The 72,089-nt window shown below is 37.3% G+C and overlaps 5 protein-coding genes across 12 annotated transcripts; 3 read left to right on the top strand and 2 right to left on the bottom strand.

Annotated features, from left to right (window-relative positions):
- Positions 1-14,387: 14,387 nt before the first annotated feature.
- LOC145028651 (uncharacterized) lies at positions 14,388-17,477 on the top strand. Of its 3 annotated transcripts, XM_078977387.1 has the most exons (5): positions 14,388-14,411; positions 14,791-14,856; positions 15,977-16,495; positions 16,792-16,959; positions 17,101-17,477. In XM_078977387.1, the coding sequence occupies exons 1-5, from the start codon at positions 14,403-14,405 to the stop codon at positions 17,191-17,193; spliced, it is 855 nt and encodes a 284-aa protein (XP_078833513.1). In that variant the 5' UTR covers positions 14,388-14,402; the 3' UTR covers positions 17,194-17,477. The 3 variants fall into 3 exon arrangements, with proteins under 3 accessions (XP_078833513.1, XP_078833515.1, XP_078833514.1); XM_078977389.1 differs by lacking the exon at positions 14,791-14,856; XM_078977388.1 differs by lacking the exon at positions 14,388-14,411 and having other exon boundaries at positions 14,424-14,856.
- Positions 17,478-50,843: 33,366 nt separating this feature from the next.
- Positions 50,844-53,664, top strand: EMB2261 (Tetratricopeptide repeat (TPR)-like superfamily protein). Its single transcript, XM_078977386.1, has one exon. It carries the CDS (start codon positions 50,969-50,971, stop codon positions 53,558-53,560), a length of 2,592 nt encoding a protein of 863 aa, XP_078833512.1. The 5' UTR covers positions 50,844-50,968; the 3' UTR covers positions 53,561-53,664.
- Positions 53,665-56,461: 2,797 nt separating this feature from the next.
- LOC145028649 (spermine synthase-like) lies at positions 56,462-59,592 on the top strand. 6 transcript variants are annotated; one of them, XM_078977385.1, is made up of 11 exons: positions 56,462-56,613; positions 57,475-57,697; positions 57,778-57,822; positions 57,894-57,970; positions 58,063-58,185; positions 58,273-58,377; positions 58,469-58,541; positions 58,608-58,679; positions 58,780-58,975; positions 59,066-59,195; positions 59,286-59,592. In XM_078977385.1, exons 2-11 carry the CDS (start codon positions 57,544-57,546, stop codon positions 59,343-59,345), a joined length of 1,035 nt encoding a protein of 344 aa, XP_078833511.1. In that variant the 5' UTR covers positions 56,462-56,613; positions 57,475-57,543; the 3' UTR covers positions 59,346-59,592. The 6 variants fall into 6 exon arrangements, with proteins under 6 accessions (XP_078833511.1, XP_078833506.1, XP_078833510.1 ...); XM_078977380.1 differs by having other exon boundaries at positions 58,063-58,377; XM_078977384.1 differs by having other exon boundaries at positions 56,464-56,613; positions 57,513-57,697; positions 58,063-58,377.
- A 309-nt stretch (positions 59,593-59,901) lies between these two features.
- Positions 59,902-63,471, bottom strand: LOC145028648 (pyruvate kinase family protein). Its single transcript, XM_078977378.1, has 5 exons — positions 63,358-63,471; positions 62,500-62,553; positions 61,987-62,408; positions 60,238-61,830; positions 59,902-60,147 (listed from the first exon to the last, which is right to left on the bottom strand). The coding sequence occupies exons 2-5, from the start codon at positions 62,551-62,553 to the stop codon at positions 60,012-60,014; spliced, it is 2,205 nt and encodes a 734-aa protein (XP_078833504.1). The 5' UTR covers positions 63,358-63,471; the 3' UTR covers positions 59,902-60,011.
- A 3,803-nt stretch (positions 63,472-67,274) lies between these two features.
- CNGC1 (cyclic nucleotide gated channel 1) lies at positions 67,275-71,353 on the bottom strand. Its single transcript, XM_078977377.1, has 8 exons — positions 71,115-71,353; positions 70,273-70,442; positions 69,601-70,147; positions 69,281-69,493; positions 68,838-69,133; positions 68,649-68,760; positions 68,231-68,467; positions 67,275-68,149 (listed from the first exon to the last, which is right to left on the bottom strand). Exons 2-8 carry the CDS (start codon positions 70,299-70,301, stop codon positions 67,445-67,447), a joined length of 2,139 nt encoding a protein of 712 aa, XP_078833503.1. The 5' UTR covers positions 70,302-70,442; positions 71,115-71,353; the 3' UTR covers positions 67,275-67,444.
- Between the last annotated feature and the right edge of the window lie 736 nt (positions 71,354-72,089).

Below are 72,089 nucleotides of genomic sequence, written 5' to 3'. Positions count from 1 at the left end.
AATCGAGAATGAAAAAATGAATCGTGTCCACCTCAAATTATATGTGATTATATAGATATAATCACATGTGATTAATTACACAAAATCAATTATTCAGTCGAAACCACAAAAATAAATATTGTCTACATAAATCATATCTGATTAAATACATATAATCACATGTGATTATATGTATCCAATCATATATGATTTATATGGATGAGATTCATTTTCACATTCTCGATTTAATAATTCTTCTTTGTCCACTATAATCATATGTGATCAAATACATATAATCATTTGTGATTATATGTATCTAGTCACATATGATTTATACGAACAAAAAAGAATGTTATCTGTATAAATCATATGTGAGTAGATACATATAATCACATATGATTATATACACAAGAACAACTATTGAATCGAGAACACAAAGATAAATATTGTCCACATATATCATATGTGATTAAATTCATATAATCACATGTGATTATATGTATCTAATCACATAGAATTTGTGTGGAAAATATTTATTTTTGCGTTCTCGATTTAGTTGTTTTCTTGTGTGCTTAATTACATGAGATTATATGTATCTAATTAGATATGATTTATATGGACAATATTCATTTTCACATTCTTGTTCAATAGTTGTTCTTGTACATTTAGTCACATATGATTTTTGTACACAAGATTCATTTTCGCGTTTTTGATTAAATCGTTTTTCCTTTTTCCACATTAATCAAATGTGATTAATACATACAATCACATATGATTAAATACATAAGGAAAAAATATTAAATAATGAATATTATCAATATAAATCATATGTGATTTGATACATATAATCACATGTGATTAAGTACACGAGTACAACTATTGAATTGAGAGAGAAATAATGAATCTTGTCTACACAAATTATATGTGACTAAATACATATAATCATATGTGATTAAATAAATTGATCACATGTGGTTGTTGGTGGTGGTGGCGGGCGGTGGTGATGGATGGTGGAGGTAGGTGGTGGTGGTGATGGTGGTGGGTAGTGGTGGTGGGTGGGTGGTGGTTAGTTATGGGTGGTGGTAGGTAGTGATGGTCCATGGTGGCGGGTGGTGGTGATGGATGGTAGGTAACGATTGTAGGTGGTGGTGGCAGGCGGTAGTGATGGGTAGTGGAGGTGGGTGGTGGCGGCAGGCGGTGGTGGTTGGGTGGGGATGGTGGTGGATGGTGATAGTAGTGGCGGGTGGTGGTTGGTGGTGGTGGGTAATGATGGGTGGTGGTTGGTGGTGGGTGGTGTTGGTTGGGTGGTGAGTGGTGTTAGTTAGCGGGTTTTTTAACTGTTTGTAACTATTTTTTTTATTTATATTAATATTAAAAAATTGTGTGGTCCAAATTTGTTCTCAAATGTTCTTGTGATAAGAAATATTCTCGATTGAACGCTCCCCTATATATATATATATATATACATATATATATATAGAGAGATACACACACACACACACACACACACACACACATATATATATATATATATATATATATATATATATATATATATATATATATATATATATAAGACGTGAAATGTTTATTCTTCTAAATTCCCAACTCAAATTCTCTATACCCAAAACAAGGCCCTTCTTTCTAGGGTCCTAATGTAACACCCGGAATCTAGAAGATCAATGAAGGAAGGAAAACCCTAAATCTAGAAGTCAATTCGTCGAGTCCATGGAAGAACTCGGCGAGTCGGCGCGGTTTCTGGGTCGCGAGTTAAGTGACTGAATCAGCTAGTCAGGGGACCAACTCGGCGAGTTTGTCAGTATTGGGAGCTCTGCTAAACCTCTTGCTAAGCGCAAGTGAAACAAATGATCGGGTAGCCCCCGAGTCAAACAATAATGAAGCTGAAATGTCGTTCACTAATAATGACCCTATACAAAAACATATAACCATGAGAAACAATCGATATCAATAAAAAGATAAGAGTAAAATACATACCCGCCACCACATCAGGAGCCGTCCGCGCCTCCTCTGCTGTCATCTGGAAAGCTCTACTCTTCGCCACTGGCGCCTTACCCCGGCCATGATGGCCGTCTGTAATCCTCAAAGTAGCAAGGGTAGGTGCCGCCACCTTCCCTGCTGTTGCCAAACTCGGACACTGGGACTTTTATGTCCCCTCTGATTGCAATGGAAGCAAATCAAATCAGATGTTGTGGTGGTGGTGGTAGCTGTACAATCTCTGCTCATATGCCCGGTTCGGCCGAACTTGTAGCAACCGGGACTCCCTGCCTTGCACGACCCATCGTGCAACCTCCCACACTTTCCACACCGACTGTGGCTCTTCTGTCCTCTAGATCTGTGATTCGATACCTTGGGCTTTTTGCCCGAACTCCCTGTGCCAGATACCGCCTCTGGCTTCCTCTTCTTCTCCATCTCCAAATCTATCTCTCTCTCTCTCTCACACGATCCCTCACAATCATATCATTCAACATTTTACAGCTGGACCGGCTCACAAACTGGCGGATATCACTCCGCAACATCTCATGATAAGGGGCCTTCTTCATTTCCTCATCATCTGCATACTGAGGAACGAGAAAGCCCTCTCCCTGAACATGGCGGTAATCTCCACCACTGTCTCCGTATTCTGAGTGTGAAATTCCCTAGCTAACTGCTTCACCTCAATAAGCGGTGTAAACTCGGCTCTGAACCTGGTAGTAAAATCAGTCCAGGTCATCACATCAAGATCTACATCATCCCCAATGACATGCCCGATCTCCTCCCACCAATCTTGTGCCCTATCCTTCAAAAGACATGATGCTAGTCTGACCTTTTCCCCCTCGGGATATTTGATGGAGCAGAATGCGTTGGTGATATCTACCACCCACCTAGTACTCGCTATGGGGTCCCGCACCCCATGGTAGTCTGGAGCTTCACAAGCCCGGAACTCCCTGAAGGTGAGTGTGCGCGACCCCATCATGGCCGCCACCTCAGCATGGAATGTGCTCAATCTCTCATCCATAAACTCCATAATACCCTCCTTGATCGTACCAAAGATCACAGGAGTCTTCTCAAGTATGATACGAGTAACCTTCGAGTAGAGGAACTCCTTGGTCTGCTCATCTAGATGCTTGACCCCCGAGCCTGATCCTAATCCCTAGTCGGCTCCTGAACTGCCGACTGTTGGTCTAGAGCGTAAAACTGCCATTCTGAAAACACACAATGACAACACATCAGGAATACAAATATATCTCGAGGGATTGTTACTACTACAGTTTCCTAGTCTCATCTCGGCCTTCCTCGATTCAAGTACGGATCCTCTGCTTTCAGTAGTACAGGCCCATACTACCTTCCACATCTATCCGTACTTTCCTCAAGAACTGCCTTGACTCCACCAAGTCAATTCTACTGCCACTGATCTCTGCTACTCTCATCCTAGGCTTGACCTAGGAAAATCTCTGACTCTCCTAAAACTAGTCCTCGGCTACTGAAGGCCTCATTGTAATGCCAATTAGCCACCACATGGATACCATCACATGCAATGAGGCTCATATAATCCTTCGAGTAAGGGACTCATCCCTACAACGTCTATGACTCAAACAAGAGCTGCGCAATAGGGTTAAATCCAACACTCTGAGATTATTCAACCTTGATTGCATGTAACTTAACATATCCATCTAATAGCTAACTCTCATCACTTCGAGTCCCACAAGGCACAAAGCAAGCAGCATTCAGACAAAGGAAACTACTCAAGCAAATCTATCCTCATAACAAGAGATTGTACTAGCATACAATGCTAAGCTCCTGCTATCAGGCATAACCTAAACAGGCTATCCTACTTCTGTCTACTCAATACTAGCATGCAATTCTCATAAAGCTTAAACACATATAACAGGCACATAAGGCGTCCTCCTAGATCCTTAGTCCTATTCTAGCATGCTGTTCTACTGAAACTATAACTGATAATCATAACATAAATTTATATGGGTAATTTGGGAGTACTTACTTGAGCTCGGCTGATCGCATGCACCACACCCTCTTTTTTTTTTTCAAAGTTCTTTTATTTCTAAAAATCCCTCTCGCTTTTCTAAAATTCTTTTCTTTTCAAAACTTTATACAATTTCCTCAGTTTGAGTTCAGACACACCCGAAAGTGTGCCCGAATCCCTCAAACCAAGGCTCTGATACCAGCTTGTAACAACCCAAAAAAATTTGTTTTAAACATTACTAAAACCATGAAATTAATCATCATATAATAAAACCACGAATCACATGTCTCACATGTAAAAGTTAATGTATCAAATCAACTGATGTCAAAACATATAAAAACATCCGAATAAAAACTCCCAGGTAAACTGACGTTGTGGTGTGTGCCATGCCATATCCTGAGGTCTTTCCTTTACTTGCGGAAGCACCTGAAACCAAAAACTAAAGCTGTAAGCAAAAAGCTTAGTGAGCTCCCCAAATTTACCACATACCATGCAATAACATATAAAGCAATTACTGGGCCTTGCCCACTGCATCAGACCGAAGTCCATAAAATGCATCGGACCGAAGTCCGGGACTGCATTGGACTGAAGTACGGAACTACCCAGGTCCTTGCTCTATGCATCAGACCGAAGTCCAGAATTGACTGAATATAGCATAGCATAATCATAATTACTAGCAAAAACACATATGCTGCATACTGCATCGGACGAAAGTTCGGAACACATAACACAAAGACATGCTTGAATCACAAAGACATCAGACACACTGAACTACTGCATCGGACCGAAGTCCGGAACTACTGCTAACTAAACGGCTCGGCATTGTGGCCGTAGACCAATTCCTACTAGAAGGAAAACTCACCTCGTAATGCTAACTGCTGAGATACTAAATCTGAAACAATCTGACTGCTGCTCCGGAACTCCCCGACTACAAATCCTATAACCACTAAATCAAATAGAGATAGGTCGTCAACTTCCTGGTCAAATTCAACTTTCAGTTGACCGGACTCGCCGAGTTAGGTCGTCAACTCGTCGAGTCTCTATCATCCTTTCTAATCCTCTACCTGCTTTTACTCTTCAAGTTTGGCAAAGACTCGATGAGTTCTTCTTCGATACTAACATCGAATCTAACTTTATCTGACTCGCCGAATTGTACGAACAAATCGTTGAGTTCTCCTTCATCGTATGAACACGTCTAGTATGTGACTCGCCGAGTTGTATGAACAACTCATCGAGTCTGTTCTTGAGGGTAAGAAGATTGCCTTGGACTCACCGAGTGTGTTCTAACACTCGTCGAGTCCCATGGTTTCCAAATTATGGCTATGCCTTAATACGTCAAATCACTTCCCTGGACATGTCTAAATCCTTGCTATCACTCTGCTGGGCTCCTTTGAACCACAACAGATTGGGGACTCAGCCCCGGACTCGCCAAGTTCCAAGAACAACTCATCGAGTCGTCCCTTGTCCAAGTCTATAACTCGATTCCTAGTGTACAACTCTCATCCAAAAGGTAGATCTAGGCTTCTAAGGTTGATCTAGCTTGTAAAGTTATGAACTTTACGTGCATGCATGGAAGTATAAGCTTTAAGGACCCAAAATAAAGTGAAAAGGGTTGCATGAGATATAATGGCCATAAATCTTGCATCTTTATGCCATGAACTCCGTTCTAGAGTCTAGATCTGAAGGTGAATCGACTTGGGACGTCCAACTCTTAAGGATCAAGCTTATTGACCCCAAGACGCCATAAAAGGGCAAAGGAGAAAATCTATAAAACCACAAGTCAAGTTTTGAGCTTGATTACCTAAAAGTGAGGAGAAACTGATGTTTCTCCTGGATCTAGCTCTTCTCCCTTGATCCTTCTTCCTTCCAACTCTTCTACTAGATAGACAATGCACCAAAAACCATCAAAATCACTAAGAAAGCTCAAATCAATCAAAAAAGGGATTAGGATTTCAAAAGAGATGCTCTGGGGTGATGGAGGCTGGACCTGAAGCTCATAATGTTGTTTAAATAGGGTGCAAACCCTTTAATTAGGGTTTTATCCAGACAAGCCTAATCGTCAAGTCCAAGCACAGACTCGGCGAGTAGACTACTTAAACCCGCGGCCCAACCTCATGTCTACTCGACGAGTTAGGACTGCTACTCGTCGAGTCACTACTACCAATAGCATAAAGGTAGGTAAAATACGTACCAGAAACAGGGCGTTACACTAGGAGATTAGATCTATGTTATGTATGCATTAAGGCTGACTGAAATCGACTAAATAATTTTGGACATGGAGGGACTCGGAGAGTCGGGTTGCAGTTTCCCCAAACCTCTTCTGATAATAAAATATGTGTTAAGTTAGAAGAATACTCAACCAGGTGGGTTCATTTTGGACCTGAAGATCATGGAACTCGGCGAGTTCAAGAACAAAACTCAGCGAGTTCAAGACTAAGTCGCAACTGCATGAAGAGGAACTCGACGAGTTCATGGAGAACTTAGAGAGTCCAGGACTTGACGTGTCATCTTGCATGATACAGGATTCGACGAGTTCAAGAATGAACTCGACGAGTCAGTTGTAGAAGGTCCCGACTTTGTATGAAGGAGAACTCGGTGAGTTCTTGAAAGACTCGGCAAGTAGGGTCGATGCTTTTAGCATTCTAAGGTTTATGGAACTCGGTGAGTTGGTGGTTCAACTTGGCGAGTTGAGATGGCCAAATGTTGACTTTGACTCATAGTTGACTTTGACCAAGGTGTTGACCTTGACTCTGAGAGCTCGACGTGTTCATGGAAAACTCAGAGATTCTAGGACTAGATGTGCCATCTTGCATGATGCAGGACTCGACGAGTTCAAGGATGAACTCGGTGAGTTAGTTGTAGAAGGTCTCGACTTTGTATGAAGGAGAACTCGGCGAGTTCTTGAAAGACTGATCAAGTAGGGTCAAAGCTTTGAGCATTCTAAGGTTTATGGAACTCGGCAAGTTGGTGGGTCAACTTGGCGAGTTAAGTCAACCAGATGTTGACTTTGACCCATAGTTGAATTTGATCAAGGTGTTGACCTTGACTTTGAGAACTCGACGAGTTCATGGAGAACTCGGAGAGTCCAGGACTAGACGTGCCATCTTGCATGATGCAGGACTCGACGAGTTCAAGGATGAACTCGGTGAGTCAGTTGTAGAAGGTCCCGACTTTGTATGAAGGAGAACTCGGCGAGTTCTTGAAAGACTCGGCGAGTAGGGTCGAAGCTTTTAGCATTCAAAGGATTATGGAACTCGGCGAGTTGGTGGGTCAACTTGGCAAGTTGAGTCAACCAAATGTTGACTTTGACCCATAGTTGACTTTGACCAAGGTATTGACCTTGACTTTGACTTTGACCTGATTTGACCCACAAAATGGGTTAAGAGTATGAAATGGTAATTAAGGAATATTATTATGTGTAGGAATTGAGAGGAGTTGATCCCGACAAGGAGGACAGTTCGGACACTTCACGAACTAAGGTGAGTTACCTTCCAGTAGAAGTGGGTCTAAGGCACCAAGGCCGACCCACTAGTAAGAGTTATAGTAGAGATGATTGTCTTTGTGATAATAATCTGATATGTTCTATTTGTTATGATTATGTACTAGCATGATATGATGATAGGTAGTAGGGGGAATAGTCCCCATGTTACGGTCGTAAGGGCCGAAGGGTAGGTCGGGCACCCCAGCTATGCTTGACAGTATGTTTATGCTATGTGATTATGTGGTAGTAGTAGGGGTGAAATAGTCCCCGTAGCCGGTTGAGTTAAGCCGAAGGGTAGGTCGGCACCCTAGAACTGCCAGACAGGTAGGTTGGCACCCCAGAATTTCTAGACAGGGTAGGTCGGGCACCTCAGAACTACCCGACAATATGTAGTTATGTAGTTATGTGGTATGTGGTATGATGGGGGAACTCACTAAGCTTCGTGCTTACAATTTTCAGTTTTGTTTAAAGTACCTCTTCAACGAAGGGGAATGAGCTGGCGCGGTAGTTGCGCATCACACACACACACCGAATTTCCGCACTATGTCATTCTTAGGATTGTACTATGCTATTAATATTATTGTCATGTTATGGTTTAAGACATGTGATTGTGGTTTTGATGAAATGATATGACTTGATGATGTTTTCTTATAAACGGTTTTCTAAATTGTTATATCGAAAATGGAATTTTCGGTCTTAAATTTTGGGATGTTACATAAATGCACCATTTTATAAGCTAAAATTGCACCAACATTATCATTAAAACTATAACAATGACATTGTCAAAATAAATCATGAAATTAAAATATGTTTCTTGTCATTTCTGAAGAATAACAACAATTGTTTTAATCAACCCTAACACTATAAAACATAAGCTCATAAGTCTCAATCTTGGTAACAACTAAATTTCTCCTAGTCCCCATGATAAGGTTCATCTTCCTATTCTCGACCTCTTCACTTTTCCTTAGTCCGTACATATTAGAACTAATGTGGAAACCACGTCCCATATCAAGGATCCAAGATTTTGAAATATGAGTGTTACTGATTTCAATAGAGTACATACTAGATGAAGAGCTAGCCACCTTGTGCTTAGTCTCTCTCACATATTGTAAGTACTTAGGGCAACTTCTCTTCCAATTCCCCTCTTGGTTATAATAAAAGCACATGGCTTCTTTCAAATCACCGACAGGAGGAACATCGAATTTGACCTTTCCTTTTGACACACTGGACTCTCCAATATGGGAATTCCCTTTCCACTTAGGTTGGGAATAAACCATTCTCTTCTTGCCCTTGCCTTCTTGAAGGTCATGTCCCATGGTTGCAATCATTATGCAAGAAACATTAGTGGCTTTGTCAATGTGTTGATTATAATCAACAAGTTCCTCAGAAGTAGCTCTTTCTTTGTTTATTTCAAGAACAGGATTTTTAAGAATATACTATTTGTTCTCGTATCACAATGGCCTCTTCAATTTTCACATCCAGTTCATCTATCATAGACCAGTAAGCTTGTCCTTTGAAACGATCGACAAAAGAGTAAAGTTGTGAGTGGGTGGAGGAGGAGGAGGAAGAGGAAGATCACCATTTCTATACATCTAAAAAAAGAGATAAGATTTTAGTTAGTTGATTCAATCCTTAATATTTTAACATAAATTAATATTTAAGGCTAGGATCCATAAATACAATTCGAAATTAAGAAGAGAGATGTCGTAATCTAATTGTAAATATAAGCTGCTACAGTTTAGTTTATTTTTTGATTTTGTGCATTAAAGGATTTTCTTTAACTTGGTTTTTACCAAAGAAATATACATTATACATTTTTCTACTAGCATTGCCTACATGTTCTTCTCTATCGATAATGACCTTACCTAACTGGTCTACTTTGAAGGGATCAACTTTCATTCCTTGAATGCATCACCCTCCTTGTGGAGCTACTTGACACTAACTCTGCATCTTTTATTCAGTGCCAACCATTATTTCCCTGATGCTAATGCTCACGCTCATTGATTAGTTGTATCTTGTTGATGAGACCAGATAGGGGTAATTATGCCACTAAATGTTCTTCTGGGCACATATCCCCTCCATCTTGAATAGCCTATCTACATTGAAATGGGATGAGGTGAAGTTAGGTAACTTAGCACATCTATTTTCATAGATGCTCTTATAGCAACACCAACTCCCATATGAAATCCAGAGGCGTCTTCAACAAGACAACAATCCCACATTCTCTTCCTTCATGGATCACAATGAGTTGAATCTTTGAGTTTTGTCTTGGTGACTTTTATAAATCTAAGGTTACAAAGATTAGATTCTTTTAACTCGTTGGTTATAATGACTAGTTCATAGTCCTCTCTTGTTCTTGGTGAACATGAATCTTGGAATCAATCTGCAAAATCTCAATGATTAAAGCCATTTTATCTCTCTTGTTTACTATGAATTGTGTTTCTTATTTGATATAATTTATCCTTGCTTGCTTTCTTTTATAGACAGTGTTTTGAAGAGTAGATATATTGGAAAATGAAAGGAAATTATGGTCATTTAATTCAAAAGATTTGATGGATCAAGTATTTATCATACTTCTGAAAAAGCTGCAAAAATATCATTGTTTAGAATATTTCCTTGTTTGTCTAACTCTTTTGTTGTATTCTTATATTATTAACTATTATTTTATTGTACATATTAAACGGATTGATGGTGAAATTTATAGTTCTAGAATGCAACTTAACTCTATGATACGACATTTTAAACCAGTTCTTGTTTATGAGTTATCATTGTTTATGATTCACGCTGATTCCACCTCAGCATGATTGAAACAATCCATTCTTTCCTTCATTTCTTCTCAATAAAACTTGGCGATTCACTATGATATACCACACACTGATAAAAGTTTTAAACTCTATGCCAATGGTTAGTCTATGTACCGTAGGCTATCACACGCACCAACCTATTGTTGCCCTTATATTATTCTTTAAAGCTTTATGATTCAGCGTAATGTACCATACGCTGATGAGAGCTTGAAAAATCTATGTCGAAGGTTAAGCTAAAACACCACAGCTTATCACACACATCAAACCATTCTTTCCTTAAAATCTTCTTTAGAATTTTATGATTCGGCATATGATACTAGACGCTGATGAGAATTTGAAAAATCTGTGTTGATGGGTACACAATTGTCCGTGATATATTACATGAACATACACACTATTTCCCAACAATTCTTATATTAAGAAGTTAAGGATTCACTTTATTAGCCATACATTGATAAAACTTCGACACACTTTGCCGATGGGTACATTTCATACCGGAATGTATTACATGCATCATACTACTCTTGCCTTTTTCTTCTAATAAAAGTGATTAATGAGTTAGCGTATGAAACTACACGCTGATGAAATCTAGCAATACTATGTCAGTGAATGGTAGTTTAAGCCTACACTATCAGGAGGCATCACAAACTTACTGGTGACCATCATCAATTCACTTATTGATCGATCACGTTGATGTTTGTTGTCGCTGATGATGTGTCTCACTGATGTATCTTTCTTATCTCAACGGTAAATTTTGGATAATGATTAAAACATATGTTCATATCTTGGGATATGAGATTTTTATGGTGACAATCTCTTCAATCATAATTACGTAAAAGGGAAGAAACGTTTTGGTATAAATTGGGAATTCTCCGTCCTCGGTCAATTTTACAAGCTATTCAAGTAATTGGCTCTCTTTCTCTCTCTCTCTCTCTCTCTCTCTCTCCCTCTCTCTCTCTATCTATCTCTATCTCTTGGAAAAGACTCTCAACCATCATCTTTCTCAAACATTTCACCATGTCAAAGCCTCTATACGAGTTTTCCCCCAGCGCTAATGTCATCAAAGTTCCTCATGCCCCTGATTCTCACATCATCATTCAAGCAACCAATGTGGCATTCTTTGACGACATCCCAAAGTAGTTCGCCAACTCAGGAATCGGAGATTTTGTCGACTATGTCAAGATTTGTCCTCTTAGATATGAATTATGTGACTTCCTAGACCCATTCTACCGAAACAAGTATGTGAGTTCTATTATTCATGCTCTGTTGATTATAATGCTCGAACCATTATTGGAACCATTGGAGATGGTCATTATAGGGTTACTATTGATGTGGAAGCCTTTTGAACTACACTTTGTCTTTCTTGATTTGAAAATTACTCTCAAAATCCCTCAGAAAAAAGCTGCAAGTTTATTCGTGAAAAATTAGGGTATAATTTCAAACTTCAGGGCATTACTCGTTATCCATACAAAAACACTTTTCATTAGTGTTTTAACGTAGGATGGAAGTATCAAATAGGTGTAATTAGCAAATGTCTTGTATACAAGACTGGGAGTTTGGATCAACTGAATCTCTTTGAGCAAATGGTTTTGTTTTCTATTATGTACAATAGAAGGTTAGATTTTTCTCAACTTTTTCTTGATCAGATGATTGATGGCATCACTAGGAAAAAAAAAAGCCAGTACATGTTACCTATCACCGTTGGCTTGGACTGATCTTATCTCATGAGGAATGTTATGTTGGAAGTCATGGGATTATTATTCCAATTCCTGCCCTCTCCACAAATATTATTAATGTTGCTCCACCTGAAGGTGACTTTGCTTATTACTGAGAAGATGCAAAAATGGGTTGGCAAACCCTATATGGTTGAATACTCTGACTCTGAAGAAGAGAACGATGAGGATGATAATGATGATGATGATGATGATGATGATGATGATGATGATGATGATGATGATGATGATGATGATGAAGACGTTGGTAATAAAGAAGGGGCTGAAGAAGAAGAAGAAGAAGAAGACACTGATAAACATGATAAAGATGAAGAAGAATCAATCTCTGATAAGGAATAAGACTTTGCTCATGGAATGAACTATCATCTAAGGATGAACAGATTCTCGTCTACTACTTCATCCTCTCCCCCTGCTGATGATGTAGTACAACATGGACCAACCCCTCCTATTGGGAAACTGATGAACCAATGATCCAAGATGAAACTTCTCCAAAACCAGTGTCTCCTTCTCCTCAAGTTGAGATTGTTCCTCCTTTGCTAACTCCTATCAAGACTGTTGCTTTTCATCAAGATGATCAGGAAGAATCCAACTCCAACTTTCAAATTGTTGTGCTTTCTCAAGTCTCTGTAATAGTGAAGATTACTCAATCATTAGAAAAAAGGTTAACTAAAGCTAAAAAGGATGTGGCTGACATGAAGCGACTTATAGCCTTGGTTGATATTGATGTTGATGATATGGTTGCTGATGACACCCCATCAAACTCTCCAGGTGATAATCCTCTTACACCTCCACCTCCATCAATAAATCTTCCTCCACCATCTCATCCTCCTCCTCACATTCCTTCACCACCACCTAATTCTCTTCCCTAATTTGATGTTGTCAAAAAGGGGGAGAATAATCAAGAGATACCTAATCAGCAAATGAAAATGGTGGTAATTTCCTTCTCATCCTGAGATGTCTAAAACTGCAAGGGTTGAAACTGACCTTCAAAAGGAAATTGTTGAAGTTGACATTCCAGACACTGATACAACAACTGATCAACCCATTCTAGACACTGGTCATCAATTAGAGACCGGTGATTATGAAGGGTTCCTTGATCTTGGTTCATGGCACAAGCCGTTGTTTATACTTTTCATTTGAATGTCGCCTACCCTGACTCATATTTTGAGAGGGGGGGGGGGGGGTCCTCAAGGAACTAATAGTGACATTGATTATGATAATGATCAGCTCAATCCTCGAAAGAGGAATGCTTCCTTCTTAAGGGGAGCTCATGATGCTGAAGATAGAAGTTCTTCCACTGCTGGTGATCCTTCAGTACCCCCTCCTTCCAAAAAAAAGCAAGAAGAGCAAGCTTATCTTTGATCTGATTGAATTGGCTAAAAATGGAGTTTCATTGTTGATGAAGTAAGAGAGATCATGATTGAAAATAATGTTGCTATTCGACAAAAGAAAGAAGCTAGAAAATGAGAACATATGTCTGCTAAACTTGCTCAAGCTCTTGCTTCCGTTGATGAAAGCTCTAATGATCAAGTCAAGAAAATTCAGCTCTTTAATAACAGTGTGGAGAAACAACACAGGGTTTCAGACCTAAATGACCGGATCGATAGGAAGAATTATGGAGACATTCTAACTCGAACAACAAAGTTTGGTCCCATTATCACCTTCCTCATGTTCTGGATCATTTTCATCATGCATCTCATGCACCTGTATTGATTCCTCCTCTTCGTAATTATCCGAAGTAGAACCTTCTTCTGAACATCCATCACATGTATTACTATTAGACATCCACATTGATGTCTCTCAAATCCGAATTATATACTTCTGATCATAAACATTTACTAAAGAAGCCGTTGAAATTATACATTTCATCTTTGTTGAAATACAATCACCTTTAATCCAAGAGCAATACAATCACCTTGATCATCATCTAAAAATAATACCTCTCCTCATATCTATTTATGAAACTCGGAGGATCAAAATTCAATCATATTTTATTTATGAGAAATCACATTTTCTCATATTTTTTCTTCCTTGTGCTTTTCATCATATTTAATAGAATTGATAAATTTTTATTATATTTATCATCATTTAAAAGTGATAGGAAAAAAATAAAATAAAAGGTTGTTTAATTTCTTTTATTTATTGTGTTTAGCAACAGTTGAATGAGATGTAAATGAGTATTGGTTTTGTTTATTCGACATGCTTTTAAAGTGGATGGCACAAAAAACAATGATAAACCAGATATTTATAAGTACCATATATGGAAAAGAATACCACTAATTGCATTATCAAATTGTTATATAAATGTAATTGTGGAGAGCTAAATACACATACATTTATATATGTATAGTTATAGTTTGGACCAATGTGCATGGGGTCCACAACTGCTGTCGGCTTGTAGTCACAGGCCCCCATATAAATCAATGAAGCAGGTACATGAACTCCATAGTCCGTCCATACAAATACAAAATCATCATAGAGAGGACTCCTCCTCCTCCTCCTACTCTCTGTTCTTTTGTGCTTCAATTGAATCTTCTTCCCGTTTCTTAATTCTACCTTCGTGCTGCCTTTATGTTACTTCCACTTGCTACTGGTTTTGCAGCTTGGTTTTTGGCTTCTTAATGTGAAAAAACACTCGCTTTTTCACCTTTGAAAGTCAATTGGGGTGTGTGTATCTTTAACCTCAGAGCTCTCAAGTTTCTTGAGAGGAGAATAAAAAACCAGAAAAAAAATATATATATATATCATCTATTTTTTAAAAGAAAACGAGAAATGTATGCTGAGACTGGCCTAATGTTTCCTTATTTTCAGAACTTCTCAACTGATGTTCAACAATTTGATGATTTCTGTCACTCACAGAAGTCTATTACTTGCTTGGTAATTCCATTTACGGTCTTTCTTTTTCTCTCTATTAATCGTACTCTGTTAAATCCGTTCTTCTTTCCATCACCTTGAATGCTGTATTTGATTAGGTCTTATATATATATATGCATGTATGATTTAGGGTTTTTGAGATTTTTTATTGAAATGCATGGTTACTTTATCGTATATTATGTGTTACTTAGTGTAGCAATTAAACCTCCGAAGATGGGTTCTTGGTGGTTTTTGACTTGTTGCTATCTTCTTCATTCCTGAGGGATTAAGAAATTAACTGATTCATGAACTTATTTTAGTTATCAAGAAACCCCTTTTGAATTCCTTCAGGAACTGGCGAAGATTTCAAGAAATGCTCAAGAAATTTCTTGGCAATCAAAGAGAGTTGTGTGTGGATGTATATATTCGTTCTTTCCCATTGTGAAAGGGTAGTGAGAATCGTTGATTAATGTCCATTTCAGTGTTGTTTTCCAATGTTCTTGAATAGAAGGGACATATTCAGCTATCTTATTGTTTACCCATTCCTCAATTTGTTAATATCTGATGTCAACTTGTATTAAAGATTCACCTTTTCACCGCACTCACCAGAACTCAAATCAACCAAAAAAAAAAAAAAAAGTAGGATAAATGGAAAAGCTAAAGCAAAGGTACCACTTCTATAGTAATTTGCTCCAATAGTTTTGATTTACGGAAATTATAATCTCACTAAAGGCAATTGACCTCATAAAGTTGCTTTTGATCTTTCTCACTTGTTTAAATGCGAGCCAGTGCGCTACAAGCCAACCCCATAATATTCTTGAGTGTTCGTAAGTCTTACCTCACCATCGGTTTCCATTTTCACAAAAAAAAATTAAAAAAAAAAAAATCGTCTGCTTCATTACATTGTCTCTAATGGATCAAGTTGTAGTAGTTTAACCCTAAAATCAGACCATTGGGTCTTTACGATAGTGGAGGGTAGTTATTCTCTCACGATTTCTTCTTAAAAATTCAATTTTTGTTCTCTGTTTGCTAGCTAAGACATTTGGGAATCATGTGTTATTTCATATATGATTGTTCGTTTCTTGATTGATTGTTAAACGAAAGTTCTTGTGGTTTCTAATGAATCTTTATTTGGTATGTTCAGGATAACCTAATTCAGACCTCCAGTATATCAGATTATGATCTTGGGGGCGAAGGGGATCTTTTCAAAGCACCTGAACCTATAATTGAACAACCATTAATCAGCCTTGATCCTATGACATCTGCAATTGCAATGATCACTTGCGGAGAAGACACCATTTCCCCCCAAGAACTCAAAGTTACAGATATCGAATCACTGCAGAACGAAGAGTTTCTGAATGATGTTTTCTATGAATGTAAAAACATCTTGGCTCAAGAAGCAGCAGCAGCAGCAACTGAATCATCACCATTATCTGAAGTCCTAAGTTTCAGTTTCCCGGTGGTTACAACAGATGAAAACAGGGTTGCAAAGGAGAACGTCCATCCATCATGTCAAATCCCAAAAAGCATGAGCGCTGATAGTTTAAACTCAATGGATTGGATCCAAGGCGCTCAAATTAAGCCAAGTTTTCTGAATTTCAGTGAATTAGATTTTGGGAATGCTTATGGTATGCGAAGGGCTTTCAGTGATGGAGACATAAAGGTCATATTCGATTTATTTTCTACATTGATTGTATATGCATATGCATATGCGAATAGAGTTTGTATGATTCAGATTTTGTATTTCAACGTATTAACTAAAAAGAATCTGTAAAGGGGAACTAAACCTTGGCTTTAAAACACCTCGATCTGTTAACTACAAATATTACCACTGCTAAGCAGTGAGCCCAGTTAGTAGAATCAATCAAAAACACAAACATATCTGGTATTGTAGAATCAATCAAGAAAAAGACCAACTTCAGTTGTTCGTTATTGATGGTGGTTTTTCTTTTATGACAGACCCTTGCGGATGCAAACACCAACACGGGACTGATTCAATATCCCCTTGGGCTTGGGCAGCAGCAGCAGCCGCCACTAATCAGTGAGCGTGCCATTGAAGACCGTATGCAAAAGCTCTCAAGATACAGGAACAAGAAAACAAAGAGGAATTTTGGCAGAAAAATCAAGGTAATTATAAATTATCTATGTACCAATACTTGTTCAAATCACATATGCACATTTCCAGACCTGCTTAAGCACAAGTAGTTGGTTTTATTTTTTTATAAATTTGATTTGGTGATTATTGGGTTTTTTTTTTTTTTTTTTCAGTATGCTTGCAGGAAGGCTTTGGCGGACAGTCAGCCAAGGATCAGAGGAAGGTTTGCAAAAACAGATGAATCGGAGATGTTGTTGAGAAAGTAGTGAAGAGGATAGAGAGCTCTAATCAGATCATCAGCATGTAGAAATTATGATAATAGATGAAATGAAGAGAAGAAAATTATTGTGGTAGCTTTGCAATGCCAATGCCACCCGCCCCCAGTGGTCAAAGTCAGAGTGAGTAGGGTTTGCTAAATAAGGAAAGTAGCTAGCTAGCAAGACATAATCATCATCTCTTATTATTTGTAATAATCTTTATAGTCCCCGTAATGCTCCCTCAACTTGTCTTGTATATAAAGTATTTGTTGAATAACTAGTTTTAATTTAAATTCTTGTGCATGTGCGACTCCTTTCAGATCAAAGATAAAATTTGAGTTTCCGGCTATGTACAAAATGATTTCTTTTGGTCATAATTAAGAATCAAATGTTGATTGATCATCATTGATGGGAAAACCCCAACCAGATATGAAAGAGCCTTTCATCCAATCGATATACATACCTTTCATGAAAATGATCATTTTTATGAAAAAACCTCAAGTCCAAACAGAATAAGAAGGTGAAATGGGCCATATCCAGGCCAGTATCCTGCCCCACCCACCCACCTCAATCCTCCTCGTGTTGGATCATTCTTGGCATTGTTTTCCAGTGGAGTCCATACGTGTCACTTACACAACCTATATATATCATCACCTCTGCAAAATTTCCTTCTATAGCTAAGTGAAAGCATCGTACCAATATCAACTCAAACTACAAAATGATTTGGGAAAATACTTATATGGGTAACTATGTTTCAAAATCATTCAAAAAATATCATTTAAGTTTGATGTGTCAAAAAAACACTATCCAAGTAAAGCATTTGTACAACAAACACCTACAAAGTACATTTTTTGTTCAAATTTAACCTTATTGTAACCAGCAATTACCGGTAAAAAATAAGTAAAGGAAAAAAAAAACAAGAGGAAACGACTCAAATGGGTAACTATGTTTCCAAATCGTTCAAAAAACACCATTCAACTTTGGTATGTTCAAAAAACACCATCCAAGTAAACTTTTAGTATAAAAAACACCAACAAATTATATGTTTTGTTCAAATATTACCCACCGGTAACTGACTCTTACAGGGTAAATGATGACTTGGCTTAACTATTATGACATGGCACAATAATTACTGACAAAACAATAAATGATATATTCCTCCTTTGAAAATCAGGTTTCTTCATGAACGAATGACTTATTCTTCTCTTATGATTGCTCTTCTTCTTCTAAAGTGATGATCTCGAACTCAAGTCCAAAACCTTAATTCTTGACTTAAGGCAAAAAGGGCTTCTTTACCCCTGCCTCAATGGGCCTCCCTCCCCCTTAGGCCCAAATCCATAAAAAGCCCAAAAAGGCATCCAAGCCCAATTACAAGGCCTCTAAGGCCCAATATGACCCAAGAACCCCCAACATGGTCTTAAGCCTAAAAAATGACATGCTACAATCAGGTGGGCCCGAGGCCTAAGTTAAACAAGTCCATGCATATGCCCACCATATGCTGAAGCCTCTGCGATCCGGATGTCGAGCTAGTACGCCCGACATACTCCTTGCGTACGTCCAGCGTACTCGGCTAGGGTCAAGAACCGCCAATCTTACGAAGGCCATAACTTCTTAATTCTAAGTCTGATTTCATCATTCTTTATATCCACAGGAACTAATTTAGGCATCAGACAGACATACCGAGGATTATGGCCTTCAGATTGCGATTCTTAGTGTTACCTTAATGCTAAATTAGATTTCATCATTCTAAGGTCCAACCGAGGGTTATGGCCTTTGAAAACGAAATCGCAATCTAATTTGGACCCCAGAATAGCTTTCTGATGCCTAAATTAGATTGCGATTCTTAGTGTTACCTTAATGCTATTCATGCTATCTCTTTTTTGCCTTACCTTACTCTACCTCGGATATCATGTCTTTGGGGTATTTATAGGCTGCTCGTTGTTAGAAGAGTTTACACTCTTGACTGGTCCTTCATTTATTATCTGATCTACAGGCAGGCACGTCTCTTGTCCTTTCCTTGTAATTTTATTGTTTCGTACCATTTCTTTTGCATGTTTCCTGGGATATGATTCCGATACTTGTGTACAATGTATTCAAATTTATATTCGTTTGTAACAATTTGTGGTGTCTGTAATGCCTATTTGTTACTTTCTGCATCATCTGCAAATATGCCAAAATTCTAGATAATTAAAATTATTTACTACTAAAGATACCACATGATTGACACTGATTTACGCATTTGCATGAAGAACTTATATATTAGAAGTATTTGAAAAAATTAATATCAGAATGTAAATATTTTTTAAAATAAAATTTTGAAATAAGAAATGATGAAACATATTAAATGCAATTTACTATCACATTTATTACATTTAATACTTACATATATAAGTATAAGTATTATGTAGTTTTTTAATTTTAAAATTGAAAAAAAAAAAAAAAAAAAAAAAAAAAAAAAAAAAAAAACCCTACTAATTGACATGTGTATATTATTTATTTAAAAATAAAAATATCACACAATGACAAGTATCAAAACTCATGAGAGATTAACATATGACAAAATGGATCTTCATTTATTGTAATATAGTATATTGTATTTATTAGTTTTGTTGGGCAGCCCACTTTTGTAGTGAGCCCATTATACACATTTGTAATCCATTTGTATTATGTGGTAATTGATATACGTGAGAGGCTAATGCCAATTCAAGGGAAAATATTTTCACTAACATGGTATCTGGCTTTTTCCATCCAACTCTTGTTGATTCCTAACTGTGGTCAGCGTTTTCTTCTTGCATCCTCCTTCTGCGCTTCTACTGCCTTCATCTATCTACATCTCTCGACTATCTTTCTTGTGCCTCTCAACACGATTGTAGGTTCATCCAACTCTAAACCTAGCCCCACTGATAAAATATACAACATAACTAACATCAAGTCATATGTACTTCTTCTTCTTGATCGGTTTAACTATGATTCGTGGAAAGAACTCTTCAAAAACCAATACATTGGATACAAGGTTTATGATCATCTTGATGGGACTCCTAAAAAACGATGATCCAAAATGGTAAAGGGTTGACAACATTTTCAAACAATGCATATACGGAACATTTACTCAAAAGAGTATTCAATCCATACTCACAACCGATGCTACAGCTGAGGACGTTTTGAAGACCATTGAAGACTTGTTTCATGAAAATAAGGAATCAAAAGCTATGGAACTCGATGATGAACATCACAATATTACCATTGGAAACTTCACAATCATGGAATATTATACCTGTATCAAATCTATCTCCGACTTGCTTGCCAATATCGGCGCTCCAGTACCCGAACGTAACCTTGTTATTTATGTTATCAATGGTTTGTCTCCAAAATGTGCGCACGGTGTCACCACCATTCGTCATCAGAATTCATTTCACATGTTTCTTGAAATGCACTTTGTGCTTACTTTTGAAGAACGCTCAATGCTAAAGGACCACACTCATCTTGTTCAAGCTACACATCGTGATAATGCCTGCTCCCCCATTGTTTTAAATATCGAGCATCAAAATAGATAGCAAAACTCCTAGCTCAATAAATTTTGTAGTCGAGGTGTTGGCCGGAACCATCGTGGTAGAGGCATGCATAATGGGGGAAGAAGTGGCGGTCGGCAGGGCAGGTCCGGCGTTGGTGGATACACTCGTGGTCAAACTCCTTGGGGTGAGTATTATCCTTCAAAGATGCCATATATGTAAAAACAGCAACAACATGGGTTGTTTTCTTCTCCCATAAATCATATGGTTCCATTTCCCAATTTAGCATCTGGCCTACCTAGTCTCAATTAGCCTTGATAGCATTCGAGTGTAGCCCAACAACAAGCCTTTTTTTCTATGGTTCCTCAACCCAATAGGAAGCCCTATAACTGACCATGGTTTACAGTTATATGATTCTCATGGATAGGTTGTCCTACCTTTAGACAATCCACTTCTAGTTATTGTGTATTCCTTAGACAGAATCTTCTCTACCGGTCTTCCAAGCGACATGATACCATTTCGAGGTCTAGTGCTGAAGTTGAGTATCATGGTGTTGCAAATGTCGTTGTCGAAACCAGTTGGCTTCTTAACCTACTTCGGGAGATCTTTTATCCCCTTCTAAATTTTTTTCTGGTTTACTACGACAATGTTAGTGTCGTTTACTTATCCACTAATCCGATTTAACAACAGCACACCAACCACATTGAGATTGACATACATTTTGTGTGTGATAAAGTGGCTTTAGGGAAAATCTGTATTCTTCATCTTCTATCTTCATCACAATACATTTATATCTTTACAAAGGGGCGAATGTTCTTCGTGTTGTGAATGTCGTTGTCGAAACCAGTTGACTTCTTACCCTACTTCGGGAGCTCTTTTACCCCCCTCTAACTTCTACTCTTGTTTACTATGACAATGTTAGTATCTTTTACTTGTCCACCAATCTGGTTTAACACCAACACACTAATCACATTGAGATTGACATATGTGATAAAGTGGCCTTGGGGCAAATCTGTGTTCTTCATGCTCCATCTTCATCACAATATGTTGATATATTTAAAAAGGGGATATTGCTACTCTTTTTCTAGATTTCAGATCTCGTCTGAATGATCGTTCTCGACCGCTCGTCCAAACTGTAGGGTTCTGTTAGACGTATTTGTATGTGTATTATATATGGATTGTATTGTCTTTACTAGTTTGGTTAGACAGTCCACTTTTGTAGTAAGTACATTTTATGTATTTGTATCCCATTTGTATTTTGTAGTATTTAATATAGGTAAGAGGCATAATGCCAATTCATGAGAGAATATTGTCACGCATTGGTATTTACGAGTACTATAACTTTCATTTAGACTCCGTCAGCTAATTCTCATTTTATCTCAGATTTACAAAACTATAACGAATTTATCGCGCTCGAATAGTGGGGACCAAGTTTCGTCCATATCTTTAACATATGAGCTCTATTCTAGATGTTGTTTATATCCACACGTTGGTATTTATGATTACTAAAACTATCATTTAGACTCCATCAACTAATTCTCATTCTATCTCGAATTTACAAATCTGTATCGAATTTGCCGCGCTTGAAGAGTATGGACTAAGTTTCGTCCATATCTTTCTCATACGAGCTCCGTTTTCGATTGTCTTTTGTTGTTGAACTCCTATTAACGAGATCTTAAATTCTTGTTTAGACTATATTGGTTAAAAATCAACCGATCTAAAATTCAAATTTTGGGATGTGCGTTGTTATGCTAAATTTTAGAAAAATCATAACTTCCTCATACAAAGTCAGATTTGGATGTTATTTTTATGCACACTCACGGTTTAACATATACTACGACTTTTGTTTAGACCGCTAAGGCTAGAAAGTATTTTATCGTAAATTCACTTTTTACGATTCCCGGTGTCGTGCCGGTTTTGCCGCAAAACTTCTGCGTGTCATAACTTCTTTGTTATAACTCGGATTTCAGCGTTCTTTATGTATACGGAACCCTTGCAACATATACTGTAACTTGGTAAAGATTTTTTATTCTAAATAGTCTTATATCAAAAGAAGTTATTTTGACGTTTATTGTCTCTAAATTGACTAACCCGAATCTACGGGTGTTACAATTATCTCCCCCTTATGATGATTACGTCCCGAAATCATCAACGAAATAAGGCTTGCATAATGACTCCATACGCTATCTTTTCATCCTAGGTAATAACCGTAACTCCTATGTTCCTTCAAATGAGTATCTAATTCTTGAACTTCTAGACTGCAGGCGGTGCTCGATCTTGCACCCGCTCTCTATCTTACATTGGACTTTCAATCGTAACCTTCAAGTCACAATCTCGCTCCTTATTGGAAACTCCTGCTCCTTCGGAAACAGTCTTTACTTCGATTACTGTAGCAGACCGATGGGATATGTTCTAATGACATCTCGATGTATGATGCAACACTTAGAATCAGGTTTTTTAGAGTCAAATTCTAGAACAGAATATACATTCCTTCATGTTCTAATGTGATACAATCACATTCTAGAATGTAGAACTTCTAGGTACAAGCTTCTAACCTTCAAAACGATTGCGATATTTCTATTTATCGCTTCGATTATCTTTCACTTCAATCTTCTGACTTAAGTCAGATGCTACATCGATCTTGGTTCTTTGAACCACGTAACAAACTCATCTTAGTCGGGCTCGATTTGATATGACCACTAGGATCGGATTAACAATCATCTTATTCGTCATTACCGAAATGATGGTAACGATAGACATGAACAAAACAGAATCAATTACTAGTTCCTTGGTAACCTTGTGACTTTCCCTGATCCAAGTATGAGTGATATGCTTTCGGTAGTATAGGTCTCAACTACCATTCACACCTACTCATACTTGTCCCAAGTTTTTTCTCACAATTCTCCAAGTCATTATCACAAAAACAATTTTAACACATACAAATGTGTCCAAACAATCATATAATTTATCCTAGACTCTACTAGGACTTCTTCCATGCCTATCTTCAATCATCAATTTTGTTTCAACTCGGTTGGTGATGGAAATGTGAGACGATGAGATAACTTCATGGATTATACCAAAAATCTTTATTTCTGCTAATCGAAAGTGTACTTCTCCCGTACTAGACGTATTATTTATTAGATGCATTCTAATGGCAAGATATCACTTTCACGATATCTTCTGAAAGGTACCATTTAGTATCGTAAGCTTTCTCATTTCCTCCATTTACTCAATTCACTACGAGTCTTCACCATGATGTTCTGCACTCCCAAGCAGTTTTTTGGTGTATCGAGACGAGAATATAGATAGAGGAAGGTTCAGACGCGTATTCCTCCTTATTACTTCGAAAAATTACATGCAGTTCTAATGTCGTAATTAAACGTTTAGAAATCTGAACACATAAAGTTTCCAAATCCGGTCAGCAACAAACCATAGATCCGATAAAAAGATAGCATCATAAAGCATCACAAGTCATTTAGCACATAAAAGCAATTTAGGCATCTTCCCTAAATGAGTTAGTGCTCGTGTCTATTCAGATGTACTTCCTAAAATATATTAGACACACTCATCACGATCATCGTTTAGCATTCTAAGTGTAAGTCTAGAAATAAATCCATATTCCTAGTTCGCTTAAACTAATGCTCTGATACCAACTGTGACATCCCCATTTTCACGCCCAGAAAAGACCGATTTGTTTATGATTTGTTTGAAAATTAGAGTAGCCTTTTAATTAAAAGTTTTGCGGAATTTATTCCCAGAAAAACATGATAAATACGTTATCAACACATTTCCTAAGAAATGTATTTTTACTCATTTTCAAAACATTGGGATGTCATCGTCAATACAGAAACATAAGCATAAACAAAACTTACATTCATTTACACTAGTGATCTACATCTCTTTTAAAAATCTCAGTGTAAAGTAGGTTCATATCGACACATGTGATACAAATAAACTTGAGTGAGTTAGGTTGGGAAACCTGGTGAGTACATAGGGTTTAAACATCAAAAACGCAACCCACAGTAATATAGTTATTATGTTTAAACATCAAACACTCAACCTAATTACTAATCCCCATTATCTTCTTTACTCTTAAGGATCTACCCTAAGAATCAGCTATTCTTCATTCATTCATTCCTAAGGATTGTCCTAATGAATAGTTACGAAGTCCATCGTTGCCAATGACATAGCTTTCAATGTTATCTATTAAGCATATATACCAATATTACCATTTAGGCACAACTACCAGAATTATGATATTCTCTATGAGGCACAGCTACCGATATTATTCTTTAAGCGCAGCTGCCAGGGTTGTGATGTTCTCTATTAGGTGCAGCTTCTAATACAATCTTTAGAGAGCGGCTGCTAGGATGTTTAGAGTACACCGTAGATAAAAAATATCTACAAGTGGAGGCGCAGCTGCCAATGCTCATCTATAGGGTTATAAGTCCATTGCTGCCAATGTTCCTCTATATCAGCTTTCATCCCTCATCATTCATCTACCCATTTTTTACACAACATATTTTGTATATATAAAATATATATGATGGGTTTTATGCATAGCAAACCATCATAACTCTGCATGCAACCCTAATTTGAGTATCTATGTTTTCACTATTAGACATACAAGCATTGAACACAAAAAATAGAAACCCTAGGAGGCACATGTAATTTTCGAAATTAACATATAATTAGGGTTAGGATACATACCTTTATTGTTATATTGTAGTAACAATCAAATCCTTGAATATCTTGAACTTTGGTAGTAAGCGCCACAAGTGACGCGCCTCTAATGGCTCACAAACAAACCTAGCAACCAAGGATTACTGTGGAGAGAGAGAGAGAGAGAGAGAGAAGGGAAGTGAAAATTCGGCTCTAAGACTTTCTTGGAGTGCATGGGACGATATCCAACCCTATAGGGGTTTATATTGGTAGTAAGTGCCACAAGTGACGCGCCTCTAATGGCTCACAAACAAACCTAGCAACCAAGGATTACTATGGAGAGAGAGAGAGAGATAGAGAGAGAGAGAAGGGAAGTGAAAATTCGGCTCTAAGCCTTTCTTGGAGTGCATGGGACGATATCCAACCCTATAGGGGTTTATATAGGTGATAAGGAAGGTTTAGGATAAGGCAGGTGTATCTTAGATAACCTTAATCGCTTATCTTCCTCCCTAAGGCTTCCACGACACCCTTAGAGCCCAAGGAAATCCTAGGACACTCTAAATTTTTTTCCCCACCTCTAATGTAGGTTCTATAATGCTTCAATGCTCAACTTTTGAACATTGTCACCTTTAGTCCCTGCAGTTTTAGTTAATTCATTTAATCCCAATATTAATTCCAAATTAATTTTTGATTAAATATTAATTAAACAATATGATTTCTAATTAATATATTATATCCATAATACATTAATAAATCATTTATCATGATTTCAAATTAATTTATTAACCAAGTAATAAATTAATAAATATTATTCTCTCTCTAACAGTTATCCTATTCAATTGTCAGATTTTGAGGCAACCCAAAAGGACATTGCTACTATCAATTCAAGTACATACCAATTATAGTTATGGGCTTAGACACCTAATCCAACAATATATACAATTTAAATCATTTAAAACATGTATAAAATCGTTCCTCCAGCATAGATAGCAAGTATACAGATAATATGCACACATAACATGTAATTTATATAAAATACTTCATATTTATGTGTAAGATGAAAGTAACTATGCAATCACTTGTTAAAGTGATGATTCCAAACCCGGACAACGCTTCGATTCTTAACCATATAATTTCATTCGACGAAACCTAGTATTATTACCACTATATTTTAGTCTAATATTTATCATGATTTCAAATTAATTTATTAACCAAGTAATAAATTAATATATATTATTCTCTCTCCAACAGTTATCCTATTCAATTGTCAGATTTGGAGGCAACCCAAAAGGACATTGCTACTATCAATTCAAGTACATACCAATTACAGTTATGGGCTTAGGCACCTAATCCAACGATATATACAATTTAAATCATTTTAAACCTGTATAAAATCGTTCCTCCAGCATAGATAGCAAGTATACAGATAATATGCACACATAACACGTAATTTATATAAAATACTTCATATTTATGTATAAGATGAAAGTAACTATGCAATCACTTGTTAAAGTGATGATTCCAAACCCGCACAGCGCTTCGCTTCTTAACAATATAATTTCATTCGACGAAACCTAGTATTATTACCACTAGATTTTAGTCTAATATTAATCGTGACTAATTATTACTCTTAGCATTATTATTAGTAAATAAGCTTTTAAATAATATTTTCCAACAACTATGTACAGATAGTGGCCAGATATAAAACATCGGTGGTAGGACCATTTTAGCATATAGCACTCCTGAAATCCAACAACCCTATGCGACCCTTTAAACCAGATTCTCCGTACCGCGAGTAGTTAAAAAGATATTATAACGACACTTATATAAGTCATATTAACAGTCCAAATATTTATTATAAGTTATTAATAACAATACAGATTTTAAATATAAGCTATACTTAAAATATGGTAAGCTTAACTTACTTACAATGGGTTTTTGCTAGGAGTCGGGCTCTGCAGGGACAGAACTTCGTTGTTGAATATTTCTACGAAAGATTCTTGCAGCGCTTCAGCGTTTACCTTACTATACTAAAACTACAGAAAGAGAAGTCGAATCAAGAGGGACGAAAATCCTCGGTGGATAAAAAGAGAAAGACTCTTGAATCAAGATAATGGTGCAAGAACTATAAGAGCCTAGAGGCTCTTATTTATAGTGATTGAATTTTCAAAAACCACCCTCTATATTTACTTAAATGACTAAACACCTGTTTATAATACTATTTTAAATAGATTTAATGATATTTGTACTAAAATAATGTCAAAAGTACTCAAAATTAGTCTTATAGCGTCTGTATCGTCGATACCTTTCTAATGATATATACATATGTATGTATGTATATATATATATATATATATATATATATATATATATGTAGACGTATATATGATTTACGCTTTATTTTAATATGTAAATGTGTTATTAAAAATTATAACTCGTTCATACGAACTCCATTTTTGACGTTCTTTATATCCACGTGTTGGTATTTACGAGTACAACAACTTTCATTTACACTCTGTCAGTTAATTCTCATTCTATCTCAGATTTACAAAATTGTATCGAATTTATCGCGCTCGAAGAGTGTGGACCAAGTTTCGTCCATATCTTTAACATACGAGCTCTATTCTAGATGTTATTTATTTCCACGCGTTGTTATTTATGAGTACTAAAACTATTATTTAGACTCCATCCGCTAATTCTCATTCTATCTCAAATTTACAAATCTGTATCGAATTTGTCGCGCTTGAAGAGTAGGGACTAAGTTTCGTCCATATCTTTAGTATACGAGCTCCGTTTTCGATTGTCTTTTTATCGTTGAAATCCTATTAACGAGATCTTAAATTCTCATTTAGACTATTTTGGTTAAAATCGACCGATCTAAAATTCAAATTTTGGGATGTGCATTGTTATGCTAAATCTTAGAAAACATCATAACTTCCTCATACAAAGTCAGATTTCGACGTTATTTTTATGCACACTCTCGGTTTAACATATACTATGACTTTCTTGTAGAGCGCTAAGGCTAGAAAGTATTTTATTGTAAATTCACTTTTTACGATTCCCAATGTCGTGTCGGTTTTGCCGTAAAACTTCGACATGTCATAACTTTTTTGTTATAACTCGGATTTCAACGTTCTTTATATGTATAACTTGGTCAAGATTAATTATTCCAAATAATCTTATATTAAAAGAAGTTATTTTTTACACTTATTGTCTATAAATTGATTAACCTTAATTTACAGGTGTTACACATTCGGGGCGTTGGTGAGCCCAAACAGCATCACCACAAACTCATAGTGCCCTTAATGAGTCCGAAACACGGTCTTCTCTGCGTTCTCCTCTCTAACCCTAACCTGATGGTATCCAGACCTCAGGTCTATCTTGGAGAACTAAGAAGCTTCCTGCAACTGATCAAAGAGATCATCTATCCTCAGGAGTGGATAACGGTTTTTCACCGTCATCTTGTTCAACACTCATTAATCAACGTACATCCGGCATGAACCATCCTTCTTCCTAATGAAAAGGATCGGTGCTATCCATGGAGAACTGCTCGGACGAATGAACTGCTTGCCCAGCAGTTCCTGCGGCTGTGATGACAACTCCTGTATCTTTGGTGTCGCCAATCGGTACAGTGCCTTTGCGATAGGGGCCGCACCTGGCACCAGGTCGATCCTAAACTTGACCTGCCTATCCGGAGGTATCCCTGGTAACTCCTCTGGAAACACGTCCGCAAACTCCGTGATCACTGGAACCTATGAAACTGACATCTAATCTTTGTCTTGCGTATCCACCACATACGCTAGATAACCCACACACCCATGCTAAATATACTATCTAGCCCTGGCGGCTGAACAAAACTCTGATCCCACTCTGGTACCCTCGCCATAGACAATAAACTCTCCCCCACTTGGGGTTTGAACCACTACCCACTGACCCTCGTAGTCGATCATGGCACTGAATCGACAAAGCCAATCCATCCCCACAATCACACACACATCCCTCATGGGGATCGGAATCAAGTCAATCGAAAAAGATACACCGAAGATCTCTAACTCACATCCCCGGTAGACCGAAGAAGTGGAAACTTCATGTTCATTAGCGATAGAGACTCGCAACGGACACTCAAGCTCTCCTAATGGCAAACTGAACTCCCTACTAAACGTTTGATATACAAATGACCGACTCACCCTTGAGTCGAACAAAACCAATGCAGGCAAGGACTTCACTAAAAACGTACCTAATAACAGGTATAAACAGTAAGCATAAAACATATACAATCAATAAGATAAGGGACATAAACACACCAACATCCACATCTGGTTCTGCCATGGCCTTCTCTGTTGTGAGCTGGAAAGCACGTCCCTGAGACTTCGGGGCTCTACTCTACCTGGCCTCCCGTCTGTAATCCTCAGTGTAGCTGGCGCAGGAGCCTGCATCGGCTTGGCGGTAAGTAACAGACATGTAACGACCTGTTATTTCAAATCAATGTAATAGTTTAGATTAACTTGTAACTAGCTTTTAAAGTAATAAAGAGAACTTTTTGAATACTATGTGCATTTACTTAATCGATCCGCAAATATAAATTGTTAAATAAACATGATATCTATGAGGAAAGTAGTAGTGGACATGATAAGGATTCCGAAAATATAAAGAATACCGAAATCTGAGCTATAACAAAGAAGTTATGGCCTATCAAAGTTTCACGATAGAACCAGCACAACATTGTGTATTGTAAAAAGTAAATTTACACTAGAATACCTTTTTGAAAGTCTTAGTATATGTAAAACCGAGGACGTGCATAAAAAGAACGTCCAAATCTGACTGCGTGTGATGAAGTTATAAATTTTCTAAGATTTGGCATAGCAATATGCAGCCCGAAACTCGAAAATTAGATCGAGCAAATTTTTGCCAAAACAACCTAAACGAGGATCAGAGATCTTGTCAAAAGAAATCCAACGGTAAAAAGACAGACGAAAACAGACATCGGATAAAGAAGTTATGAATTTTTAACGTATTTTCCTGTCCAGGCCTGTTAAAAATATAACTTCAAAAATAAACTCAAAATTAGCCAACAGTCTAAACGAAAGTTGTAGAGCATGGTCTCACCTATGTGTGGATATAAACAATGTCAAAAATGGATATCGTATGCGAAATATATGAATTTTTTAAGTTTGATGCACAAATTATGAGGCTGGTTCGAAGGAGTACACCCCGCGTACTGAATTACCCCCAACGTACTCATAAAACTGGCCTTGGATTGACCACGTCGCCCTTCCTTCGCATGGTAAACACGTATCAGCCACGTCCGAAGCTCGGATAATGATCAAGTACTATGTCGGGCATACGAGAAGTACCCCCACTGTACTTTCGTGTGTCATAGTACCGCCGGCGTACCGAGGATTTACGCTTAGCGTAATATTAGACCCTTAGCCTCCTATAAATAGCATGCGAGGTCTCCGGGTTTGGTTTACAATTTTCAATTCCCCTTTCACTTTAAACACCCTTTCAAGCTAATTTTAACCCCCCGAAGCCTAGGGAAATCCCCTAACACCCGAAGAAAGCCCGGAGCCCCAAAGTCCTCGATAAAATAATCTTTTTCAGTCGAAACTCTACCCGCGTAAAGCCCTGTTTTTCATCAGAAAGTCGTGGTTTCGTCAAGAAAAAACATTCCTAGAAACGAAACGTTTCCCGAATCACCACTCATTAAGTGAGTTCATACCCCTACGTTTTTACTATTTTTCACTGTTTGGGGGGGGGGGGGGGGGGGATACAAGTCTAACACAATAATATTGTGTTTACAAATAAATGATTTCTAAATATTTCTAAAACGACTTTAAATGTTTTATAAACTCTTTTTAACTTATATTTTGTCAAAATCATATATATATATATATATATATATATATATATATATATATATATATATATATATATATATATATATATATATATATATATATATATATATGATTTAAAGAACTTATGACTAATAATTCGCTTTATTTCCTTTTCCTTGTTTGGATGTGGGGTTAGGGTAGTATTATTTGTCTGAATGTCGTTTCAATTTTAATTTTATATATATATATATATATATATATATATATATATATATATATATATATATATATATATATATATATAGTTAGTTAGTTAGTTAAATCAGTTTGATTTACCTTCGTAACATGCCGAACAAAGGGGTCCCTTCACGGATAATTCACATCAAACAGAATACACATATAAATTATAATATGTATAATTTATGGAACTCTCACACTATTTTCACTTGTCAAGATATACAAAGTTTAACCGTATACTCTCATACACATACTTTACATTCAAGTATACTAGAAAAGGGACATACTATCAGTTCATTTATTTCGGAATGATTTTTCATCATTATTACACACATAATCGTTAATATGGTTTTGTGAGACAAAGTTCACTTGCTTGATCATTTAAACAATACTATTAAAGACCTGATAATTATAACCAGAATCTCCCGATAGAGAGTGAGACAAATATGTATAAATATATACGGGATTGACAATCCCGCACTCAGACAGTTCACTTGTCACACCCCCAATCCAGAACGGCGGAAACGTTCGGGGGCGGAGGACATCATGTTCAATATCATAACAGTTCATAGAAAGGAAAGTACACACCACCATATATAATAAGTTTGCAAGATGTTTACATAGTTGTATTCATTACATGTTCAAAATAAAGGTACATAAACATCATTCAAAATGAAGTAATTAACGCCAGCGCGTTAATCCCAAAAGTTGATTCCCAACCTGCTTAGCGATTTCCTGAGAATACAAGTTATTTCAAAGAAAAAGTGTCAACAATTAAGTTGGTGAGTCCATAAGTAGTTTAGAAAAATTGGATGCCATTCCAAAATGGGTGTATGTTTTCCAGTAAACGTAGCGTTTCAAAATGCAGAGAGTTGTGATTTGTGGTGTTGGAAATGAAAGCATTAGCTCCAGAAAATCCCATATTTTTCCTTAATAGTTGAAATATGATTTGTTGTGTTTTCCAAGAAAAACCCGTATTTTCTTATAAAAGTATGAGATGTATATAGTTGTTCATGTTATAAGTTGTAAATGATTGCACCGGGAAAATCCCTTATTTTCCTATTAGTTATTTGGTTTGTATGCAGGAAAAACCCTTATTTTCCTCACACATAATGCCAGTCTCTAAGACCGAAAATTTGCAAGAAACCGACGTTTCTCGTAAGTGTGTCATAGTTTTATATATAATAAAACTACGCGAAGATCGAACCGGTTGGATGAAGAATAGTTTAAATAACTACTCGCTCATCAAAACTGAATATCATAATACTTGTATATCCGATGAGTTTCTATAACCATACTAAACATAATATGCCTGTAACGACGTTCTTCAGGCGTCGCAGTGCTATGACAACTGTCACCCCAAAAGACGGACTGTAGCTAACAGTCAGGGTGCGGGATCATGACTTCCCGTATAGATCTATACACATTTGACACGTTCTCGTCGCGGGAGATTCTGGTTATAGACAGGACTTACTGCAGTACTTTCTAATAAAGAAAAGTAACGTTTGAAGATGTATGCGTCTCATGGATTCTCAATTAAGTCTATATTAAAGTGATAGTTTTGTATGCAAAGTTTATCCTTTTTCAAAATGTTTGATAAAGCAAAATCATAAGTTTTTAGAATGTATAAAACGATTTAACAATGAAAGATCATTATATGTTTCGTATAAGTCTAATGCACACAAAGTATGACAAGAGTTTTCCATAATAGTAATGAGTTCCAAGTGGTTTATTTGATAATATAAGTGAAGTGAAACTTTATAACATACACGATAATAACCGTATGTTTACTTGTATTCCCCCCCTAAAAGAGTGTAAAAGTATTTAAAAATGTATTTAAAGTGTGTTAGAAAGGGGTATGAACTCACTTGACAACTTGAAGATAGCGAGATGGAAAAACGGCAGAGTTTCGTCTCGGGAAATGGATTTTTCTCGGAAATCTCGAGATTCCTCGGGAGAAAATCAACCTTCGGATCTTGTACGAAGCGACCAGGGCTTCGGGGTAGTACGAGCACGGAAAACGAGGAAAAACGCAAGAGAAATGAGAGAGAATGAGCCCTTTCTTTGGAAACCTTCGTATGCTATTTATAGAGAGGCTAGTCAGCCTCAGTACGCGGGGCGTACGCTAGTACGCGGGGCGTACGCGTACGTCACGCATGATCGAGGCCTCGACTGCCTCGGCTTCGGATGGGACGGATCCCTGGGTTCGCGGGTCGGATGGGACGGGTCGCTGGCACGCGGGTCGGATGGGACAGCGGGTCGGGTTCTCCGGATCGTGCGACGTGGACGATCCGAGGCCGTGGCCTCTCAGTACGCGGGGCGTACTAGGGTACGCGGCGCGTACTATAGCCTTAGGCTGACTCCTCTTCGGATAATACCGAATTTTGAATAAAAATTATATATAAATTAATTATCAAACTTCAAAAATTCATATCTCCCTCATACGAACTCCGTTTTTGGCGTTCTTTATATCCCCGCGAAGGTGAGACTACGATCTACAACTTTCATTTAGATTCCGTTGGCAAATTCCGAAATTATTTTTATTATTTATTTATTAAAGTGACGTGTTTAAGGAATTTCTTTAAAAATTCATAACTTATTCATATGATGTCCGATTTGAGCGTTCTTTTTATGCATGTTTGTAGTTTAACGATATCTATCACTTTCATTTAGACACCTAAGGTCAGAAAATGTTTTATTGAAACTTTGCGTTTTTACGTAACTTTGTATTGCTGGTTTTTGTCGGAAAAACTTATAATGAGCATAACTTCTTCGTTATAACTCGGATTTTTGTGTTATTTATATGTTTGGAAACCTTAAGATGATAACTACCACATAGTGTACTCCAAATAGAGTTTTTGAATACTTCATATTCTATTTCCTTTCTCAAGGAGGTTACATGACTCGATCTTTACTGACATGAAATAACGGGTTGTTACATCATCCCCCCGTTAGAGGGAATTTCGTCCCGAAATTTTTAATACAAAAGAAGAGTCTTAGGGGCTGGGGAAGAGATGTGGATACTTCTGTTGCATTTGGTCCTCTCGTTCCCACGTGAACTCGGGTCCCCTCTTAGCATTCCATCGGACCTTTACTATTGGAATGCGACTCTGTTTAGTTCGTTTAATTTCCCTATCCATGATCTCGACGGGTTCTTCCACAAAGTTAAGATTTTCATTTAGTTCGATCTCATCGAGTGGAATTACCAGTGTTTCGTCGGACAGACACTTCTTCAGGTTTGATACGTGGAATACTGGATGTACTTTGTTAAGCTCTATTGGAAGTTGGAGTTTGTAGGCTACTGGACCAACCCTTGAAATGATTTCGAAGGGTCCAATGTACCTAGGATTCAGCTTCCCACGCCTTCCAAAGCGTATCATTCCCTTCCAGGGTGAGACTTTCAGTAGTACTCGATCGCCAGTCTGGAATTCCAATGGTTTACGTCTTTTGTCGGCGTAGCTCTTTTGTCTATCCCTCGAGGATCTCAGTCGCTCTCGTATTTGCACGATCTTTTCAGTAGTTTCTCTGATGATCTCTGGACCAGTGAGGGTGCTATCAGGGACTAGACCTTTTGCTAGTTGGGTGTCGCCTACTTCCGTCCAGCACAGAGGTGATCTGCACTTACGGCCGTAAAGGGCTTCAAATGGAGCAGCATTGATACTGGTATGATAACTATTGTTATAAGAGAACTCAACCAAAGGTAAGTGAACATCCCATGCTTTACCAAAGTCGATTACACATGCTCGCAACATGTCTTCCAAGGTTTGGATCGTTCTTTCGCTCTGTCCGTCAGTTTGGGGGTGATAGGCTGTACTCATGTCCAATCTTGTTCCCATGGATTTTTGCAATGATTGCCAGAACCTAGATGTGAATCTGCTGTCTCTATCCGAGATGATAGACATTGGCACTCCATGGAGTCGTACGATCTCTCGGATGTAGATTCTTGATAGCTTTTCCATTTTATCAGTTTCCTTGATCGGTAGGAAATGAGCGGACTTGGTTAATCTATCGACGATTACCCAAATAGTATCTTGGCCACCCTGAGCTTTGGGCAGTTTCGTTATGAAGTCCATGGAAATCTGCTCCCATTTCCACTCAGGAATTTCAGGTTGTTGGAGTAGTCCTGAGGGTTTCTGGTGTTCTATTTTGATCTTGGCGCAAGTCAAACACTTGCTCACATATGTAGCGACCTCTGCTTTCATGTTTGGCCACCAGTAGAGTTGTTTGAGATCTTGATACATCTTGTCTGACCCGGGGTGTACGGAGTATGGAGTCTTGTGTGCCTCGTTCATAACTACCTCTCTAAGTCCACCAAACTTGGGCGTCCATATTCGGTTCATGAGGTAGCGTGCTCCGTCGCTCTTGATTTCTAAATTCTTGTCCATTCCCCTAAGGGTTTCACTTTTCACGTTTTCGGGTTTTAGGGCCTCTATCTGAGCTTCCTTGACCTGTGTCGACAGGTGCGAATGGATTGACATGGCTAATGACTTCACTCTTCGGCCAGAGTACTCCTTACGGCTAAGGGCATCTGCCACGACATTAGCCTTTCCTGGGTGATAGCGAATCTCACATTCGTAGTCGTTGAGTAATTCGACCCAACGTCGCTGCCTCATGTTCAACTCCTTCTGGTTGAAGATGTGTTGTAGGCTCTTGTGGTCTGTAAAGATAGTGCATTTGGTACCATATAGGTAGTGTCTCCAGATTTTAAGAGCGAAGACCACCGCCCCAAGCTCTAAATCATGAGTGGTGTAATTGACCTCATGCGCTTTTAGTTGTCGTGAGGCATATGCAATAACCTTTCCCCTCTGCATTAGTACACAGCCCAGCCCTTGCTTCGAAGCGTCGCAATATACTACAAAATCTTCGGTCCCTTCTGGGAGAGAAAGGATGGGCGCACTGCAAAGGGCCTGTTTCAAAGTCTGAAATGCAGAATCTTGCTTTTCTCCCCAATTGTAGGTCACCCCTTTCTGGGTTAAGGCGGTAAGAGGCTTTGCGATGCTGGAGAAATTCTGGATGAACCGTCGATAATAACCAGCCAGGCCTAGGAATTGGCGAATTTCTGTTGGTGTAGTTGGCGCCGACCAGTTTTTGATAGCCTTAATTTTCGATGGATCCACGTGGATCCCTTCCTTGCTGACCACGTGACCGAGAAAGTCCACCTTTCTAATCCAAAATTCACATTTTGAGAATTTTGCATACAGTCTCTCAGTCCGTAATGTCTCTAGCACTTGCCTCAGATGTTGACCATGCTCTTCTTTATTCTTTGAATAAATGAGTATGTCGTCTATGAATACTATCACGAATTTATCCAAGAATGGACGACATACCCGATTCATTAGATCCATGAATACGGTCGGGGCATTGGTTAGCCCGAACGGCATCACTACGAATTCGTAATGTCCGTATCGTGTTCGGAAAGCCGTCTTGGAGATATCACTCTCCAGGACTCGCAGCTGGTGATATCCCGACCTCAGATCGATCTTGGAGAAGTAGTTGGCTCCTTGGAGTTGGTCGAACAAGTCATCGATTCGGGGTAGGGGGTATCGGTTCTTGATGGTAAGTTTGTTGAGTTCTCGGTAGTCGATGCACATTCTGAATGATCCATCCTTCTTTTTCACGAATAGTACAGGTGCTCCCCATGGTGAGAAGCTTGGTCTGATGAATCCTTTTCCCAGTAGTTCATTCAGTTGGCTAGATAGCTCTTGCATTTCTGCCGGGGCTAATCGATAGGGTGCTTTGGCTACTGGGGTAGCTCCGGGAACCAGATCGATTCGGAACTCCACTTGCCTCGCAGGTGGTATTCCTGGAAGGTCCTCGGGAAAAACATCAGGAAAATCGCGTACGTCGGGCACACTCTTGATATCTTGGACTTTGCGTTTCACATCCACAACATGTGCCAAGAACGCGTGACACTCCTTGTGTAGGCATTTCTGAGCTTGGATACTTGAGATGATACGAAGAGCGGTACTTGGTTTGTCGCCCAAGATAACGAAAGTTTCGCCGGTTGGCAGATTAAGGCGAACAGCCTTATCGTAACATAGAATGTCCGTATGATGAGAACTCAGCCAATCCATGCCAATGATGACATCAAAACTCTTAATCGAGACTGGCATGAGGTTGATTGAGAATGGATGATCATTTAAAGTTAGGGTGCAATTTAAGTATATCTCCTTAGTGCCTTCGGTTTTCCCGTTGGCCATTTCTACTATGAATGGTTCACTCAATGACTGTGGTATTGATTTCAGCAGGCCTTTAAAGCCGTGACTCACAAAACTCCTTTCCGCGCCACTATCAAACAAAATGCATGCATACGAGTTATCGAGAAGGAACGTACCCGTAACAACTGTAGGGTCCGCAATGGCTTCATCCTATCCCATTGCGAAAACTCGGCCCCTTCCACCGGTATTCCGGTTGTTTACCCTTGGGCAGTACTTGCGGTAGTGCCCTGTGTCTCCGCACTCAAAGCAGGCGCGGTTTACCCCGGTATTAGTGGTGGGAACGGATGGTTGGATTGGCCCTTTACAATAGCGGGCTGTATGTCCCTTTTTATTACAGTTGGTGCATTGAAGATTGGGGCAAGGACCGTGGTGGTGGAAACTGCATCGGTTGCATTTAGGAAGTTTCCCAATGTATGATCTTGTGGGGGAAGGGTTCGTAGGTACAGTAATAGCGTGTGTCGCTATCACTTGTTGTTTCCTGGGGTTTTCCTGGAGAGTTTGTCCCCTCCTTTTGTTCCAAGTCTTACTCTGGCCCTGAGTTTCCCTAGGTGGATTTGCAGTTGTCGAAATGATACCGGGTTTTACTCCATGGTCGATGAGTCGCTGGGCCAGGCGTTTAGCACTGTTGTAGGTAGCAGGGCCGGAAGCTAGGACATGCCCTTGAATCTGGGGTGACAACCCCCAAATGTACCTTTCAACCTTCTTTGATTCTGGGTTGACCATGGTAGGGCACAGTGCAGCGAGGTCGTTGAACCTAGTGGTGTAGGTGATTAGGTCAGACCCAGTCATTTTCAGATTCCAGAGCTCCTGCTCAAGCTTTTGTACTTCGCCCCTTGGGCAGTATTCTTCCAGTAGTAGAACCTTTAGGTCGTCCCAACTCATGGCGTTGGCGACAGTGAGCGTCACTGAATTCACATGGCTTTTCCACCAAGTGAGGGCTCGATCTACAAAGGTGCAGGCAGCGAACTTGACTTTGCTTGCTTCTAGGCATGAGCAGATCTCGAAGACCGTTTCGGTCTTTTCGAACCATTGCATTAGTGCAATGACTCCTCCGGTTCCATTAAAAGTTTTTGGCTTAGCGTTAGAGAACTCCTTGTAGGTACATTCTCTTCCTTGGCCATGACCAGTGCCATGATTTGGATGATTCGTGCTGCTTCCCGCCCCTCCATTCCCTTGGGAGTTTATTTGCGAGAGGGCTGCAGTTACTGCTGCTGTGATAGCAGCCTGAACCATGGCCGGATCATAAGCTGGTGGTGGAGGTGGTGGTGGTGCCGTGCCCGGCCTGGGCCTTAGGTTTGGACGAGGAGGCATCTTGCTGCCAAAAGAAAAATATGGAAGAAAATTATAAGTTTTGGCAGTTCAAAGTTGAATGATATTGAATGAACTTCTAATAGTTCTAGGAAGTTGAGTTTAATTGACACAATGTTTTAAGCTTGAAAGTAAAGTTTGAATAGATGCACCAATGAATCGAACTATTTGCGCATGATTAACAACGGTGAGAAAAGCGGTATACCCTTATATATATTAAACATATAGTTGTGTTACAGCGGGGTCTAGACAAAATTTCTTGGCCTCTCTAAAGGCCTCCGGTTACGGAAAATTTTAAAGAAAGTAATACTTTTATCCGAAGTCCTAGTTTATAACAAAATTTGAGAGTTGGGCAAGTACTACTTGCGGTGCGCCTTGCGTTTAGAGCTCGACTCTGTGTCGGACTGCTTTGACCCCATGAGGCGTCTATCAAACGCAGCTTGTTGTTCTCTTAATTCTGTGAAGGCCGCGTTTGCTTGTGCTTGAAACGCTTCGGCGCGAATGTGGATGTCGTTCTGCATCAACTCTAGGCGGTTGATATCGGCCGTGTGAATTTGCACATCCACATTGATCTCTCGGATTCGGTTGGCTTGCACTCCAGATTGATAGCACTGGTTGGCGAGTTTGCCAACCATGACTGGAAGTGCGCGATCGGCTGATCCCCCACCTCTCACATCATAGAAGTCTCGGCACATGCCGTAAGGAGGGCGTAAGCTTTGTTGTTGGCTCCAATGATGGAGGTGACTTCCCCACACTGGAGTGGGTCCTTGGAAATTCCTCACGTGGACGGGAGGTTGTAGGACTGGTGGATTTATAATTTCTGGCTCCGAATCCGTGCCAGAGTCATCCCCTGCCTCCAAATCTATAGGCTCTTCGTCTTCTTCAGAATCTGCTTCGATCCACCCACCATTACCTTGGTTGGGGTAGTAGGGGTCATTGGGGTGATGGAATCCCGCCATTTAGACTGTACGAGAATAGGGTTAAAAGTTTACTATAAGTTAGAGCACATGAAACTTACTTTCGAGTTTAATGGTTGACGGCACTCGAATACACCCTCAATATTCTTTATGCTTTTGGAAATTTTAAAATTTGTTGTCCATTACAGACACTCCTTGGCATATGTTTAGTCGGCTCTTGGACAAATATAGTTGATCAGGCTATATCCTTCCCAGTTCCGATTACATGTCCCAAGGCATACCTGCACTGCACAACCGATATATAATACTTCGATGTTGTTTTAACTATGGTAATGACCATGTTGTTGATATGAAATGAATGCATGCCTACTTTACAAAAACTAAATAAAAATTAAAATTTTTAAAAGTATGACTCTTACTCAGAGTGTTTTTACCCAGTTGAGTTTATAGTTGTATACCAAAAAGAAATGGTTTTGATATACTTAATTCCCTATAAACAATGCTCTGATACCAATCTGTCACACCCCCAAACCAGAACGGCGGAAACTATGACACACTTACGTTTCTCGTAAGTGTGTCATAGTTTTATATATAATAAAACTACGCGAAGATCGAACCGGTTGGATGAAGAATAGTTTAAATAACTACTCGCTCATCAAAACTGAATATCATAATAATTGTATATCCGATGAGTTTCTATAACCATACTAAACATAATATGCCTGTAACGACGTTCTTCAGGCGTCGCAGTGCTATGATAACTGTCACCCCAAAAGACGGACTGTAGCTAACAGTCAGGGTGCGGGATCATGACTTCCCGTATAGATCTATACACATTTGACACGTTCTCGTCGCGGGAGATTCTGGTTATAGACAGGACTTACTGCAGTACTTTCTAATAAAGAAAAGTAACGTTTGAAGATGTATGCGTCTCATGGATTCTCAATTAAGTCTATATTAAAGTGATAGTTTTGTATGCAAAGTTTATCCTTTTTCAAAATGTTTGATAAAGCAAAATCATAAGTTTTTAGAATGTATAAAACGATTTAACAATGAAAGATCATTATATGTTTCGTATAAGTCTAATGCACACAAAGTATGACAAGAGTTTTCCATAATAGTAATGAGTTCCAAGTGGTTTATTTGATAATATAAGTGAAGTGAAACTTTATAACATACACGATAATAACCGTATGTTTACTTGTATTCCCCCCCTAAAAGAGTGTAAAAGTATTTAAAAATGTATTTAAAGTGTGTTAGAAAGGGGTATGAACTCACTTGACAACTTGAAGATAGCGAGATGGAAAAACGGCAGAGTTTCATCTCGGGAAATGGATTTTTCTCGGAAATCTCGAGATTCCTCGGGAGAAAATCAACCTTCGGATCTTGTACGAAGCGACCAGGGCTTCGGGGTAGTACGAGCACGGAAAACGAGGAAAAACGCAAGAGAAATGAGAGAGAATGAGCCCTTTCTTTGGAAACCTTCGTATGCTATTTATAGAGAGGCTAGTCAGCCTCAGTACGCGGGGCGTACGCTAGTACGCGGGGCGTACGCGTACGTCACGCATGACCGAGGCCTCGACTGCCTCGGCTTCGGATGGGACGGATCCCTGGGTTCGCGGGTCGGATGGGACGGGTCGCTGGCACGCGGGTCGGATGGGACAGCGGGTCGGGTTCTCCGGATCGTGCGACGTGGACGATCCGAGGCCGTGGCCTCTCAGTACGCGGGGCGTACTAGGGTACGCGGCGCGTACTATAGCCTTAGGCTGACTCCTCTTCGGATAATACCGAATTTTGAATAAAAATTATATATAAATTAATTATCAAACTTCAAAAATTCATATCTCCCTCATACGAACTCCGTTTTTGGCGTTCTTTATATCCCCGCGAAGGTGAGACTACGATCTACAACTTTCATTTAGATTCCGTTGGCAAATTCCGAAATTATTTTTATTATTTATTTATTAAAGTGACGTGTTTAAGGAATTTCTTTAAAAATTCATAACTTATTCATATGATGTCCGATTTGAGCGTTCTTTTTATGCATGTTTGTAGTTTAACGATATCTATCACTTTCATTTAGACACCTAAGGTCAGAAAATGTTTTATTGAAACTTTGCGTTTTTACGTAACTTTGTATTGCTGGTTTTTGTCGGAAAAACTTATAATGAGCATAACTTCTTCGTTATAACTCGGATTTTTGTGTTATTTATATGTTTGGAAACCTTAAGATGATAACTACCACATAGTGTACTCCAAATAGAGTTTTTGAATACTTCATATTCTATTTCCTTTCTCAAGGAGGTTACATGACTCGATCTTTACTGACATGAAATAACGGGTTGTTACATCACTAAAGTTAGGTTGGTATGCCTATGAGTGACAAATTCCGTTACAGTTCTAACGCCCGTAAAGCGTTGTATAAGGCATACTAGTTTTAGCATAGTTATAATAACTCACAAAAAGATATCAACAATACGATTAGTGTATCAATAATTAAGCAAAAGGGTACAAATACAACAAACTGGTTTTACAATAATACGATTTACAGTATAATACTACAACTTACAATTACAGCTGGTGGAACCAGACACACTCACTTTTACAAGGTTTTCAAAGACTACAATTTCAGAACTTGAAAAACATAAACAATACAGAAAACATTCTTTTATAGTTTTATTTTGAATTAAAAATATGTTACACTATTTTATAGTACAACAACATTTACATAGAATACTTGTATGGTATTAAAACTACTTTTCAATTAAAATAGAAAAAATTGGATTTTCTGGAACAATAAACATATTCACTATTTCAAGGATTAGAAAACAAGTTTTTAAACATAAATACTTATGCACTCACCAACTTAAATGTTGATACTCTATTTTTCAAAACACTCGTATTCTCAGGGAACCAATAGATAGGTACATCCACGGGAATTTGAGAAGACGGAGCAGCATAGAGGCATGTCTTCTATCTTTTTTTATATAACTTTTAATGTCATATATACAATGACTTGAATACATATGTAAAACTTTATACTTTATTAATGTAATGGTTGTTGTACTTTGATTACTATGATGCATGTGTTATGATACTTAACATGAAGTCATCCACCCCCAGATGTTTCCGCCGCTCCAGTTTAGGGGTGTGACAGGATAATTGGCCTTCAAGTGGCCAACCTGATCACAGTGATAACATAATTTCATACTCGGAACCGGGGCTGGATGGCGACAATCCTTCGCATAATGCCCGTCCTTTCCACACCTGTGGCACCCACTACCAGCTCGAAAAATCCCAGAATGACCCTTGCCGCACTTCCGACAAATATAGCTCTGCTGATTCCCGGTCCTAGAATCAGCATATTAGACTGCTTCGGCACCGGCTGTGACTGTGTCAGGGCATGCCACTGCTCCCTCAACTGTAGCTCAATCTCCAACTCATGCCGCTTAGCGGCCTCCTACAACTCTAGTAAAGTATCACATCATTAAGTAGACACAAACTAACGAATGTCAGTCTTGAGCATGCTTAGATAACGTGTCATATGAGCTTGCTCGGAAGATAACTCCGGGCAGAACATCACCCTCTCTGTGAACATGCGGGTGATGTCTGTCGCTGACTCTCCATCCTATCTTAATCCCAAAAAGTCTTGAGCCTAACGTTCCCGCTCAACCCGTGGAATGTAACGAGAGCGGAACATATCCCTGAACTGCTCCCAAATAACCACAACTCTCTGATCATCCGTGTATGACCCAATCATCAATCTCCACCAGTCATTGGTCCCGGACCTCAGTAGGTTCAGGGCACATCTGACCTTTTGGTTAGTACGACACGAGCAAGTAAACAAACACCCATCCACCTCAGAAACCCACCTCATGGCTTTGATGGGGTCCTGAGTCCCATAAAAAGTAGGGGGCTTCGTGTTATCAAAGTCCTTGTACTGAAAAGCCTGACTAGCTCCTCCTCCTGCCACCATTACATCCGATGCAGTTGTGGCGACAAGTGTCTCTGCAATAGCTATGTAACGCTCGTCGAATTACTTGACCATGGCTGTCTTAATAGGCCCAAACATCTTTGGCGGCTATTCCCGGAAAAAAGTGGCAACCTCATCCTGTAGGATCTCTCGAATTGTGGCGTCTAGCTCATCTGCACCCATCTATATCACAACCTCGAGTGTTTCCGGCTCCTCCTGGCCGCCATCTCCTGATCCTAATCTGAATCCCGCCACAAAGCGTCTCGTAACCACCATTCTGAAATTATACCAGAAAGATATCAGATAATTCGCATAATAACAGGGAACCAATTCCCAACTAAACCCTAGGGGTTGTGACTTCCTTACTACGCGTATGGGTCCTGTGCTTTCAGTAGTACGGGCCCATACTACCTTCCACACCTGCCTATATTTGTATCAAGTATCATCACAACACCTTAACAATATACATATGCATGGTGGTCGCTCATTCCTCACTCCTGGAGGAAAGTTAACTATCTCATAACTGACCTACCAGCCTCACACAACCCACCCATGAAACTTCCACCAACCCAGTAGCACTCGTGTATGCTGGCCATACATAACGCTGGACCCTATAGACTTTTGAATACCTGATCCTACGCTAAGCCCTTCGTCAAACAAGAACAGGAAATAAGGCCAAACCAAACATTCTCAGGCTATAAGATCTTAATTATGTACAGTCGTGAAGCATACACAAGCAACTACAATAATTATGTCAATTTAATATAAGGAAACCCTAGGCTATCAGACATCATGTAATCAGGAAATTCTATCATGCAATTCCCGAAGATCCATAGCCTAGTACTAGCATGTTGTTCTAACATATCACAATATCAAATAATTGGATGGTATTTTAGGGTCTACTTACTGGCTTCGGCTGATCGTACACCCTGCATCCTCCTTTGATATTTTGAAAACCTTTTTGAAAAATCATTTTGAAAGAATTATCCTTAGTTTGAGACTGGATTCATGCAAGTGTTCCTCCAATTCACTCAAACTAAGGCTCTAATACCAACTTGTAACATCCATAAAAATCATGCCAAATTTAAACTTTTTCAAAACATTTCAAAACCATTAATCATTACAAAATTTGTTTTCAAAATAGTATATTATCATAGTATCCCAGAAACAAGTCATAAACATGAGGAGCTGTACGATCACGCCTTTGCCTTCCCGCGATCATTTGATGTACTTGAAACAAAAACTGAAACTGTAAGCCCAAAGCTTAGTGAGTCCCCCAAAAATACCGATACACTGCACAAAACACATATACAAATAACAGCATGTACTGGGTCTATGGCTTTACAGACTGGATCACCCATCGGCCCACAATGTGAGTCTAGATTGCCTTCCGGGCCCACAACTCACATCTAGATTGCCACCGAGCCCACGGTACGAGTCTGGTATGCCCTACCCAGCCCTCAGCTCATATCTGGAATGCTCCCGAGCCCACAGTACGAGTGTGTCATGCCCTACCCGGCCCTCAGCTCGTATCTGGAATGCTCTCGATCCCAAAATACGAGTGTGGCACGCCCTACCCAGCCCTCAGCTCGTATCTGGAATGCTCTCGAGTCCTCGGTATGAGTCTGGCATGCCATGTCTATCCCTCAGCTCATATATGGGATACTCTAGGGTTAGTTGGCTACAACACAGAGTAGTATAACCTCAACCCAACCCACATAATATGTTGACATATAACACAACTAACGCGCATACAGATAATCACATAATAATACAAGTAGTCCTAAAAATCTACCAAATTGGCATAGCAACTAGCATGCAACACTAACTCATACTCAACATACTACCAACTGCTAGGATAACATATCCACTAGGCTGGCTGTAACGCCCGTAGATTCGAACTAGTCAATTTAGAGATAATAAGCGTCAAAAATGACTATTTAATAGAATATTATTTAGAATAAATAATCTTAACCAAGTTTTAGTATATGTCACAAGGGTTCCGTACATATAAATAATGTCAAAATCCGAGTTATAACGAAGAAGTTATAACATGTCGAAGTTTTATGGCAAAACCGGCACGACACGGGGAATCGTAAAAAGTGATTTTTTTTTCATAAACTAGTTTTTAGCCTTAGAGTTCTAAATGAAAGTTTTAGTATACGTTAAACCGAGAACATACATAAAAAGAATGCCCAAAACTGACTTTGTATGAGGAAATTATGATTTTTCTAAGATTTGACATAGCAGTGCACAACCTGAAATTCGAATTTTAGATCGATCGATTTTTGGCCAATGCAACCTAACTGAGAATTGAATATCTCATTAATAACAGCTCAAAAATAAAAAAAACAAACGAAAACGGAGTCCGTATTTAGAAGTTATGAATTCTACACGATCATTTAATAGTGTAATCTTCTCATAGTGTTAAATTTAAAATCGACCAAGAATTAGCCGATGGAGTCAAAAGGAAAGCTATAGATCTTGTCAATACCTACGTGTGGATATAAATAACATCAAAAATGGAGCTCGTATGCGAAAATTACGGGGTTTAGAATTCGGGAGTGTGCTGCTGCGAAGGGGATGACGTGGTGCGATATGAGTCATTGTTTTCTCCCCAAGTCTTGCCACAAGATGGTGACATGTGGTACCCAACTTGACGAGTTGATTATATTTCCAACCTATAAATAAAGGTGCGGGGCAACCTCATTTCTCACACCAATCACCAATTCTCATCTCTTTCTCTCTCTAAACACTCTCTAACACCCCCCCCCCCCCAAAAAAAAAAAAAAAACCTTCCCAAAGCCTAGGGTGCCTCCCTAAAACGAGAAGGAAGCCCCGGTGCTCCCGATGGCTTCGAGAAAAAGAGATTTCCGGCTAGGAAACGCTGCTCTAGAGAAGCCTAGTTTTTAATAAAACCTCGTTGTAAGTGAGATACGCCTATCATACTTTAAATATTGTTTATATATAAATATAATATCGTTATTATGAACATATAAATAAAATTTATCAGTGATTCAAAGTCATTATACTGATTGAAATACTTACGGGAGAGGTTTCCAGAATGGTCACATTAGGTTTGGTTGTTGGATTTCAGAAAAGCTATATGGTGAAATGGTCCTGCCTGGCTGATCCTTACTTGATAGATCATAAAGTAGACTCTGAGTTAATGATGAATCTAAACTAATAATTAGCCGCAATAAATATTAGACTAAAATCTAGTGGTAATGATACTAGGTTTCGTCGAAGGAATATAAATTAATAGAAGCGAGGCGATGTCTAAGTTCAGAATCACCACCTTAACAAGTGAGTGCATAGTCCCTTTCATGAACATGGTTTTAATACAAGTATTGAATAATGTATTAAATGTTTGTTGGTGTATAAAATATTTGATATTGCCTGAAATACGTATGAAGAGCATATCTGATAATATATGATAATTTTGGGATACAAAGTAAACCTAAATTAATTAAGAGGAATATTGGGTAGTATCTTTTTATGAGAATGAGTGAGATATACATAGAGAGTCAAACTTTAAATTTGTCGTTGATCCGAGAGCATCGATTAGACATAGTCAATTGTACCTAGTCTGAGAGTATGTAATGGGCATAATTATTGATCCGGGAGTATGGATCACACATACCCGATCCGGGAGTATAGATTAGGTAAGGAGGTTAATTTCAGATCCGAGAGTATAAATCAGGTAAAAAGTTTAATTTTAGATCCATGAGTATGGATCAGGTAAAAAGGTTAATTTTAGATTCGGGAGTATGGATCATGTAAAGATGTTAATTTTAGATCCATAAGTATGGATTAGGTAAAGAAGTTAATTTTAGATCCAGGGGTATGGATTAGGTAAAGAGGTTAATTTCAGATCTAGAAGTATGGATTTGGAAATATGGTAATTTTTAGATCCGAGAGTATAGATCGTATCGTTGTGAGGGTCTTCGGGGTGGGATGAAATTGCTTATATGATGTGAAATTGTATATATCGTGAGTTTTAAATTATATATATATATATATATATATATATATATATATATATATATATATATATATATAGTATAACATTGTGGGATTGAAATCCCTATGTACTCACCAGGTTTCCCAACCTGACCCACCCAGTTTATTTGTATCACAGGTGTCGATACGAAGCTACATTACACTGAGAGATTAAAGGAGATGTAAATCACTAGTGTAAATTAATGTGAAGTCTATTTATGCTTATGTGTCTGTATTGACGATGACATCCCAAAGTTTTAATATAAACAAAATATATTTCTTCATAAATGTTTTGATAATATTATTATTATGTTTTTCTGGGAACAAATTCCCCAATATTATTCTTTAAAATGAATAATCTAATTTTTGAATAAGCATAAATAAAAATTTTAAAATGACCGTGAATTTAGGGATGTCACACCGGAAATGGTGCCTTCGACCTCTTAGTATAGTGAGGATAACTTACCTCTCAACTGTCGAATCGAAGTGATAATTCAAACTCTCGAACCCCGGCCACAAACTCCACCACCTATGTTTATCATAAGATCATTTCCATAAATTTCCAATTTACCAAAATACCCCAGAAGTCAACTAGTCAACCCTTGGTCAAAGTCCAAGTTAATGGTCAAGGTCAACAATCCATGTTGACCCGACTTATCGAGTACAGTTCGCCGACTCATCGAGTCCTTCCTGAACTTGAGAAGTCGTGAAATCCCCAATTGACTCGTCGAGTTTCCCTGAAACTCGTCGAGTTCATGCATGTCCAAATGTCGGGAAAACCCTAGCTAACTCGTCGAGTCACCCTACTGACTCGCCGAGTCCATGCAGAAATCCTTACACGACAATCTTCATCGGACTCGCCGAGTTGGCCATGTAACTCGTCGAGTCCCTTCAATCCTTTCTCCATCCAGATGATTTTTAAGCCACTTTAAGGCTCCATAATGCAAATCTAAGTTCCTAAGGCATACTTCTTACGTAAAGTTGCAAACTTTACGTACATGCAAGGTGATAATGGCCCAAATCAAGCTAAAGAAATATTATACGGGATGAAGAAGGTATTAACTCACTAAAGGCTGAAACTTTATGATCTTACAGACCAAGATAAGCCTAGATCTGAAGTTGCAACTTCAGATCACGCATAATACCCAAAATAGCATATCAACATTGCCAAAGTGGCCCTAATCTCATACATGTATAGATATAGATAGAAGAAGGTCAAGGTAACAACTTGTTACCTCAAAAACAATGTTAAGATGAAGAAGAACTGGGATCTACAACCTTCCTCTTATTCCAAGCTTGAGTACTTCAAGATCTTCCTTCAACAATCCACCACAAAGCTTAATATCACACAAAAAGAGGGAAAAACGGCGATTTAGGGGTTTTGGACCCACAGGGGGCTGTGAGGGAGGCTAATGGAGGCTAATGACCCTTTAAATAGGGTGCAAAACCCCGGAAATTAGGGTTTCATCATTCAGCCCCAACTCGTCGACTCGTGTCCTCCGACTAGTTGAGTTGGTCACTTAAACACGTGGCTAAAAACGTTCCTACTCGATGAGTCAGGGCATCAAACTCGTCGAGTAGACTTTTCAATATGAAAAATAAAGCTATAAAATTAAATAATGAGAGTCGGGGCGTTACATAAAAGGGCAAAATGGTATTTTGCCCAAATGAGGATTTATCTTGGTATTTGGACTTGCTAAGTTGAAGTATTTACATTAATTGCTAATTAGGATTTGGTTTTGGATATGTTTAGTGGGTGAGACTTTAGCACTGACGGCTCGTCTGTGAGATCTATTCTTTTACCAATCAAGGTGAGTCCTCGCACTATACTTGCATGTGTGGTAGTATGTGTGCACACTGACTAGTTGGATCATATTTGATATTTGTTGTTATGTGTTGTCCGAAGTTGTTGATAACTCTCGGGTGTACTGTTAGCCCACTGAGATTGCTAATAGTCTTCAAGGTAGCTGATAACCCACCAGGCAAACTGTTAGCCCATTAAGATTGCTGATAATCCTTAGGGTTGCTGATAACTCATAGTTGTTTATTTTATGTTGTGTTGTATGTAATGTTTTTGGGAACTCATTAAGCTTTGTGCTTACGATTTATGTTTAAAATGTTTCAGGTACTTTTAGTTTAAAAAGGAAGGGCCCGACTTGATCGTGTGACATCTCCTGGATACTTAGTCTACACTGAATGCTTACGAATTACTCTGATGTTTTGAGAATACTTTGACTCTATTCGTCTTTTGGAACAATAAGTAAATGATTTTGACTTATTTAAAATAAAATTTTTACTCGGTATTTTTTGGACGTTACAAACTTTTCAATCAAAATACTACTATAACTAATTTTGTAGAACAGTTGTTTATAGATGTTTATAAAGATCAGTTAAAACCGAGACAATAGATAAAATATTACTATAGCTATATTACAAAGAAATGTTTACTAGCTACATGCCCCCACCCCCAGTAAATACTTGTTCTATACAATATCTTTTTTAGAAAGGTTTAAACACACATTCACTATTTTATTCATAGATCTACATATTTCATCCCTGACAAGACTCGAACCTAAATCTTTTGTTTGAGGGATACATATCCATCAACTTATAATACTTTTAGGCTAAAGACCATTTGATTCTAACACTATCTAACTATCTTCTTTATGTAAGCAATAGTTTGGAACCATCGTATGCGTATGAAGCATTGAAGTTTGATGATCTCTCAAGTTTTGACATAAGCCTTAATTTTCGTCTTAAACCATATCATAAATGAAAATATTGCATTATCTGATTTTGGTGCAGATACATTCGTTTCTCAACTAATACTTTTCCAAGCTGGGACTGTGCCCAACCTATGCGTGTCCATGGCCATAATAAGGTGTTTAATTAACCATTCTCATTAAATAAAATAAAATAAAAAAAATAAAAAAAAAGAAGCGTATTGAAATCTTGAAATGAAATGTTTCTTTGGTTAAAATACTTCAAGGGGCTATCTATCGACCATCGGGTTGGGTGTCGTGCTGTCTTTCTTTCTAAACTATCTCTTTGACAAAAAGGCTCCTCTATATTCTATACTTTCCATTTTTGTTGTTCAGTTCAGAATTTACCCTTCTTGAAAATGTCAACTCTCCCTCTTCTCTCTCCCGCCAAATTGGCTCCAACGTCTCACAAACCCAGAAATCCTTCTACAAAAAGAACGCAATTGATTAAAACCCTAAAAAACCCCACTTTCGAACCTCTAAAGGACCGACTAATCCGTTTAACCAATGTGGGGCAGATTCAAGAAGCAATTTCAGTCCTTGATGTTATGACCCAACAACACCAGCTCACCCCAGACCTCACTACCTTCTCCGTCCTCCTTAAATCGTGCATCCGAACCCGAAGTTTTGAACTTGGCAAGCATGTTCACTCGAAACTCAACCAATCTGGAATAAAACTGGACGCAATTGTATTGAACTCGCTCATAAGCTTGTATTCCAAATGCGGGGATTGGGTTACTGCTAAAACTATATTTGATTCCATGGGTGATGATCGATTGAGGGATTTGGTTTCTTGGAGTGCCATGATATCTTGTTTCGCGCATAATGGATTCGAATCACAAGCGTTGCTGACTTTTATTGAGATGCTAAGGCATGGGGAATCCCCAAATCAGTTTTGCTTCTCGGCCGCGATTCAAGCGTGTTGTAATGGAGAAAATGCTTGGATTGGAGAAGTGATTTTCGGGTTTGCGATTAAGACCGGATACTTTGAATCTCATGTTTGTGTTGGATGTGCTTTGCTTGATTTGTTTTCTAAGGGATTTCACGACTTGGAGTCTGCAAAGAAAGTGTTCGATAAAATGTCTGAGAGAAATTCGGTTACATGGACTTTACTGATCACTAGATATGCACAAATGGGACATCATGAAGATGCAATTCATTTGTTTTCAAGTATGCTATCATCTGGGTTTATGCCCGATCGGTTTACTTTAAGCAGTGTAGTGTCTGCCTGCGCTGAATTGGGATTGGTTTCCATTGGTCAGCAATTGCATTCGTGGGTGATTAAGTCAGATTTGTGTTCAGATGTCTACATCGGGTGTAGTCTCGTGGACATGTATGCAAAGTGTGCAACAACTGAACCAATGAAGGATGCTACAAAAGTTTTCCAACGAATGCCTAATCATAACGTGATGTCATGGACTGCAATCATTACAGGATATGCACAAAGTGGAGGTCTCGACACATCCGCCATTCAACTCTACAAAAACATGATCACACAAGGTCATGTCTTCCCAAACCATTTCACTTTCTCCAGCCTTCTAAAAGCAAGCGGAAACCTTTCGAATCTTGAAATCGGTAAACAAATTCACACCCACACAGTAAAATCTGGTCTTGCATCCGTGAACTGTGTTGGGAATTCACTTATCACCATGTATTCTCGATCCGGTATCATGGAAGATGCCCAAAAGGCGTTTGAAGTTCTACTCGAAAAGAATTTAATCTCATACAACGCGATTGTAGACGGGTATGTTAAAAACACGGATTCTCACGAAGCTTTCAAGATGTTTAATCAAATGGAGGAGACAAAAGGTACAGAGGTGGTTGATTCTTTCACATTTGCCAGTCTTTTAAGTGCAGCAGCCAGTCTCGGTGCTCTTGGAAAGGGTGAGGAGATGCATGCACGGTTAATAAAGTCGGGATTTGCTTCGAACCAAAGGGTATGTAACGCTTTGATCTCTATGTATTCAAGATGTGGGGACATTGAAGCAGCTTCAAGGGTTTTTAGCAAAATGGAAGAACGGAATGTCATATCTTGGACTTCAGTTATTACTGGTTTTGCAAAACACGGTTTTGCTACAAATGCCCTGGAGAAGTTTGATGAAATGGTTAAAGCAGGTGTGAAGCCAAATGAAGTGACTTATGTTTCTGTTTTATCGGCTTGTAGTCATGTGGGAATGGTTGATGAGGGTCTAAAACACTTTGATTCCATGTACCATGAGCACAAGATTAACCCAAAGATGGAACATTACGCGTGTGTGGTTGACTTATTAGGAAGATCCGGTTTTCTTGAAAATGCTCTCGACTTTATCAAGTCAATGCCTTTCAAGGCTGATGCTCTTGTATGGAGAACATTACTTGCAGCCTGTCAAGTCCATGGTGATGCAAAACTTGGAAAATTAGCTGCAAAAATGATTACAGAGCAGGATCCCGATGACCCATCTGCTTATATCTTGTTATCTAACTTATATGCTTCAAAGGGTGAATGGGATTCGGTGGTTAAAATCCGGAAAACCATGAAAGAAAGGAACTTGATGAAGGAAGCAGGCTGCAGCTGGATAGAAGCTGAGAATCAATCGCATAAATTCTATGTAGGGGACACGTGTCATCCTCGTGCCCATGAGATATACAAAGAGTTGGATGAATTGGTGATGGAGATAAAGAAACTGGGGTATGTTCCGGATACGGGTTTTGTTCTTCATGAGCTGGATGAGAAAGAAAAAGAAGGATATTTGGTTCAGCATAGTGAGAAGATTGCTGTGGCGTTTGGGTTGATAAGTAGTATGTCAAAAACAAAACCGATAAGGGTGTTGAAGAATTTGAGGGTATGTGGAGATTGTCACACTGCAATGAAGTATATATCGGTGGCAAGGGGAAGAGAAATTGTGGTTAGGGATTCTAATAGATTTCATCATTTTAAGAATGGGTCGTGTTCTTGCAACGACTATTGGTGATTACAAAATAGAAAAAGTAAATTGAGAGCATGGCGGAGTTTTTGTTGTATGTACATTCTAATTTCTAAGTTCTAACAACTTGATATGAAGAGGGGAACTTTATATGGGGGTTGTTTGTGTTTGTTTCTTATTATTTGATTGTTGTAGTTAAATTAAATTATCTTTTTAGTGCAAGGTTGTTTAGATTAGAATCTTACATAAAATCGTTTTACAACATCGTGTTGTAAGGTTGAATCGGGACCGGAAAATACTAAGAAAATGAACTAGTTCTAAATTTGTTTGCTAGGTCACATTGTACTTTTCGGGTTATCCATGTGTGGAGTCCTTAAATGTCAAATTTGTTGCATGTTTGGTCTTTGCTATACCTAATAAGACTATTATATTTCTTTTTTATTTATTGTTTATTATTTATTTATCAAATAGATAAAATGTACAACCCTTAAAGCTATTTTACAACCACCAAACCTTATATACATTTATTAGATTATAGTATTAGTGAGAGTTTGAGACCATTTCCTCCTTTCCCATGTCTCTTGTCCTCTCCTTCCTCTTTGTGTCGCAGACAACCCACACCACCACTTTACCTTTCGGATGTGCAACCTTCTATGCCACCACTTCGTGTCCAGATCTGCAACCCTTTCATTAGAAAAAATACACTGACAAAGGAGATGGTGGTAGTTTGTCGAAGGTGGTGACTGACAAGAAAGAAAACGAGAGTTGACTAGGATTTGGCGGCTAGAGCATTGCTACAATCGAGACATTGTATCTAGTTTTTTTTTTTTTTTTGGTGTGTGTGTGTGTGTGGGTGGGTGGGGGGGGGGGGAGGGTATGTCGAAGAAGACGAAGGAGATGGTGGTGGTTTTTCGAAGATGAAATAGTCACGAAGTGGGTGAGGGTCAAGGGGGAAATGGGGTGTGTGTTCATCTTCACTATCGGCAGCTCTATTGATTTTTGGATTGAATGGATTGAGGGTTTTTTTTAAAAGATGCATGTGGGATAATTTGACTCCTAATTTTCACAGACGGAGACGAATAGATAGAGGCAGGAAAAAAAAAACAAAAAAAAAATATGCGGACCAATATATAAAAAATATACCAAAAGAAAAAAATGATAGACGGTAGAAAGTGCAAAAGTGCAAGGGATGGAAAAAAAACAAAAACAAATAAATATGAGGACAAACCCGGACTTCGCACCGGGACGTTTTTTGTGTTTTTTAATGAAAAAATATAAAAGTGTAGACTGTAAGGACCAAAAATGTCAAAATGACTAAAGAATTAAAGAGGTTGAAATTAGCAAGTGTTTAGAAAAGTGACCAAAATTGTCAATTCCTTAAAGTTTTGTGGCCAAACTTTGAATATTAAAAAGTTCTTAAAAAAATATAAAAATTTTGATTGCAAAGTCCAAAGGTGTCGAAATGATTAAAGAATAGGAAGCAAAATTGACAAAAAGCTTGGATTTTCACTATTAACTTTGAACTTTTTTAATATATATATATATATATATATATATATATATATATATATATATATATATATATATATATATATATATATATATATATATATATATATATATATATATAAGTAAAATGGACCTACCATAACCTACTCTCACCCAAAATATGTTTTATTGTTATTAATTTTATATATATAAAATTAAAACGAACCTACCACAACCACTCCTAATCAAAATATTTTTAAAGAATGTTTTTTAATAATGAAACAACAAATAACCTATATATTTTTCAAGATTCAACTATTTAAATCGTTTCTTAACCCTAAATTCTATAAAAACATTTGATTATTTGTTCAGCTGAATCGATTCTTAATCTTTAGTTCCCAAAATTAAGTTGGTTTAAGATAAAACCTCAAAAGTTGAACCTAGAGAGATGACTACAAGTTTCTTCATATTGTAGATATCATATTTCCAATCGATTAAAAAATTAACCCAAGCAAAGCAAATGCACCAATGTGTATTATTATTATTATTATTATTATTATTATTAAATTTCTCTTGTTTCATATGTGAAGATGATGTTGCACATCAAAAAACATCTATAGTTTTCAAGTTGTATCCTTTATTATTAATTATAATTTAATTGAAACTTTGATCCGTTTTATTGGGAAATAGATGAAATATTTACCTTGTTAGTCAGTGATCAAAACTAACCAAAATGTTATTGTCTACCGGTAGAGAGTGATCAGTTCCATTGAAAAGTCACAAGTTCAAGTCTCATTTAAGATATAAATAGCAGTGTTGTAGAAATTGGCATTAGCAGCCAATTAATCAATCAGAGATTAATCATTTGGCGGTTTACAACCGATTACGATTAGGGATGCTTGATAGAAATTGGTCAATATCGGTCAAACTCGAGCTTGGTGGTCCTTGATGCTCCTTGGCATTCGTAGGCAGAAAAAATTAAAAAAAAAAAAATCAAATATTTAAAATTTTGAATATTACACCAAAATTTCAAAATTTTAATTTTTCAAGCATTCAAAATTTTCAATATTATACAAAATATTTCATATTTTTAAAATTTCAAATTTTGAAATGTTCAAATACTTATTTATTTTCTTAGAATATATTATGTTTTATTAATAATTCAGGTTTCCGATTAATTTTCATTTAGTCTCCACCTAGACCGATTACTCCTTTAACCCTAGACCCGGTCGACTGTCAAGATCCAGCCGACACATTGATAACTAGTAACGAGATTAGTTTATCGTTTCAAAAAAATCAAAATTGAAAATCGCAATAAAGAAAAAGCGAACTACAATAAAAATTACTGGAAAGCTTATGGGATTTTTGTGTAATGGGCTCTTAAAATTATGGGATTTATTTACAAAATACCGGTGAAAAAAACGTGAACGTGGCAATGTGAATATAATAGACCAACCATATTCTGTTTTGGCAAGGGCTGAAACCTTTCCCAATTCGTCATTTAGCATTAATGTATCTGTGCACCCACCTCACTCCATTTCATCGACTCAAAGCGCAATCCCCAAAAGCTGCGACCACATCGAGGGAGAGATTACCACTGTATCTCTGTGTGTGTATGTTTTTGAATCTCTTCTGTGTAACTGTGTTGCCTGAGAGTACGTTTCGGTTGACCACATTTACACAATCAACAAACTACTGACATTATGTTTCAATTTCCCTGACTTGGACCTTTCATCTCTTATATAATCGATTATTTTGCTTATATCCATGTTTATATATTTCGGTAGATGAGAAAGTTTCTGGGTTTAAACTTTTTGTGGCTATAATTAGAATTTCTGTAAATCCCCTCGTGTTGCCGCCCAAAAGTTTTCAATCCCTAGCTTATATATTGTTCCAGTCACGTTCTCTAGGCCCTTGTAAGCTTGTTAAGAAATTACTTTTTGAACTTTTTTTTTTATTGAAATTCGAAAATTAGTTGTACTTTGGCAGTTCCAAACAAAAGTTAGTATTTTCACATGTACCTTTTCCTTTTTTTATTAATTCTTTTATATTATCTGGATTGCTATTATATTTTTCTTCCTGTTGCCAAGAATATTGATCTTCAGCTTATATGTTACGCTGTTTTAGGTAAATGTCCACGTCTTCCACTTATAGATTGATTTAATCACATTATGTTGCTTGATCTGTTTACAGGGCAAATTAGAATCCACTTTGTGAAATGTTCTTGGTAAAGTAGATGATTGCTTTTACTTTAGAATGTCACAAAAGAAGGGAAAGGGGAATAGAACTGATGGTTTCTATCCTAAAAAAAATTTCAAAACAGAATATTGTGACTGCTGAATTTGATGTCCATGTGTCTTTGCAAGATTTCCCCCCATTTAGTCTAACCTTTTTTAGCCTTTCTTGTATTCTATATCTATCCTATTATAAAAGCTGTTGATTTCTATTGTTTCATGTTCATGTTATCGTACCAGTAGCAACTTAAAGTGTAAGGTCCATATTTTGGTGTTAGAGGCTGAAACTGGAGAAGGAAAAGAGAATCTATGGAGGGAGACGCAGGGAGAGACTTGGAAGTCCAGAAAAGTTTGGATGGGAGGGTGAATGAACCATCTTGTTGCCTGAAAGCAAGAGCTTCCCCTGTTGATTCAGAGCTTGAAGCCAATTGTCATGCAACAGTTGTTTCTGGATGGTTCTCTGGTAATCATTTGAATAATCAGAATCATGAATCATGTGGTTACTGTTTGAGATGATCATCATTATCTTGTTAATTGCTGCAGATAAAGGTGGCAAAAGCATGTACTTTAACAACCCTATGTGGCCAGGTAATTTAAGCTAGGGTTCATATATGTTGAATATACAACCTGAGTTTTCTTTTGTGAAAAATAAATATCAGGAGAAGCGCATTCCTTGGAAGTAGAAAAGATTTTGTTCAAGGAAAAATCAGAGTACCAGGAGGTTGTAGTTTTTGAGGTATCACATGTCAACATGGATCTAGTACTAAAACTAGAGAATCACATGTTAATATTATATAATGCTGAAATTGTTAAATTATTGATGTGCAGTCTGCAGCATATGGGAAAGTTCTTGTTCTTGATGGCATTCTTCAGCTGACTGAGAAAGATGAATGTGCATATCAGGAAATGATTGCCCATCTTCCCCTTTGTTCCATTGAATCACCAAAAAAGGTAACTTTAGCATCAAAGATAAAGTTTGATATCTCTGTAATTATTTCCATGCTTATTAATATTGTTGGATGGTGTGTTTGTATGCAGGTTCTGGTTGTGGGTGGTGGGGATGGTGGAGTTCTAAGGGAAATTGCTCGCCACAGCTCTGTGGATTTAATCGATATATGTGAAATAGATAAGATGGTTATAGATGTACGTATGTGGTGAAACTAAATAGATAAAATTTATTAACTCTAAGTAACCTTTGTTTTGTTATATGTAATTCCTTGTTTGTTATTTGTAGGTAAGTAAGAAGTATTTTCCCGAGTTAGCTGTTGGTTTTGAAGATCCTCGTGTTCATCTCCATGTCGCTGATGGTAATGTTTTTATTATTTTATTATTTATCTTTAAGTTTGAGATTTGATCTTGTGGAATTTGGACAGCTGTTGAGTTTATCCGGAACACGCCTGAAGGAAAGTATGATGCCATTATTGTTGATTCATCTGATCCTGTGGGTATGTTTTTTTTTTTTTTTTTTTTTTTTTTTTTTCCGCTTATGATCATGAATATTCATACATGTATAGTGATGCATGTGATGTAACATAACGTATGTAGGTCCTGCTCAAGAGCTAGTGGAAAGGCCTTTTTTTGAGTCGATAGCAAAAGCATTAAGACCTGGAGGGGTACTTTGTAACATGGCAGAGAGTATGTGGCTTCACACTCATCTTATCCAGGACATGGTCACCGCATGTCGCGATATATTCAAGGGTTCTGTTCATTATGCATGGGCAACTGTACCTACGTATCCCAGGTGTCTCATTGATTCATTAAACCATTGCTGCTGCTGTTAACAATAATTCTAGAAAGAACAAAAAAAACTGATTGATTGTTGATATTTCAGTGGTGTTATTGGATTCATATTGTGCTCAACGGATGGACCGCCTGTAGATTTTAAGATTCCTGTAAACCCCATTGAGAAGGTAGAGGGAGCACTGGAGCACTGGAGAGAACTAAGATTTTACAACTCTCAGGTTCCTAATTAACCTGCTATTGCTATACACAGTTTAGTGAGTGTAATGATTGATGATATGTTACTTGATTTTTTTTTTTTTTTTAAACAGATGCATCAAGCTGCCTTTGCCTTGCCTTCATTTGTGAAGAGGGAAGTTAGCTGTCTTTGAGGGTTGTTAGTCTCGTGTGGGCTTGAAATTGTGGTGTGGGTGCAAACCAAATTATGAGTATGGTGTAGGTATATACGTTAGTGGATATGCATGTTGATATTGGGTGAAAATAATGGTATTCATGGGAGGGTTTGTCATTTGTCCTCTGTACATGGTCATCAATCTTTGTTTTGTGCTTCTAAGAAATTGTTTGTGCGTCATAAAAGTGAACTCGGTTGTTATGTTTCCAAGAAAGTGGATTTTTAGATGTGGGCGTTTTTATTTTGATCAGCATTTATCAAATGTTGAACATAAATATATTATAATGTAGTACATAAATTAACTACACATTACATCAACTACATTAACCACCATCTACGCATTAAGATTTCCAATTAACACACTTCATGCTTTGGGGTTATAGGGTGCAAGGAGAACTGGTTACTAGTTATTTGAATTTCTTTAAAAGATCAAAATCCAGTCAAATGATTCTTCAACATTTGTGCAACTCCAACTTTAAACCATTAAACATATATACTTTGAACATCAAGTGAAGCATGAAGTTGCATCAATGGAGTGAATCCAACATAAGCTAATACAGCTTTTTTGGCTATCAAAATCAAGCAAGCATGCAGATGACATGACATTTTTCTGGAAAAATACATTTACAATACAAGTAAAGAAGATTTAAGAGATGAGGTTGGGTAATACGAGAGGTCTGACATCTGGCTTTACCTTGGCACAACTGCCTTTTAAAATGGTATCTAAAGTCGCAATAGCTTCCAGAATATGCTTCCCTTTGTTCAACATTATACAACTAGCCCTGTATAATAAATGACAACACAACATGGCTGAATACATCAGAAGAAAGAAATAATTGGCCTTGAATAAAAATAAACACACAAAACCTAACCTTGCGCCACACGCCACATCAGTTATTTCGGCTCTAGTAGGCACACCGGTCTTTACGAGCGACTCAAGTACCTGTGTCGCCCAAATAACAGGAACATGTGCTGCGCTGCATATCGATAGGATTTCCTCCTGAATATCCCCCATCATCTCCCACCCACACTCAACTGCAAGATCTCCTCTAGCAATCATAACCCCCAAAGGATTTGATAGCTTCATTGCCTCTAAAAGCAAGAGAGGCAAGTTCTTAAGCCCATCTTTGGTTTCAATCTTTAAAACAATTCCCAATCTGTCGAGTTTCCTTTTCTTTAGTTCTTGCCCAACCAGAATAACATCATCAACATCCCGAACAAATGAAATCCCAACAATGTCAGCATGGGCGCCAACAAAGTCAAGATCAATAATATCTTTGGAAGTCAAACCTTCATACTGAATTTTACTCTCGGGGATGTTGATGGATTTCTCTGGGCCAAGTTTGGTGCCCCGTGGACCAGCACGGGTGATGGAAACAACTATTTCTGAAATACTCGTCCCTTTGATCACTCCCCATATTTTCCCATCATCAAAAGCAATCGGCTCTCCAGGTTTGACCGAGTCAAACAGATACCCAGAGGAACAAGTCACTCTAGGACTCCCACTACCAACCATGGAAGAAGTCAACTTTGTTTGTTCAAAATCTTCTGAGCTATCTCGTGATATGACCAGCAGGTCTCCAACTCTCAATCTAACAAATGTCTCTGTAGGAGGGACATCCACCACAGATCCAAACAACGACCTTTTCTTGTTCCCTTTTAATTTTATATACAGTTTTGTTCCATTCTCGACATAAGCAGTGTTTGTACAATCAGCCATGAATCCAACACCACTAAAAACAGGGAATTTATTTGAAATCTTGAGCGACCTTTGTTTGCCTCTAGCATCACGGAATCTAAGAGTATCGCCAACTTGTAGCTTTTCAAGAAACTGTTGTCCGTCCACATACAGGACCACATCTGGAGACACATGAGCAGGTGGGGAGCCAGCGCCTTTTTGTGCCACCCAAACCTGAGCAGCATTGATCAGATTTCCAGAGGCGTTCTTCTTTGGAGATATTTTGATGACACATGGACCGGATTTCATTCTACCTGTTCGCAGCTTTGGTCCAGCCAGATCCATGAGAATCCTACATGGTTTCTCAAGCATCTGAGAGTTTATTTTCACTTTTCTGATTGTCTCACTCCAGACACTTGGATCACCATGGGCACAGTTGATACGGACGACTGTGGTCCCTGCCTTGAGAATATCATTGATAAACGTTTCATTGGTTATGGCTTCTTCACCAACTGTCACCATGATATGACTTCTTTTGTCTTCAACTGGACCGATAAGCAAATCCCGGTTAGAATTTACCCTTTTTCTCATCATACTTGCTGTCAATTGGTTGGATTTTAGATTTTCCAACAGCTGGATTCCTGTGGAGAGGCCTGCAATCACATACGGATTGATTGTTTCCAAGTTCAGGAGGCCTACAGAAGACAGCTCATCTTTTAGTTGGTCGACATCAAGGCTTTTAAGAGCCAAATAATGTATCAGGTTTGCAGCACTAACAGCATGTCGTCTGCAAGGAAAGTGATGTTAGTGTTAGTGTTACTAGTCTTAGGTGCAGATTATATTTTCCAATTCCTGATTTCATGTACCCAAAAGATGGACTTTACTAGATAATCAACAATGACCTATAAATCACAATATAAAAAAGCAAAATAAATAAAGATACCCATGACATAGTTTTAGTCGGGAAGCATTCCACTGTTCCATTGCTAAAGCATGCATGTGAACAGCCTTTAATTTATCCAGAAGATTTCCCTGATTTCCCAAGATTTGATTTTGAGCATGCTGCAAGTGATTGTCATCCAAGTCTACTGAAGAAGCAATAATTTCCTTCTCTGAATCATTTTCAGTAGAGTTCCTACTACTCTCTGAAATGATGAGTGATTGATCATCAGCAGCATAAGCTCCCACACTGCTTTCAGGTTCATCATTTCCATTTCTAGTAGCAGAGACGATATAAGACCCTTTACGTCTCCTTGGAGGCTGGATGAATTTATCCTTAGAAACTAATAGCCCACATGACAAGTGCAGAGGTTTTTCATGTAAGTTTGAGGATGCCAACACCAATGCTTCAGCTGTGTAAGGGCCCTGAAAAAATTGGCCCAATAAAGAAGGTGTGTTAATTGGAGAATTCTAAGATAACGTTTGAAGTAATCATTAAGCTTGACTTGCTACTTACATAATTTGAGGCATGATTGGTGACTGAGCTAAGTGAAGCCACACCAAACATCATCTATAAGATAATGTTTCAGCAAAAAGATGAGTATCCAAACACTTTTAAAAAACAACTTACTCTATTTTTCCACCAAAAAAAGCTAATTCAAACACAAACTCCTTTCCTCACCACCATGAGTCAATAAAGTCATTCTGCCTAAAAGTCCTTTTCAAGTTCAAAATAAATCCCAAACACCCTCTGATAATATCACCAAGACAGTAAATGAGGCTATCATTCCAAATTAAAAATGCTGCACACCTCATTCTAAGAAGGTCCTTGTATGATTTATAATTACTACGCTTATGTTCTCTATTTCAGTCTACATGTAAAACCAATGCAAACTAACATAGATTATCTCTACACAGACACGGGTATTCATGTAACAGCTAAAAGTTGTTTTTTTTTTTTTTTCATGATAGTTGAAGTTTTAAGTAAGAAAGGCCGAAGTCTTTGGATCTTTGCATATTCAAAATGTCCTATAATCGTCAAAAGGATAGCTTCATACAAGCAGGTTACATAATATAAATTTAATCTGTGAAATTGGGGGGAAAAGATCAACTATAAACGAACACAATCACAAACTAAAAACAAAAGCCAAACTAAAACCAACCCCTGATATCCACAGATGATAAATAAAACGACCAATTTGACCTAACTAAATCAAGCCCATGGTGTCATGAATGCTAACCAACAAACAAGTGTTCATTTTCAAATCAATACATGCCGTGTAACAGGATGATCAAGGCGATACACATGACGTAGGAAAGAATCGAACAATATAAATATATTTATATATTATTTGAAAGTTTTTTATTTTTTTACCTTTTTGAATCTTGGTGACGGGCTGACGGCAAGGAATATTGGTGGTTAGAGATGGAGAATCTGTGGGAGAGAGGAAGCGAGAAGAAAGAAGAGTGTGGCCAACACGAGCCAGATTCAGACAGCTGGACCCTTAATTATTGCCAATCTTTTCATAATATCGACAATCGACCCTAATTTCATTTCCACTATTTTTTAGGGGTGAGCATGGTGCGGTTTGATGCTGTTTTCATATCAAACCGAACCGCAAACCGCATGGTGCGGTTTTCGCATTCTTAAAACCGTTGGGTGCGGTTTTGCAATGGTTCGGTTTTTTGATTTTTAAATGCAGTTTCGGTTTGTATCGGTGCGGTTTCGGTTTTTAAACCGTGTTAAGAATTTGGTGCAGTTTTTTTATGTTTTTTTGTGTGGTTTTTTAAAACTGTAAGAACTAAAAACCATGTGCATATAAGCTTGTATTGTGTTGTTTTTTTTAATACATTCATTTTCAGCTCAAAACAAAATTACATAATTAAAAATTGTAAGTCGCTTAAAATACAACTTGTGACCACTCTCACAAACTAATTAATGATTGAAGGTTGGTTGATTTTGACTTAATTTGTTATAAGCTTATTACATGTAATCGATTAGTACGTTTGACTAACAATAGAACATTTCTTTTGCACCCCATATAGTTTTATACAAACACAAAATAAACATATAATAAATATATTATCGTTTATAACTATTTTAAATAGAATGTATATAATATACATTGATTGATTTATTACTATACACGCTTGCGGTGCGGTTCAGTTTTGATGGACCGGTTTTTAGGATAGAAACCACACCGCACCGTTGACCTTCGGTTTTTGCAAAAATTAAATCCGCACCATTGGTTTTTAAATCGGTTTCTGTTTTTCGGTTGCGGTTTATTGCGATTTTGTCGATTTTTCTTTAGTCGGATCGGTTTTTGCTCACCCCTACTATTTTTCTCAAACAATTTGTATTAACGTTCATGATTTTTTTTAAGAATTTGTATTATATAATTAGCTATGAGATCCATATATTACATTGGTTTATTTAAAAAAAAAACTAAATATAAAATTTTTACAATTTGAAAAGTTTGAATTTATAAGAAAAATAAGGAATCTTTTGAATTATTAAAATTAAAGAACATTTAATTTATTAGATACATTACATATATAAATCATTTCTAATAAATATCTTATATATATTACCTTACATATTAAATGTGAAATTTTAATTTAATAAAATGAAAAATATAATAAAATGACAAGTGGAAATAAAAAATTTATAAATGTTAGAAATTATCATGTGTCCAAATGAAGGAGAAGAGGACATATGACAAAAAAACATTCATTTATTATAGTAGATGCATGAATTTGTTGGGTTTTTTTTTAGGTTTTTTAGCCCATGAGGAAAGCCCACTTTTTAGCCCATATATATACATATATATATATATATATATATATATATATATATATATATATATATATATATATATATATATATATATATATAGGAAAAGTAAATATACCCTTAAGGGTATATAAGCTTAGGTACCCAAACTCATCATACTACGTCGTTTTGTATCATATAATACATTCTAATTGTTCAATATTCTTATAATTTAACTTCAAACTTGATTTACTTCCAACATTATTATAAATTTCACATAAATCTTCCTCTTACGTAATTTTCATTTTCAACTACAATATATATAGCCTAATAAGTGTTCTGCAAAAAGATGTGATATAAGAGAAAGATATTAGTGAAATTTTGAAAATCTTGAAAGTTAATCAAGTTAAGAGTTGAAGTTTACACACATTATAATAAATATATTAAACAAAACGACGTATTATAGTACGTTTGGGTACCTAAGCTTATATACCCTTAAGGGTATATTCACTTTTCCCTATTTATATATATATATATATATATATATATATATATATATATATATATATATATATACGGCCTAATTTTGTGAGACCGTGAGACGTATTTTTTTTTTTTTTTAATTTTTTTAGTTAACTCAAGTTCTGAAAATAATATTTAAAAAAAGAATTTTTTTGATTTTTCCATTTATTTTGCATTTTAAAATTATTTTTAGAATATGTACAGTGTAATATTCTATTTAGAATATTTCACGTATTTTTCAAAAAAAATAGGATTTTTTTTTTAGTTAACTCAAGTTCCGAAAATAATATTTAAAAAAAGAATTTTTAGATTTTTCCGTTTATTTTGCATTTTAAAATTATTTTTTAGAATATGTCAGTGTAATATTCTATTTAGCATATTTCACGTATTTTTTTTTTAAAAAATGGGATTTTTATTTATTTATTATTTATTTTTTTTAGTTAATTCAAGTTCCGAAAATAATATTTAAAAAAAGAATTTTTGGATTTTTCCATTTATTTTGCATTTTAAAATTATTTTTAGATTTGGTCTCACGGTCTCACAAAATTAGAATGGTCTCAAATGAACCTGAACCTATATATATATATATATATATATATATATATATATATATATATATATATATATATATATATATATATATATATATATATATATATATAATGATTGATATGTTTATCCTTTTGAAAATTGGTGGATTTGGTTAAATAGGGATAATATATGATTATTATGATTCAAATATTTGATCTAGTAAGTTTGAAAAGTTTCAATTTACACCCTTTAGATTTTATTGTTTAAATTTGAACTTAAAAGTTTTAGTTTTTGAAATTTAAATAGTTAAATGCTAATATTTTGAAAGGTTTCAAAATTCGTCCTCAAGTTTTTGAATTTAAAATTTAATTAAAATGTATAAATTTTGAAATATTAAATTATGGAACCCTAGTATTTTGAATAGTTCAAATTACACCATTATGGATTTTATTAAATTAATTAAAAGTTTAATTAAAATAGAGAATGAATAAATCCATAATAACATGGTTTAAAGGTTAATTAAATTAAAAGTATAATTCGTTAATAGATTAAACCACTAGTGTTTCAAAAGTATAAAATACACCCTTATACTATGTATAAGTAAAGAATCAGTTTTACTGTTAGTAGGCCTCATTCACGAAGTTGGTCTATAAGGAGTGTTTAAGGAAACAACCTGTAAAATGATCGTCATTGAGTATCCACTCTTACCCACCGCACGCTTGACCAGTGGAGGGTCGTTAGCCGAACGGGTAGGATAGAACACAACTTTGTATTATAAGTACAATGAAATACGAAGTAACTAAACAGTTTTATAAATTCCCAAATCTTAGTTACTTTAAGAAAAACGTGGAGTTTGTGCTAATCCATAAAATTACACATTGCACCTTGTTGGTCGTTACCCATATATATATATATATATATATATATATATATATATATATATATATATGGAAAAGTGAATATGTGGCTATCATGTATGTAATATTAGGTATAGAACCATCAAAAATGACTTCATTTTGATTAAAAAACACAATTTTTTTCATTGTTAGCTTCTTCCCATTGCTTTTGAGCTCATATTATTGCTTATTTCATAATTTATCTCCAACATCTATGTATTTCGAATGTATTGTTTATATTAGATCTATAGTAGGTCTCATAACTTTCTTTGACACCTATATATATACTTGCATGGTTCTTTTTGATGTGTTATGAGAAGAAGTTTATTGAATTTTTAATGAACAATTTTAATCTTTCACTATATAGTTTTCTTTATTAAATTTGAATATAAAGACTTATAGGTAGTTGATAATGTATTTTTATACATAGTTTGTACTGCAAAATTAAATATTTAAAACTCCATAAAAATATGTACAAAGCCTATCATCTAGTCTAACATAGAATAGAAGGAAGATGGTAGAGAGATTTGATTGCATTTTGTTAAAACTATGCAGTTGTAGGTACGGCTATAATAAAGAATCATTTAACTAATTCTTTTCTTTTTATCTTTTACAACAATCGGAATAGCTATTAAGAAGTTGTCATTGTACAACATACACTATAAACAAGCCCTAAAAAAGGTAAAGGCTATAATAAATTTAAAAAATAAAAAAAAAAGCACATGAGTAACAAACATATATCATTTATCTTCGGAAGTGAAATCAGGCTCTGCAGGCTTCTGAAGCATCAATGGAGGCAACTTGTCAGGAATCCTTGCTTTCCTTGCACCATTCCGCCTCAAAGCACGAAGGGCATTGGCTGCAAATCTTGATGCATAGATTGTAGCACCCAAACTGGGGGAACTCCCACTCCCACCACCTCCAGTCAAGGCGTTTTGCAGCCTATCCTCTTCTTCCCGGAGGGAATCTTCCAGTTTCTTCCTGCAACGCCGCCGCCATGCCGCCTGTATGAAACAAGCGGCCCACGTCCGCCATTGCTGGGAGTAGAATCTGAAAGTGTGGCGTAGCTGCTTACTGTGAAGTCTCCTGAACTGAGAAGCTACAAATTTGAGGTCATCTGCCATGAGAGCAAAGGCCTCCACTTCTTCAAGTGCTTGGACTGTTCTCGTGGAGATGGGGAGGTTTGATGATGTATGGGGATCCAAGGCCCATGTCAGCAGCTCCTCACCACAAAAATCACCCGCTCTTAGATAATCAGAGTTGAAGAATCCGGTCCTACCACCGTTTGTTGTAACTGTCAATAACTTCCCACGCATTACAAACAGCATCTCATCAACCGGGTCCCCTTCCCTCACTATATAACTATCTTCCGTATACAACACCGGTTTCAAACGGTCACACATCGCATCCATCAACTGATCATCCATTTTCTCAAACATCGGCACCTGAAAGACCAAACCACTATTATTTATCGATAAGATACGATTTGATTTTTTTTTTTTATAAAAAAAGAACAAGAAACTCACCCTTTTTAGCAGTTTCAAACAAAGATGGCGCTTTATATCCCTTCTAAGGTCCTTAGGAAGGTTCCGGATCAAATTATCTTCATCAACGCCTCTCGTTTCCTGCCATTTATATTGTTCGTACCTTCTGATTCGTTCCTTGAGAGGTTCCGGAAGCAACCGATGGGACATCCATTGCTCTGCATCTCGTCTTTTCACCCTCATCTCCTCCAATCGTATTGTTGTCGATTGCAGGTATGTCTGTAATACAATAAAAAGGTGGGCTACTCACACCATTACATCTTATAAATTATACAAAACTTAAGTAACATATATATATATATATATATATATATATATATATATATATATATATATATATATATATATATATATATATATATATATATATATATATATATATAAAATATGAGTTACCCACCTGCATGTTTCCGATGAGAAACGAGAATAAAACCAAACCAGATATAGAAATGAACACCGCAAAGCAAATTTCCCACACAAAGGTGCTTGTTTGAAGGTTTTGACCGAGAGAACTGCAAGTAAAAAAAGTATCACATACCGTGATGTGCGTGGGGAATAATAAACATACAAAGAAATTGTTTTGAGATACCTAAGATTTTGCAGACCCCACCAGAAACAGTAAAAGAACTTCTGTGGAAAATCAAGTGAGTTGACAACACCAGATTGAAGGGCAGGAAGAAAGATTCCAAAATCATAAGGAGGGTTTTCCATTTCTATTATGGGGCAGCTTGAATTCAAATACTCAACAGGATGTGATTGATTACCACAAGAAAACCAAGAACGCGAACAATTCGTTATGTTTGTCCCGTTTGTATTTTTACACGCATCTTCCCAGCAGGTTGTTTCACGTTCAACAGAAAACAAATACCAAAATGCCCCGAATACCTAAAACCATTTTAAACATCATCAAACACTCAAAACGGTGTATATGTAACGTTTAGATTTTTTTTTTTAAAAAAGGAAGGGGGGGATCAGGTGATTGAAATCAGGGGTAGGAAGGTAATTTTATATTTATTTATTGCCACCTCTTACATGACTAGCGAGCATGTAAAGAAAGAGATTGAAAGCAGCTCCAGCCCATGCGGTTTCAGTAAGTATGCCAGAAGTTCTTGTGACCTCTTTATAAAGAGGATAGATTCGAAGCATCCTGGGGATATACTGGAACACAACAACAAACTTCAACATGTTTTTTGTGTTCAAAGATCTTGACCCATGCATCTTCGGTATAACCAACCAAATCACAATCTGAGATAGATAGATATAACAAAAAAAAAAAAAAAAAAAAAAAAAAAAACTTCATATCAGGTTCAGGCCATTCACAATCAGATAATATTTTTGATCCTCAATCTCACCTGTGGCAACGGAAGAACCGCAAGAATGTCAACCAGAAAGTAAGAAGACATGTATCTCTTTGCAATCTCCCAAGAATTTTCAACAAGAACACCCCTACCAAATACCCGTGAGGAAGGAGCTATAAAACCAGTACGAAACTGAAAGATGATATGAACGATGTAGAAGATGTCAGTGAAGGACCGCAGCACACTGGCTGTGATCTGCAACTTCTTGTCCAGATCAAGGCACTTCTTGTCATCTATAACTATGGGAATATAAAAGAATAATGGATCTACAGATACAGCAATCACACATGACAAGACAAATATTTTGTTCCACTTCTGAAGGAATTTCCCTTGAGGGTTAAGTGTATTCTTCCAAGAACCAAGGCCTCTGCTCATCATTCTGTTGAAGGAATGGGATTCCATTGATCGTTTCAGGCTTTTAATCCCTCCCGAACCATGTTCTAGACCTTTCCGGAACATCTGAGAAACTGAACCCAATGCTGTTTTCAATCTCCGTGAAGAACCTCCACTGCTGCTATTTTCTGATCTCAAATACTGAAACCTGGTCACGTCATCATATATATATATATCAAATTTATGCACTACCATAACAACAAAAAAAAAAAAAAATTCAAAGGATGCGTTACAAGTCAAAAACAGTCTTATGTATTCTTCTACACTACAAACCTCACAAACTTCTCAGGTCGAGGATTCATTGCTATAGGTTATGCCTGAAGGAGTTCAAAAATGCAGCATTGACCTTTAAACTCTCATTAAATAAGGGGACATCTTCAACTCCATAAATAAATAAATAAAAGAGCTTCTTTAAATTGATTCAGAATGCTGAAGGTGAACCACTGGAGATGAATATAAAATCCATTTCAGATCGCAATTATTTTTATGTATATAAGAAACGGAAAACATTGATGAATCTAACATATGTATAGCGGAATTCTCTTTTCTACCCATAAATCAAACTTGCCCTAAAGGAAGCGATTTAAATAAACTGTACTTCAAACTAAAAGAGATTGATCTTCAACCAATTAGCAGTTCAAATCAAATGATAAAGATAAGTTGAAAAACAGGATGATGATCTAAGAAATTACAAGTTTCTTTTACAGTGGCAGAGTAAAGGGGTTACGGAATGAGAATCTCCCTGAAAGCATTGATTTTTTTTCTATTATTACTAACTTAATAAGTCCGTGATCTAAGAAAGTCAAATCTACTCTACATAACTTAAGAAACAACTTAGACACGCCAGTACATAAGTTTCAAGTGTGATCTTAACCTTATTTGCAATTCAATCCAAATTAAGATAAACATTTTAATTCCATTTAGAAGGTCAAGAAACAGAAAGTAATAAAATTACCCCCAAATCAACAATACCCAGTACACCCAAGTCAAATTCAGACATCTCAAACAAATTTAAGTGAGAAAGAGTAGGAAACAGAAACAAACAAGAAAGATGACATCAATCAAACACAGAAGTGGATTAATTATAAAAATCGATAGAGCAGAAAAAGTCGTACAAGAACAGATGTTGAACAAGGTGTGAAGTCTGCGATGATGCACAAGAACCATACAACCAACAGATACGTTGATAGATTTCTGGGGGCTTCGTTTTGCAATAAAATAAATTAAAATGCGATATGGGGTTGGGTTGAAGAGGAAGTTTCTTCGATATTTCTGAGTTTACCAAGTCTCGATGAGATGAGAGATGAGAGAGAAACAGAGGAGCGCGAGATATGGGTCGGAGAGAGAAAAAGATTACGAGTCCACGGGGGTACAATCAGAGATGAGCGAAGATTATTAGGATCTGGGCCCCGCGATTCTTCTGGTCCTTGACATTTTCGCCCTTGCTTTCTGTATTAGTCGTCATTTAGCCCCCCCGTGAATTAATGACTTCCACCTTGCCTTCAAATTTGAATTCAACTCCGATTTTGGCCGAATTGATTCAATTTAGATCGAACTAAGTTGCGGTTTTATCGATAAAAACTAACAAAGTTAATGTAATCGGGTTACCCGCTCCTGGAATCGGAACCGTCGGTTCCGGCACTGGTTCCAAAAATTTAAGAACCGCTTAAAGCGGTTCCGGTTCCGGTTCTAACTTTCTAGGAACCGCCGGTTCCGGTTCTCGCCAAATGATGCGGGTACCCGTCTATGCTCATCCCTACATTTGATTTCATAATCGAATCTATCACTTAGTTGTTTTATATCACACCAACTAAACCGTTTTGGATTTTGGGTTTGGGTCATAAATTTGTCGACATGGTTTACCTGTTTATGTTTTTATGATTGGAATGATTTTTTCAATTTATTTGGCTCGTTGAAGTTTTATATTCTAAATTATCAAATAATAAAATACAAAAACAATAAAATAAATATACTAAATGGTTAACCTTAAAACTTTACAAGTATTGCATCCATGCTCTAACCTTAGTCATCCACTAATGCCACTTTTGAGTTTTGAAGAAACCGATCAAAGGTGACAACCATTGTTTTTA

Source organism: Lactuca saligna, chromosome 2 (assembly GCF_052625555.1).
Source record: "Lactuca saligna cultivar CGN05327 chromosome 2, ASM5262555v1, whole genome shotgun sequence".
In the NCBI taxonomy this organism is placed as follows: Eukaryota; Viridiplantae; Streptophyta; class Magnoliopsida; order Asterales; family Asteraceae; genus Lactuca; species Lactuca saligna.
Note: the sequence above shows the minus strand (reverse complement) of the source record. Positions and strands in the feature narration are given on the sequence as shown.

Coding starts and splice junctions, on each gene's coding strand:
- LOC145028651 (XM_078977388.1), top strand. CDS start 14,752: ATGTATGCTGAGACTGGCCTAATGTTTCCTTATTTTCAGAACTTCTCA. Junction 14,857..15,976: donor AGAAGTCTATTACTTGCTTG/GTAATTCCATTT, acceptor TGGTATGTTCAG/GATAACCTAATTCAGACCTC. Junction 16,960..17,100: donor ATTTTGGCAGAAAAATCAAG/GTAATTATAAAT, acceptor TTTTTTTTTCAG/TATGCTTGCAGGAAGGCTTT.
- LOC145028649 (XM_078977380.1), top strand. CDS start 57,544: ATGGAGGGAGACGCAGGGAGAGACTTGGAAGTCCAGAAAAGTTTGGAT. Junction 57,698..57,777: donor TGTTTCTGGATGGTTCTCTG/GTAATCATTTGA, acceptor TAATTGCTGCAG/ATAAAGGTGGCAAAAGCATG. Junction 57,823..57,893: donor TAACAACCCTATGTGGCCAG/GTAATTTAAGCT, acceptor AATAAATATCAG/GAGAAGCGCATTCCTTGGAA.
- CNGC1 (XM_078977377.1), bottom strand. CDS start 70,301: ATGAATCCTCGACCTGAGAAGTTTGTGAG. Junction 70,148..70,272: donor CGACCTGAGAAGTTTGTGAG/GTTTGTAGTGTA, acceptor TGACGTGACCAG/GTTTCAGTATTTGAGATCAG. Junction 68,150..68,230: donor GTTTGAAACTGCTAAAAAGG/GTGAGTTTCTTG, acceptor TTGGTCTTTCAG/GTGCCGATGTTTGAGAAAAT.
- LOC145028648 (XM_078977378.1), bottom strand. CDS start 62,553: ATGATGTTTGGTGTGGCTTCACTTAGCTCAGTCACCAATCATGCCTCA. Junction 62,409..62,499: donor CCAATCATGCCTCAAATTAT/GTAAGTAGCAAG, acceptor CAATTTTTTCAG/GGCCCTTACACAGCTGAAGC. Junction 61,831..61,986: donor CGACTAAAACTATGTCATGG/GTATCTTTATTT, acceptor CTTTCCTTGCAG/ACGACATGCTGTTAGTGCTG.
- EMB2261 (XM_078977386.1), top strand. CDS start 50,969: ATGTCAACTCTCCCTCTTCTCTCTCCCGCCAAATTGGCTCCAACGTCT.